The sequence below is a fragment of the Adiantum capillus-veneris genome, chromosome 8 (assembly GCF_014529385.1).
Source record: "Adiantum capillus-veneris isolate H3 chromosome 8, ASM1452938v2, whole genome shotgun sequence".
Classification (NCBI taxonomy): domain Eukaryota; kingdom Viridiplantae; phylum Streptophyta; class Polypodiopsida; order Polypodiales; family Pteridaceae; genus Adiantum; species Adiantum capillus-veneris.
Window position 1 is genome coordinate 7163373 of NC_140938.1, and position 72089 is coordinate 7235461.

General features: G+C 43.5%; 1 protein-coding gene across 4 annotated transcripts; it reads right to left on the reverse strand.

Annotated features, from left to right (window-relative positions):
- Window positions 1–16471: 16471 nt before the first annotated feature.
- LOC147451628 (uncharacterized) lies at window positions 16472–58740 on the reverse strand. 4 transcript variants are annotated; one of them, XM_086517528.1, is made up of 4 exons: window positions 57362–58738; window positions 17337–17645; window positions 17101–17134; window positions 16472–16797 (listed from the first exon to the last, which is right to left on the reverse strand). In XM_086517528.1, the coding sequence occupies exons 1-4, from the start codon at window positions 58574–58576 to the stop codon at window positions 16754–16756; spliced, it is 1602 nt and encodes a 533-aa protein (XP_086373654.1). In that variant the 5' UTR covers window positions 58577–58738; the 3' UTR covers window positions 16472–16753. The 4 variants fall into 4 exon arrangements, 3 of the variants coding, with proteins under 3 accessions (XP_086373654.1, XP_086373652.1, XP_086373653.1); XR_015188800.1 differs by having other exon boundaries at window positions 17101–17645; window positions 57362–58736; XM_086517526.1 differs by lacking the exon at window positions 16472–16797 and having other exon boundaries at window positions 17007–17645; window positions 57362–58736.
- Between the last annotated feature and the right edge of the window lie 13349 nt (window positions 58741–72089).

Below are 72089 nucleotides of genomic sequence, written 5' to 3' on the forward strand. Positions count from 1 at the left end.
AGGTTTCCCTCTACTCTAATGTGAGATCCTATAGGACACCCTATGGCCCTAAGATCATAGGGTTTCTATGGTACCCATGTAGGTTCCCTTGAATGGACTAAAATATCTTTGAGAGCTTTTCCATTAACACTTATGCCACCCTCCGGCCCTAGGTTCATAGGTGAGTGCCTATGGCCTTAGGGGCATAAATTGTCAATGTATAAGCTCAAGGGCCATAAGTTTCACTTTATTTGAATTAGAGATCTTATGACCTTAGGGCCATAGGGGTACCATGGTGCATATGTAGGTGCCCTTGCAACGCATAAATGCTCTTTGAGAGCTTCTACTTCGATACCTAGACCACCCTATGGTCCTAGGGCCATAGGTTGCCCTCTATTCCAATTAGAGATCCCATGTTCCTAGATACATAGGGTTTCCATGGTGCATATGCCCTTGAATGGCCTTTATTCTTATTGAGATATTTTGCATTGACACCTAGGCCACCCTTTAGCACTAGGGTCGTAGTATGACTTCTATTTTAATGTGAGATCCTATGGCCTTAGGGCCATAGGAGGGTGTCAATGTTTAAGCTCAAGGCCATAAGTTGCTGCCAATGTTTAATCTGAAGGCCTTAGGAGGGTGCCAATGTCTAAGCTTAAGGCCATAAGTTTTTTCCCTCCATTTTGATTAGAGATCATATGGACCTAGGGACATAGGGTTGCCATGGCACCCATGTAGGTGCCTTTGAATGGCTTAAAATCTCTTTGAGAGCTTTTACATTGACACATAGGACATCCTCTGGCCCTGAGCCATAGGTTGCCCTCCATCCCAATGAGAGATATCTTATGGACCTAGGGCCATAGGGTGCCAATGCATAAGCTCAAGGGCCATAGGTCTCTAGTCTATTGAGAGAAACTTATGATCATATGGCCATAGGTCTACCTGGTGCCATGGTGTCCTTGTAGAGTTTTTGCATTGACACCCTATGGCCATAGGGCCACAAGGTTCTCTCTAATGTTGGTGTCTATGTAGATCCCCTTGAGTGGCTTCAATGCCGCTCTCGAGCTTTTACATTGGCACCATACGTCCCTAAGTCCATAGTTCGACCAATGTGTCTCTTTTGGTCATGTAGGTGCCCTTGGGGGATTTTATTTAGGTGCCATGTTAGATCTTCAATGCCTCTCGAGCTTTTACATCAGCACCATATGGCCCTAAGGCCATAGTGCGACCAATGTGTCTCTTTTGATCATGTAGATGTCCTTGGGGGCTTTTATTTAGGTGCCCTGCTAGGGCTTCTTTCTCGGGACCCTATGGTGCCTTGCTAGAGCTTCTTTCTTGGCACCCTTTGGTGCCTTGCTAGAGCCTCTTGCTCAACACTTTATGTCCCTAAGGACAAAGTGCAGCCAATGTGTCTCTTTTGGTCATGTAGGTGTCCTTGGGGGCTTGTGTACCCCTGTTGAGCTTTTATTTAGGTGCCCTACTAGAGCTTCTTTCTTGGCACCCTATGGCCCTTAGGCCATAGAGTGTGCTCATGATTGCTATTATATTTCAATTATTTTTTTATTTTTAAATTCTAAAATTATTAATTTTTAAACTATACTCAATAAATTATCATTTCTTTCCCTTTCCCACTCTTTTATTCTATCTTTCTCACTCTATTATCTCACCGTGCACTTGTCCTCCTTCAATGTCACCCTCTATCTGTCCTCCTACAACATCACCCATTTTACTCATCCTCCTATAATGTCACCCTCTACTTGTTCTCCTATGAAGTTCTCGTCTACCCATTACAGATATGCCATAGCCAACCATGGATCTTGTTTTTCTTGTTTCTTTTGTTTTAAAGTTTTTGGTTTTTAATGTTTTGGTGTTTAGAGAGAGGTGAGTTTGATTTTGATTAGAACATATTTAGAAAGTAGTTAGAATGCAATTAGAATGTAATTTGAACGTAATTAGAAAAGAGAAAGTCTAACGATGTTACCTATGAGCATACTTCAATTGGATTTTGAACGAATGAGCGGGGGAGAGGAAGCTCAGTGACGCACGAGAGCGGGAGGCCAAGAGACTTGACTAGACATGGAAAATCAAAGGCAAATGTGCATGCAAATAAAGAGAGGGCTCTGTACACAATTGTGAACATAGATTTGTGCAAGGAAAAAAAGGAGAAGGGGTGTAGGGAAAGCACTTTTGGTGGTGATGGTGGCGGCAGGTTGTTGGAGGCCTTGGTGATGGTTACACATAGATCTATACGAAGAGCTTCCCAATTTCAATCAGTAAGTTTGAAAAGAGAGAATTGTGTCCATGACAACGACACTTGCAACAATGGCCATGATGACTTTGTGTGTGTAGAAGAGAGAGGGGGAGGTGGATCTCTAAGCAGACTCTATGTAAGGGAATGGGAGAGAGAAAGAGACTGAGAGAGAGGGAAACACAACCCAAAAAGTGCGACACAGAGAGAGAGAGAGAGAGAGAGAGATAATGTTAGATTAAGTTTCAAAAAAATCAAATTTTGAATATAGGGATTTTTCACACACCTCGGCCCATTGTAAGTGAAATTGTGTGATTTCTAGGCTCTTTTTCACAATGAGACCTAGATCGTCAACTATGAAACTTTGAGAGCTTTTCCAAGAGCGTTTTAGCTTGTAACCCACTTTGTGTCAATGGCCTTTCTTCTAGGAGTACTGAATTTTGTGTTTCACCAAAAGAAAGAGGTTCCTCCTCATCACATAAACTAGAAATACCCAAAGAATAACAATCTGGTGCATAAGATGTATGGCAAGAACCTAAACAAGTATGACTAGAGATAGATACATCCAATTTACTATCATGCAAAGTATGCACCAGCCATTTTGGCATACTTTTAGCATCCTCATTCTCAACCCTTTCCACATCAAGTACATTTTCATCAACCCTTTTCACATCAATTACATCATTACATCTGCATCAGTAAAAGGCTAGTCAGTAACATTTTCAAAAATAGCCATAGGTTGTACATGTGTCTCATTGGAATTTAAATTCAAGTTTGCATCATTAAAAGAGGCAACATAGTTTCATAAATGTCCTATGATCTTACATTACTATCTCTGATACATGATAACAAAGGCTAAACAAAATCTTCTCAAAAACGCAACATTTAGTAGCTTTACTTTGAGACATGGAGACATGTCAAGATCTGAATTTTTTTTCTTTATCTCCTTAATAATCCCATAGTCTTTGAAGGTCAATTTCTCGTTATATTGAAAGAACAAGTGGAGTCTCTCATCAATTCCACCATTTGGTAAGTAAAAATCTAGATGCCAAGAACTTGATGTTGAGCCTCTTGCATCAACTGACTTTGACATTCTCTTATGATCCATTTTCTATAAAAAGGAGCAACCAATATTTAGACAAGATGGATATTAATACATCCATATGGACCTGGGGCCATAGAGTCCCCTCTATGTCATAGAGGAATCACATGGTTCTAGGTCCAAAGGGTGCTAAAAAATGGATCTACAAGGGTATTTAAGCAACCCTATGGCTCTAGGATTATAGGATCTCTTATGAAATTAGAGGAACCTTGTGGCCCTAGGGCCTTAGGGTGACAAAGTATTATCCCTTGAATGGCCTAAATGCCCCTCTAGAGCCTCTACAATGGCACCCTATGGGCGCCCTCTAGTTAAATTAGAGTTAATATGTCCATGCACCCATTTAGGTGCCCTTGAGTGGCCTAAATTCCCTTTAGAGATTCTACATTGGCATGCTATGGCCCTAGGGCCACAGGGTTCACTCTAATCTAATGAAAGTTCCTATGTACATGGTTCCCATGTAGGTATCCTTGAGTGATATAAATGTCCCTTTAGAGCTTCTACATTGGCACAATGTAAACTAAGTCACATTCTCTAGCCATTCCCGATCTCTGCACACCTCGGTTTAGACGAGAAAGGAGATCAGGAAGAAATCTCCTCTTATTGTTCAATGCCTATATTCATGGGTGAATCATACGTGCACACCCATGTCTACATGACAATACATGTACTGGGCAAAACCCCTTTGTCTTCTAGTTTATTTCTAAATTATGATCTCTAGCATAAGCCTAAACTAACTAATCTATATCCTTTGGGCCCTAGGTCCATAGGGTGCCCTCTAATCGAATAAGAGTTCATATTTCCATGGTGCCAATTTAGGTGTCATTGAGTGGCCTAAATGCCCTTTAGAGCTTCTACATGGGCACCCTATGGCCCTAGGGCCATAGGGTGCACTCTAATCTAATGAGAGTTCCTATGGACATGGTTCCCGTGTAGGTGTCCTTGAGTGATATACATGTCACTTTAGAGATTATACATTGGCATAGTGTAAACTACTTCACATTGTGTAGCCATGTTCAATCCCCGCACACCTCAATCTAGAGGTGCATGGAGATCAAGACCACTAGGTTATAATCTCGTCTTGATTGTTCAATGCCTATACTTATGGTTGGTACATACATCGACACCCATGTCTACATGACAATGTATGTACTAGGAAAAACCCCTTTACCTTTTGGTTTATTTCTAAAATGTGACCTCTACTGTAAGTCTAGACTAACTAGAATGTCAAATATTGCATCTTAGCTTGGCTATTTAGTATTATGCAAACTAAAAATATGTCACAAATTTCCCACTATTCCAATTCGAGATCCTAAAGGTTGCCATGGTAAATATGTAAGTGTCCCAGAATGGCCTTAATTTTCTTTGAGAGCTTTTACATTGACACATAGGCCACCCTATGGTGATAGGCCATAGGTTACCCTCTATTTCAATGAGAGTGCATATGGCCTTGGGATATGAGATACTATGACCATAGGGTTCCAATGTATAAGATTCATTGACATAGGTTTCCCTCTATTCCAATAAGAGATCCTATGTACCTAGGGCCATAGGGTTGCCATGATGCATATGTAGCTACCCTTGAATGGCCTAAATGCACTTTTGGAGCTTTTACATTGATACCTAGGTGACCCTATGGTCCTAGGGCCATATTCTCTCTCTATTTTAATGAGAGATCATATGGCCCTAGGCTCATAGGGTGCCAATCTAGAAGCTCAAGGGCCATAGGTTGCCCTCTATTTCAATTAGAAATCATAGGGACCTATGGCCATAGGTCTGACATGGTGACCACCAGTTGTCCCTAAGGTCATAGGTTTCCCTCTATTTCAATTAGAAATCCTATGGCCCTAGGGCCATACAGATGCCATGGTGCATATGTAGGTGCCCTTGAATTTCCTAAATGCTCTTTGGGAGATTTTACATTGACACGTAGGTTACCCTATGGTCATATGGCCATAGGTTTTCCTCTACTCTTATGAGAGATCCTATGGCCCTAGGGCCAATTTAGAATCTCAAGGGCCATAGATTTCCCTCTATTTCAATTAGAGATCCTATGGCTCTAGGGACATAGGCCTGCCATGGTGCATATGTAGGTGCCCTTGAACGGCCTAAATGCTCTTTGGGAGCTTATAGATTGACACCTAGGTGACCCTCACATCCTAGGGCCAAAGGTTTTCCTCTATTCTAATGAGATATTCTATGGCCCTAGGGCCATAGGGTGCCCATGTAAAATCTCAAGGGACATAGGTTGCCCAATATTCCATTTAGAAATCGTATGCTCCTAGGGCCATAGGAATACCATGGTGCTCATGTACGGTCCCTTGAATGGATCAAATGTTCTTAGACACATAGGCCACACTATAGCCCTAAGGTCATAGAGATCATTGGCCCTAGGGCCATAGGGTGACCATGGTTCACATGTAGGTGCCCTTTAATGGCCTTAATTTTCTTTGAGAGCTTTTACGTTGACACCTTAGGCCACCCTTTGACCTTAGGGACCTAGGTTGCCCTCTATTTAATGAGAGTGTCTATGGACTTAGGGACATATGTTGCCAATGTATAAGCTCAATGTCCATAAGTTGTTGTTGGAATTAGGGTTGCAGAGAAACACACACAGCTTGGAGAAGACGAAGGAAGCTCAAGGCACACAATAGAGAGTGTGTTACTTAGTGTGCAATGGAAAGATAGATAGCCCTAGAGTGATAGGCGTATATACAATGCACGGGGGAAAAAACCTCCTAAAGAGGGAAAAAATGCCCCGGCAGTCCTAGTGTGTTCACACACATCACTACCACATGTATATGGTAACAAATCCCCCCTGGAGTGATGCGGTGAACGAGAGCTGGCACATGAGTAAAGGGAAGTGCCATGCCCTGAGGACAGGATCAGACCACAAAGGGGAGTAAGCCCAAAGCTTTGCGGAAATCTTCAAGCTTCTCACGAGACAATGCCTTTGTGAAAAGATTTGCAAGGTTGTCCTGTGTTGGCACATAAGACAAGCTGATCTCTCCTGCTGAGAGCCTCTCCCTGACATAGTGCTAATGCACCTCAGTGTGCTTTGTGCGAGCATGAAAAACTGGGTTCCTCGTAACTGCCAATGTGGTCTGACTCTCAGTGTATATAGTGTTGGCAGTGTCCTGTCCAACACCCAAATCATCCATAAGGCGTCTGAGCCATACACACTCAACCGTAGATGTGAAGACTGCCATGTACTCAACCTCACAACTTGAAGTGGCCACAGTAGGTTGCTTCTTGCTCAACCATGATATACATGAACTGCCAAGCATGAAACAAAAACCACTTGTGGACACTCGCGTGTCAAAACAACCAGCCCAATCTGAGTCCGAAAAAGCATGTAAGTCTGGTGGCAATGATCCCCCCTTGGGATAAAACAAGCCAACATGTAAAGTACCATTAAGGTAGCGGAAAATCCTCTTGACAGCCTGCCAATGCTTAGACCCTGGGCTATGCATAAATCTACTAACCTGTGAGACTGCAAACTGAATATCCGGCCTCGTGTTGCATACATAAATGAGGCAGCCAACAGCAGGATCACCAGCATCATGTAGACTCAACTTCAAACCTGTTTCCATGGGAGTGGCAATAGGTTTGCAATCCTCAAGTCCAAACTTACATAGCAATGTCTCTATGTAACTTTTCTGACACAAGGCAATACCACCATCACACTGCTTAAACTGTATACCCAAATAATGATGGAACAGCCCCAAATCTTTCATCTTGAAAGTAGCATTCAAATCAGCCTTAAATTCATCAATATGTCTCTGATTTGGTCCAGTGATCAGCAAATCATCAACATAAAGAACCACAATGAGAAGTACATCACCCTCACGCTTTACATACAATGTGCTTTCTGTTGGACTATTACGAAAGCCTTGTTTGACCAAATGAGTGTCAGCTTTCTCATACCAAGCACAAGGAGATTTCTTCAACCCATACAAAGCCTTGTTACATTTGCACACTTTGTCCTCTTGTCCTTTTATGACAAAACCGCGAGGCTACGTTACATAAACTTCCTCAAATCTGTCACCATTCAAGAAAGCAGTAACAATGTCTGATTGATGTACATCCCAACCAAAATGAGTTGCCAATGCACATAGAAAATGCACAGTATTCATACGACAAGTGGGAGCAAAAGTCTCTTCATAATCTATGCCTTTTTGCTGTGCATAACCCTTTGCAACAAGTCGAGCCTTATGGCGATCGATCTCACCATCTGGCTTGCGTTTCAACTTGTAAACCCATTTCGTACCAATGACCTTTTTGCCAGGAGGCAAATCACATAAAGTCCATGTGTCATTTTCTATAAGTGCATCATATTCTGATTGCATGGCAGCCATCCAATTTTTTGAATTTTATGCTTCATCAAAAGTCAGAGGCTCCTCAACATCATGTAAGCTAGACATAGCCAAAGCATAACAATCTGATGCATAAAATGCATGGCGAGAGCCTGAACGAGTACGACTAGACAAAGGTGCATCCAATTTACTGTCACGCAAGGTGTGCACCAACCATTTTGGCATACCTCTAACTTGCTCATTTTCAGCCCTTTCCTCATCAAGTACATCATGTACATCTACATCAGTAATAGGCTGATCTAGAACATTTTCAGAAACCCCCATAGGCTGTACATTTGCCTCATTGGAACTTGCATTTGTATTTTCACCACTGAAAAGAGGCAACAAAGTGTCATAAATGTCCTGTGAGCTTACATTACTATCTCTAGTACATGACAGCAAGGGCTGAACAGAATCTTCCACAAACACTACATCCCGAGAAACCAGAATACGTTTTGTTTGTGGATGATACAACCTGTAACCTTTGCTTTCAGCACTATAACCAACAAAAATACATTTGACAGCCTTATCATCCAATTTTTTGCGCTGCACTTGTGGCACCAAAGCATATGCCAAACAGCCAAAAACACGCATGTGCTCAATAGAAGGTTTTCTATCATGCCATGCTTCATATGGAGTAATAGAATGCAAAGCTTTCGTAGGACACCTGTTAAGTACATAAGTGGCACACATAATGGCCTCAAGCCAAAAAGAATGTGGCAAAGCTTGACTTTTGACCATACATCGGGCCATTTCCGTCAGTGACCTGTTTTTCCTCTCAGCAACACCATTTTGCTGAGGTGTATAAGGCACTGTACATTGGTGTTTTAGCCCACGACTAGCTAGAAATGCATTAAATTCATGAGACATATACTCCCCCCCTCGATCAGAACAGAGGGTGCCCATAGTACATTTCGAGACATTTTCAGCCATAGCTAGAAATTGTTTGAAGCACATAAAAACTTCGGACTTCGCTTTAAGCAGAAATACCCATGCATGCCTGGAGTAATCATCTATGAAAGTCACGAAGTACAGGTAATTGCCCAAGGTCGGAGTTTGCATGGGCCCACAAACATCACTATGCACAAGCTGCAACCTGCATGTGGCCCTAACTGAACCATCCTTTGGAAATTTAGAACGCTGCATCTTACCCAAAATAAAGCCTTCACAAACATGTTTGACAGGTGCTTCAAGAGGCGGCAAAGAAGCAACCATATCAGATTTTTGCAAACGCAGTAAACTGGCAAAATTCAGATGACCAAAACGTGCATGCCAAAGTTTTGCATCTGAAATAGCCCTTGAATCTACAACAGCATTTGCAAAATTTTGTCCACACTTGTCATACAAAGTGAGCTTATACAGCCCACGGCACAAAAGGCCAGATGCAACAATTTCATCACCAAAACTAAGATCATGAACTGTACATCTGTCATCCACAAATTTGACTACAAGTCCAAGTCTAGCAAGTGCGGATACAGACAAGAGATGCTTCTTGATCCCATGTACATAAAGTGCATCAACAAGTGTAAAAGAACTGCCATTAGCAGCAGTAAGCACAATCTTTCCAACTCCCTAAGCTGGATAAGAGGCATTGTTGGCACAAGTGACTGAATTCCTATGAGGGACAGACTCGAGAGAGGTAAACAATTCACGATGTGAGGTAATGTGCTTTGTAGCACCATTTTCGAAATACCACACATGTGAATCTACAGCAATTGACAAGCATGCATCATGGACAGCAGGATTGTAAGTGCACTCTACGCTAAACGCCCATTCTGCATCAACATCAGCAACACAGTCTCCTTTCACAGAAGACTCAACAATGGCTGCATTTGTAGTGGAACCAGCATTTGCAGTGGAACCACCCTCTTTCTTCTTATCCTCTTGGCCTTCAACTTAGGACATGACTTGATCAAGTGATCATGGGCTTTACAATAATGGCAACGCATCTTCTTTTTGCCCTTATCACCAGAATTGCCAGACGAAGTGCTGCCAGCAGAAGCATTAGGAACAAAATTTTTGCCACTCGCAGCAGAACCATAAAAAGTGGCTGCATTACTGTTACCACCCTTTCTTTGAGAAGCAATAAAAGCTTGTTCAACTGCACGCTGCCTAGTCCTGTTTTTTCTGGAAAGTGACTCTTGCAATAGCAATGTGCATAATGCTTTAAACTTGACAACTTCAGGATGGGTCAGAAGTCTCCAAGTACTAGCAAAAGTCTGGTAGGAATCTGGTAAGGCATTAAGAACAGTCTGCACAAGGGAACTATCTGAAATGACTTCACCTGCACAAATAAGCTGCTCATTGATATCCTTGACACTAGCAAGGAAAGTGTCCATATCATCTTCCTCATGCATAATCTTCGACTCCAGCTCTTTACGCAGCAAAGAAATTTTAGCCTCATTGCGGCTTGCATAAAGACCTGCTAAAATATCCCAAGCCTGTTTTGCAGATTTTGCTGAACAGATGTTAGGAACAATGATGTGCTTCACAGACAACGCAATCAATGCATGAGCCTGCGCATCCTTAACATCCCAACTAGCTTGTTCTGCCGTAGGCAAAACAACTCTAACAGCTGCAATCCTTGCAGCAAGACCTGCAACATCCTCAACATCGCCTACATCCTCAGAACCAGGACGTACATCAATGCCCTGCACAATGTTCCAGACACCCTTTGACACAAGAACATGTTGCATCATATAAGCCCACATAGGGTAGTTGTCCCCATCCAACCTGTCCTCAGCAGCAAACATCTTGAACACATCTGTGTTGTTGTTGTCAGCCATGGTAAATCCTGCACCTGATGTGAAAACTGCCCAAAAATAGGAGAAACGGAGCGGGAACAACCTGTGCTATATAGCACAAACCGTAGAAGACTATAAGGCACCTGTTATGCAGAAAACGGCACTGACAGAAACTCTGCACAAAATGATGAAATAGCTTGTGCAGTACTGCCTGTAGTGGAAACGGAGGCCGAAATGAGCCCAAATCGAAAATCTGAGCAGACCAAGCTCTTTGAGATTTCCTAAATTTTTTGTCGACCTACGAACGCTCGCCAAAGCTCACTGAAATCAGAGAAAGTGAGCAGGCGTGTGCTGGAGAAGCTGGCGACTAAGCTCGGGAGGACGTGACCTGCTCTGATACCAATTGTTGGAATTAGGGTTGCAGAGAAACACACATAGCTTGGAGAAGACGAAGGAAGCTCAAGGCACACAATAGAGAGTGTGTTACTTAGTGTGCAATGGAAAGATAGATAGCCCTAGAGTGATGGGCGTATATACAATGCACGGGGGAAAAAACCTCCTAAAGAGGGAAAAAATGCCCCAGCAGTCCTAGTGTGTTCACACACATCACTACCACATGTATATGGTAACAGTTGTCCATTATTTCAATTACAGATTCTATGGCGATAGGGCCATATATTTCCCTGTATTCTAATGTGATATCCTATGGACCTAGGGCCATAGGGCTCCAAATTACAAGAGTTTAAAAAAGTTGATTACAATGTGCTTTAGAGTATTCGCTCTTAGTCGTACGCTCAGAGCTCTTCAAAACTTTAGATAAGGTACAAAGGTTGTTTTCAAACTTGAAAATTTGAAATTTATACCCAGGGCTTATTTGGCAAGTGGTCGGCTTACAAGGCTAAAAGCTCAAGACAAAAAGACAACTCAGATTTTACAATGATGTGGCTCAGTAATCATCTGGCTCAATAATCATAGCTAATCTTTTTCACAAGGCTTTCTTGGAAAAATAATATGATTACAAAAAATAATGGCCTTGTGGTGATGTGACCAGCTAGGAGGGTGCCTGTTGGATACATTTGCTAACACATAGCAAACAGATGCATATGATACATGGAAAAAATTTAAACGAGTACAAAAAAACATAGATGCATCCAATTTACTGTCATGCAAAGTATGCACCAGCCATTTTGGCGTACCCCTAGCCTCTTCATTCTCAACCCTTTCCATATCAAGTAGATCATGTACATTTGTGTCAGTAATAGGCTAATCTATAACATCTTTCAAAACCCCATAGGCTATATGTTTACCTCATTGGAACTTACATTCAATTTTCCAACATTTAAAAGAGGAAGCAAAGTGTCACAAATGTCCTATGAGCTTACATTATTGTACATGATGACAAAGGCTGAACAAAATCTTTCACAAATATAACATCCATGAAACCAAAATACATTTTGTCTACACATGGTATAACCTATAACCTTTGCTTTTAGGATTGTAGCCAATAAGAATGCATTTGACAACCTTATCATCCAATTTTTTGTGTTGCTTTTGTGGCACCAAAGCATAAGCTAAGAAACCAAATACACACATTTGATCAATAAATGGCTTCTGATCATTCCATGTTTCATAAGGAGTCTTACATTACAATTATTTAGTGGGACAACTGCTAAGTATATAAGTAGAACACATGACAGCCTCAAGCTAAAACAAATGTGGTAATGACTCTTGACCATACATCATGCCATCTCCATAAGCGACCTGTTTTTTTTAGGAACACCATTTTCATGGGGTGTACACGACAATGTATATTGGTGTTTTATCCCATGACTAGTCAAAAATGCTTTAGGTTTATGAGGCATGTGTTGCCCCCCTTGATTTGAATCAAGGGTTCCCATTAGAGACATTTTTAGCCACCATAACCAAAAATTGCTTGAAACACATGAACAATTTGGACTTAGATTTAAGTGGATACACCCATGCATGCTTGGAATAATCATCAGTGAAAGTCACAAATTACAAGTAATTACCCAAGAATGGAGTTTTCATCGGCCTAAACATCGCTATGAACAAGTTGTAACGTACATGTAGCCCTTAAAATCCTTTGGAAACTTTGAACGCTCCATCTTACCCAAAAGACAGCCTTCACAAACATGCTTCAAAGGTGCTTCAAGAGACAACAAAGACGCAACCATATCAAATTTTGTAAACACTACAAAAATTGAGATCATAAACTGTATATCTATCATCCACAAATTTAACAACAAGACCAAGTCTTGCAAGTGAAGATACACACAAAAGGTTCTTTTTTAACCCAGGTGCATAAAGTGCATCAACAAGTGTGAAAGAACCACCATTTGTATGAGAGATTGGGAGCGGATCTGACCCATGCAACTCTCCACCCATCCATGCCATATATAGGCCCTTGGCTTACTAAATATAGTCCCCTAAACTTCATGAGCATCCCAGCCTCTAATCTACTCAGTCCTACCTTAGGCGTGGCATTACTCCCCCCTTGGAGAAGCATTTTCGTCCTCAAAAAACAAAAGTGGTGACATCTTTCTAAGAACATTAATGTTTTCTAGAGTGGCATCCCTCAAAGATGCAACTATCATTTGGCCAATACACAATTCAATAGAAGGTTCAATGCGACCAAGAAAAACATCTTGATTGTCCACATTGTTGTTCCTTTGCAACCGCTTGCGTAACCGTCCTATAACCAACATAGTGTGTAGACCCTATTTATAAGTCACTAGAGTACTTCAAATGAGTTCCCACAGCTAAGAGGTGTCTTAAAGAATACCTCTTAACTGTGAATTGGAAACTGATCCATGAAACTCTCCATCCATACATGCCATATATAGGCCCTTGGCCTACTAAATATAGCCCCCTGAACCACATGAGTGTCCTGGCCCCTCACGTACCCAGTCTTACCTTAGGCATGATAATTTGCGACAATTAGAACAATCTTTCCAACTCCCTTGATGAGCAGATACCTGAACCTGAAGATGAGCGATCAGATACTGAGATAGATGCAGAGATGGATGTAGCCATTGAGTTTGATGATGAAGATACATAAGTTCAGATAGAGATGGATGTCTTTGGTACATCAACTCTCATAGAACATGAGAGATTGACTGTTGATTTTTTTTAAAGAACTCTCTTGTAATGTCTACTTTTGATTAATGGATTTTAATTATTATCCAACAGTGAATAGAGAGTGATTTGTGTTGCTTAAGTTGGTTATTTATGATTAAGTGAACTAACGTATTGTATATATGTTTTCAAATTAGTTTTTTCAGCCATGGCAGATGATGAGAAGCCATACTCTTTGAGCTTTTCCTCACAGTTTTTTTCATAGAAGTCTGCATTCGCACAACAATTTTGGAGAGTTTGTCCTTTCAGACAAGATACAGCTGCTCTAGCCCCTCAAATTAGCATTCTAGTTACACTGACTGGTGGTGCCACACCTTCAATGAGCATCTCAGTTACACCGACGGGTCGAGCTACACCGGAGACTGCACTCTTTCATTCTTCTTCGAGACGATACATGTCTCGTCATTCAGATGGTGGCGGTGGTTGTTGTGGTAGTGGCGCTACCGATGCGTCCACACCACCAAGAGAGCGTCCACCTCTTTTTTCAGTCAAAAGTACACAGCTTAACACACCACGTACACCTTGGAAATCACATGAGTTTGATCCTAACAAGGTGTACAAAACCATGGACACAAGTTATGGATAGGGCCAGAAAGGTCATGGGATAGAGGGTTTGCCAGCTCTTTACGATGCAATTTGGGCACTATGTGTGATGAAGCATTGGGATGCTTAGGATAAAGAGAGAAAGAATTACCTAATTGATACCATTCACAAAGAGTGCAGGTCAGTAGATGGATACAATCCAGTCTGCTGGCCGTGGCTATTGCGACGATGTCACAACATCGATCAGAGATATGAGAAAAATTCAAGAATAACTAGCCAAAGACTGCATCGTTAGACGCAGGCGGGTGGACAGGGATTGCACGAGAGGCACAAGACCGTTTAGACAAGTTTTCGCAACAGCGAGATACAACCTGAGTACGCCTAGAGTCTGTAGGATCTTCTCATCTTGAGAATGAAGGCTTCGAGACTCTTCGACGTGACTTTGTAAGTGTCATAAACTATTTAAATAGTGTATGTACATATGTTTTCTTATGGTTAAGTGTTTATATTACAAGACTTGCCATGAAGCGTCCTTCGACACATAGAGAAGAAAAATACGGATTCAAGCATGGATTTTATCTCTTCTCTCCAGTTTCAAGATGAGAGAGAGGCCGTCGACTGTGAGACATTTCCTTGACGAGTATGGTGTATGTATATGTTTTCATTGAGTATAATTGATGTACAGCTAGTTATGTTTATAATTTTGATTCATGTATACTTAGATGTCGCCAATGATTCTGGTTATATCCATGTATGCTAAGTTTTGATTCTAGTTATGATTATAAACATTGTTATGGCTATAGAATTGTTGTTTCGTTATGGTTTTGAAAATTTATTATTTTGAGAATTTTGGTATGGTTATGGTATTGAAGTCTGCTTACGATTATTGTTATAATTTTGAAGTCATGTTATGATCATAGTTAATGAAATTTATCTTTGATTATGATTTTGGAATTGTGTTATGGTTATGGTTTTGCATTTATGTTATAATCATTGTTTTCAGATCCGTTTTAAGGTTATGGTTATGATTTTGGAGTCATGTTATGATCCGTGTTATGGAATTGCTCTTATGTTATGGTTTTGGAATCATGTTATGGTTATGGTTTTAGAATTATGTTACGGTCATAGATATGGAATTTTTCTTAGGTTATGGTTTTGGAATCATGCTATGGTTATGATTTCGAAAGCTTGTGACAGTTATGGTTTGGTTTTGGAATCATGTTATGATCATGGTTATGGCTAGAGAATTTGGTTATGATTTTAGAATCCTAATATGGTTATGGTTTGTATTTTTTGTGTGGTTATGGTTTGCGATTCTTGTTATGGTTATGCTTTGTAAATCTCGACATGGTTATAGTTCTAAAATCTTGTTATAATAATGGTTGCATTGTCAATATACTTGTTCAAATTTCAAGAAAAATGAAGGTGGACTACAATTGCTTTTGTACTCTTCCCAAAGGAAGAGAGGGATGGTTTTTGGTGCTGCAGTACATGTTGCCAGCTCTGTTCTCAAAAAAAATTTGCAAGTTTTTGCATCGATATCGACATCTGAATAGGTGTTTGTATACACGTTTGTATAAGCATTGATATACGTGTTGATATATTTCAACGCTATACTAACGCTTTATAAATCGACGTATATTTCAACAAAATGTTACTGACGCCTATACTGACGCTTTGAAATTTTATAAGCTGTTTATTCCCGTCGATATAGTCACAGGTATCCGTGCGACATGTTATTGTGTAATCTCATCTATTTTCAATATTGTATTACCTCAAAGTCAAAAACTATTGTATCTTATATTCATGCTACATGAAGTACCCAATTTAGGATTTCTTTTTTAGAAATCAATCTAATGATTTTCTAGTCTCTATACTTTTCACTACGTGGGCTTGATATGTTATTCTCAAAGCGTTGTACATGTGAATAATTGTCGTATAACACATTCAACAATATTATTCGAGCGTATCATACGGTGACAAGTCAATTCACTATTCTTAAAAATCTAGTAATGTTCTTACATATCAATCTACAACGTTATAGAGTGATACGTTATCAGTCGATATTTATATAAAACCTTTCTAGTCGGCTTAGTATCTCTCAACTTCTCTGAGTTGCAAGGTTTGCCTAAAAATAAGCTCCAAAATCTTATGCTTCAAAAGTTCCCAAAAATCTTTAATAACTAATCCCCAAATCATTCCAAAGACGACTGAAAAATAATCGGTGGCCCAAAACTATCCTTGTGTATGGGATTGCCACATCAACGATTCTAGACACTAACCACAATTTCCTTCATGATTTGCGACGGTACGCACACATCATTCGACACAAGCAAACTGATGCATGTTGTAAACCTGGAAAATTTGCTCCATGTTTGAAAGTTACAAAACGTTTTGTTACGAGAGAATACAGCCACTTAAGAGAGTATCAACATCAGGCTCCTACATTCTCAACATGTTGCTTTACATTGCCTTGGCCAAGGAGTATCAAAGCTAAGCTATTGTCACACCTTCATAAACAAAATTCTCTCCTCGATTTGAGCTCTGTGCAAATACGATTGCTTTACCCGAATGACAATCTTTCCACAAAGACATATTTCTCCTCCATTCAGGCTCTTCGCTCCCTTGCTCAACAGAAGGACCTATTTATCATGCAAAAAAACAATATACTTCCTGCACATTGAGAAATAAAAATATAAATATGTATGTAACTCTTCATGAAGTTTACTATAATCTCTAATTCTCTCTCTTATTTATGCCTACAACACTTCGATATTCATGCATCTTGCTCATTCTCAGCTTGCAAAAGGTAAGCATGACCAAACGACACTCCGGAATACACAACATACTGCATGCTTTACTGCACATAAAATCATTAAAGCACTCCAGCAAAAGATCAAACTTATAGGAATAGAAAGACACTTAGCACCATCATTGCCAAGAAACCCAAATTGGTATCACCACTCACAAACTCACCATTATCCCTGCCAAAAGCGGCCTCAGCACTTAGCTGTCAAATTTTGTCCTATGCAAATTTTGACTTAAGACTCTTCTCTTTTTCCAATGCCCTTGGAGAAAATGGAAAGCACCATCCCCAAGTCAGGTAAGAGAAATTGGGTACAAAGACCCAAAATTATGACCACCACCCCAATGAAAAGAGCCAAACCTAGCCACACCGATATCGTCCATCTCCAATTCCCTATAAGTCTTACCCACCATGGAAGATCAGATTCCAGCCTTACTCCTGCCTCGTACAATTCCGGTAATCCTGTGAGCAAAGGACGCCCTGCACGTGGCGCCAGCACAACACGCAATGCTGTCGAAGAAAAAGTGTTTTGTTCTTGCCACTTTAGAGATGAGACAGCCAACGTCTGCGTCTCCAAATAAGACCCTGCTAGTAATGGGATGGCCATAAAAACAGCCTTGACATGTTGCAGAGCAGTGCTCCTAAACTGCAGCATACAGGGTTGGGTTTTGCTCAGCAGAACCTGGCCTTTTCCCGATATAACCTCTGCTGTTACCTGAGAGCCAAATAAAAGAAAGAGTTAGTCTTGCGTGACCTTTTGAGGCTTTGATGCAATTGATTACACAGAGTACTTCCCTCCTAGCTGTGATTGTTGTGCAATGCAGTGGCACATGGGTCGTGCGTGACCTTTCGAGGCTTTGATGCAATCGATTACACAAAGTACTCCCCTCCCTAGCTGTGATCAGATGGTCATACAGTATCATACATTTGTTCAGTGTTGTGAAATACAGTGTCACATGGGTCATGTATATACACTTTCTCAAACGTTAAAGCTGGTTTTTCTGAAGGGAAACAAGACTTTTCAAAGCCCATATGGCAGTTTTTACGGTCATACAGGCCTATATGCTACAAGATGGGCTCTCATATGCACACAAAAACCTTTTGCCTTCATTCACCTGTCAAGAGAAAAGTTTAGACTGACTATCGATATGAACTGCACTTTTTCCACATGACAAACAGATGAAGCCCAAAATGAAGCTATTGGGTAAACACACAGACAACACTAAACGTGATTACAGCAATGGTCCTAGATAGCAATGCAGAATAAATGGCGAATGCTGTATGGATAAAGCATCATATCAAGCTAGCATTCTGAAAAGTTCACTAAGAGAATCCATTTAGGCATTCCCTTTCCCAAATAAGGTGATGGGTTCAATCACCTCAGGTAAAGATGCCCCCTCTAGTTGTAAACATTTTGCTCAAAATGGGGTGAACACCTAACAAGGACGTGAAAATTCATACAGAACTGGCGCACAAGAAGTCCCCAAAGTCCCCAACATTTTAAGAATAATTCCACTCTTGTCATGTTCGTACAAGCTCCAAGCCATGATCTACATGGCACAAGCTTTTAAAGGCAAGTTTTGGATCTTTACTTATGGCCGGATGATCAATTTAGAAGTTGGTCAAGCTGAACTTTGGCATATTGTCGTACTAGAGTTAATGCCAATCTTTAAAACCTTTTGAAAGACACTCAAATTTCCAAGCCTCCCTAATGTATTTGAAACCAATGCTTGGCAAATGTACTCCCTTTACTAAATAACAATACTCAGTTTTGCATTTATAACTTGTTTCAAAATTCCAGATGTAGCATTAGATAGATGAATAGAGCGTTGCAAACATAATATTTCTTTAGTCCATAATCAATACACGTATCCCTTGTGCATCATTCAAGTATTTTTTGTGTATCTTGGATGCGCGACCCCCCAAGGGTATAGTGCCTAGGATTTATGGTTTTGGATTTGAAGCTTAGGGCAGAGGGCCGAGGGCTGAGGGCTTAGGCTCATTGTCACAAACGGGAGTGCACACGAATAATCAACAAGATGAAAATAAATAATCTTTCAACTAAACAAAGTTGAGGGAGAAGTTCGACACAGTATTTGGGACCAGAAGATGGGCTGGTCTCCCCCTTAAAGAGAATCCTTTATTAGGGAGAATCTTTTTACAAGCACAAGAACCGGAGAAAACCCCTCTGTTCTAAATCTCTGACTCAATGGTCGTTCCTTCCCGTAAGGGAAATCCGAGAGACGAGCTCTCAATCCTTTTTCCGTGTGTACTCGGAGTTGAGACTCCGCAGACAATTTCCGAATTCCGTTCCCAGAATTCCCAAGCGTAGGCCGAAGCCTTCTCGCTTCTCCTTCGCGATGAAGTATCTGAAAACACACACACAAACACGCGACAACAATTCGTATGGCGAATCCACAATAGATACCTGTCGCTCTTTGCGCGGGAAAAGCGACTTCCGTGCTTCGTAGTCTCGCGATCTCTTGCGTTATCTGGCGGCAGAGTCTTCTCTTGCTGACGTTGGTACTCTTCCTTCAGTGAGGGCATGTAGTGCTTTTATAGCTCCTTGGCCACGGCACGAATAGCTGCTCGCGTAGGGATCGTGGCCTTTTTTTTTTTTTTTTTTTGGGGCACTGTTCTACCCGAAATAGGGAGAGAGAATTCGCTGGCTGGTTTTGTTGCTTTATTTTCTAAGTGGCTTGCCCACTTACTAAGTGGGCGGCCGGCATATTTTAAAATTGGTCTGAACCTGCCCAAAAACTCAATAAAACCTTATAAGTTAAAAGCAATGCCTTTCACAACACTTCCCAGGCGTCCCTGGATGCAACCACATGAACGAATGCAATGCAAACATAGATTCCTCGCGGGAAAGTGTCTGCTCTTCCCGGAAAACTCGTTAAAATATTCCACTTTTTAAGAAAAGCTTCTCAGAACCCATCTTTATTCTTGTGCTTGCGTCTTTACGCGTATTCCTCTTTCCAGTTCGGGTTTCCTGCCAGACCAACGAGATATTCCCTTTCCGATGCTTCCGTCACCCCATCATGTCACACATCAAGAATATTCGTTTCCCGGTCTCTTCCACCGAACTAACGGTAAAACCCTTTCGCGATGCTTAAGGTCACCCATCATATGACGCATCAAAGTTTTCCGTTCTTGATGGCTTTTAATAATTCGAGTAGATCTACAGCTCCTAACCTTACGGTTCAAGTGCACATCTTTAAATATCCTAATTTCAATAAAAAGAAATTACTCGAGAAAATAAGAAAATAGTCCATTTAGCAACATCCCTCTGGCTCCTAAACAGTTGTCCTTAACTGTAGTGCTTGTATATATCCTTCCAGAATCTCGGGATAGGGTGCTAATTCCTGCTCGGTCATCCACTTAGGATCTAGAGTAGAATAATTCTTAAACTTTACCAAATACTTCCGTGTAATCTTCCCGGACTTAAGTGGCCGCTCCTGATGATGAATGATCTGTTCCGGTTGGAGTATTTCTTCCGTTTCCTCAACCTCAGGAGGTTCCTCAGCAATAGGCTGATTTGGAGGCGGTCCCACATATGGCCGGAGTAAACTAACATGGAAAGCATTGTGGATCTTCCAATTAGATGGTAAGTCTAATCGGAATGTCACATCGTTCACTAGGTCAATTATCTTGAACGGCCCATAATAGCGATTGGAAAGTTTTACCACTTTCCCTTTATGAGTCGCTTGTTTCTTTAGTCTTGCCTTCTCAAACTTGAGTAAGACTAATTGACCGATTGTCAATTCCAGATTCCTTTTGTGCTTGTCCGCAGCTTTCTTATGTTTTTCTTAAGAGTGCAAAATTGCTCTCTTAACTTGCCCGTAGGCCGTGTCCAAATCCCGGACAAACTCATCTGCTGCGAAAATCTTATCCTTAGTGACAAGGATCGATGGAAGCAAAGGCTTACCATAGAGAATCTCAAAAGGTGCTTCCCCCGTAGACGAATGCACGGTATTGTTATACGCGTACTCAACAAGGGGCAAATACTTCTCCCAGTCAGACTGTCTTTCTGACACATAAGATTTCAGCATATCCAATACTGAGAAATTAGCGATCTCACTCTGCCCATCCGTTTGAGGATGATATGCAAAAGAAAAGTTCAACTTTGTGCCAAGGTTATCAAACAAGACACGCCAAAAGTTGCCTGTCATGCGAGGATCTTGATCACTCACAATAGACTTGGGCAGCCCATGATGCTTAAAGATCTGTGCTAGAAAAATCCTAGCCATATGGTCTGCTTTGATTGTTTTCTTAACTGGAATAAAGTGAGCTTGCTTGCTAAATCTGTCCACGATAGTCCAGATCGCATCATTTCCAGTTTGAGTCTGCATCATTTCCAGTTTGAGTCTTTGGGAGATCCATAATAAAATCCATGGAAATACTCTCCCAGGGTTGATCAGGCACAGGTAAAGGTTGGAGTAACCCAGGCGTCTTATGCAGATCATACTTTACTTTTTGGCAAACCAAGCATTCCCTGACATATTGATCAATGTCTGCTTTAAGGCTTGGCCAAAAGAAATATCTTTCCAATGCTAAGGTCGTAGGGAGAATTCCCCGATGACCTGCATATGGTGGAGCATGTGCTTCTTCCATGATTTTCTTTCTCAATGGTTCTGCCACGCAAATTGCTTGGTGGTGATAGAGGTAACCATCCCGAATAGAATAGGGATATTCATCCTCTCCGTTCTGTAATTTATTCCAAGTGGAGGAGAAGTCTGGGTCATTCGGATACAACTCTAGAAGTGATTCCAATTCTTGGTGATACACAGAAGTAACTGCGTTCACCCTAGGCCGTCTAGACAATGCGTCTGCAGCCACATTCTTACTCCCAGCCGTATGGAGGATCTGGAAGTGAAACATGGACAAAAAGTTGGCCCATCTCATTTGCTTCTCGGATAATTTCCGTTGCGTAAGTAAATACCGCAAATGTTACAGACTTGGACACTCCAAGTCAAGAATCAACCGCGACAGCACCAAAATAACCACTTCAAACAATTCACAGATCACAATAGATTTGCATTGGCCCGGCGGAGTTCCATGCCTAGAGATATTGGCCCCAAAGACTGGCGCCCCTTTCGGTATTTCTTTTTATATTAATCAGATCAAAGTACAAGAGAGTGGCTAGGGTTTCACTCTCAGACTCTGCGTCCAGATGCTCTGAGAAGTGAAGCCCTCACCACGTATTTAGAAGTACAAGGGATGCCCAAAAGTAGAGCCCCAAAAGCTTTCCAGTTAAAATCTTTAAATATAAAAAGCATCAGCTCTCTCTCTCTCTCCTAGAGAATCTTTTGTTAAAAAACAAAAGCAAGTTCTCTCTCTTTCTCATGGCGTAGAGTCCAAAAAGCAACAAAAAGCTGCCAACGCCAAATCCGCCGCAATTTACGGAAATCCGTAGTGCTGCTGCCACGTGGCACCCCCGGCAGATTTTAGGGTTTTCTGATTTAGGGTTTCAGCCTGAAATTAGGGTTTCTGGCAGATTTTAGGGTTTCAGCCAAAAATTAAGGTTTCTGTTGTCCGCCACGTCATCACTTTGTGACATACCCCCCTCTTGAAAGCATTGTAATCGACCGCGATTACGCCTGCAAAACCGACAAAAGCCATAAACCGTCTTAGCAGACACTGATTGTTAGTACCTACGTACTAGGAACACACATCTAGCACATGTACCAAATCGACAGTCACATCACACGACATCACCAGACATCACATGACATTCAACATTCATTCGGATCTTAGACCATGATTTATCGGCAATGTAGCTAGCAATCACATCTAGGTCCAGTCGGGACCTCATTGATGTCCGATTGACTAACCCCTATTGCAACCATGTCTATTCGAGATCAATTAGAGAAAAATGCTGCAATCATTTCGTGTATCAGTTCCTGCACTCACAAGAAGTCAAGAACAAATCAGTATCATTATCAAGAATTCCATTTCATAAAGTCATACAACAGAATACTGTCAGCTCTGTATCCCTGAAGCTCAAAGAGACATCAGTGACTCTAGTATCTAAATCAAGGCATCTGTTGACAAAGGAGTGGAGTGACTCCCCTCTTGTGCATCCCACTGCACCAGATCTCCGGCCAAGATGAATTCTGGGTTCCATTTGGAGTAGACTATGCTAAACCAAAAGCATCGAGGTAAAGTTTCACAATCTAAGGAGTATCTGCTAGGTCCTCCTCCTCCTCCATCCACTTCGCATCAAGTGCAGGATAATTCTTGAACTTGACTTTACCCTTATTCTTCGTATCCTTATGTGCCAAAATCTGTTCAAGAACAAGGATCTCCTCGTTTTCTTCCACTTCGGGTTGCTCATCAAGCTCCCCATCATCAAGCACATCACCTTTAAAAGGTTTCAAGAGACTCACATGAAATGCATTGTGAATCCTCCAAGTATCTGGCAGTTTCAATCGGAAGGAGACATCATTTATCTTTTCAGTAATCTGGAAAGGGCCGTAGTATCGCATACTCAGCTGTGGAAAAAGCCTCTCCTTTCCCTTTTTCTTTCGTAGGCGTGCCTTCTCAAAACGTAAGAGCACCCAATCATCCTCCTTCAATTTCATGTCGCGATGATGGCGATCCGCTGCCTTTTTCGGTCGTTCTTGAGACTTCTGCAAAGTCTCGCGAACCTTGGCAAAAGCCGTATCCAGATCTCGCGTATATTCAGATCTTATCTTTCGTGCTCAGGAAGGGTGGAACCTTCGCAGCACCTTCAACAATCTCAAATGGCGCCTTCCCCGTCGAAGAGTGTATCGTGTTATTGTAGGCAAATTCCACCAAAGGTAAATATCTTTCCCATTGAGTCTTCTGATCTGAGATATAAGCCTTCAATAAATCTATAACCACTAAATTGGCAATCTCGGATTGCCCGTCAGTCTGCGGGTGGAACGATGACGAGAACTGCAACCGCGTGCCAATGTTCTCCCAAATTGCCTTCCAAAACAAACTCGTAAATCTGGGATCTCTGTCGGAGACAATCGTCTCAGGCATGCCATGTAATTTGAAAATCTGGGCCACAAACAGTCTCGCTAAGTAATCCGGCTTGACTGTTTTCTTCACTGGAATGAAATGAGCCTGTTTGCTAAATCTGTCAATAACAGTCCAAATACCCATCGTGACCACTCCGTGTTCTCGGGAGATCAAAAATGAAATCCATCGCTATACTTTCCCAAGGGCGGGTGGGTATGGGTAAAGGCTGTAACAATCCCTGTGCCTTATGCCTGTCAAACTTGACCTTCTGGCATACCAAGAAATTGCGCACAAACTCTTCCACATCCTTCTTGAGTCTCGGCCAAAAGAAGTATCTCTCTACCCCTTTCATGGTGGTAACAATGCCGGGGTGACCCGTAAAAGGTGGACACTGGCATTCAGTCATAACCTTTTCCCTCAACGGTTGTGTAACGCACAATACTCTTTTTCATCAAGTAGCCTTCTCGAATGCAGTATCCAGCTATTGTCTCCCCATCCCGTATCCGTGTGAAAATATCTGCAAAATCTGTATCTGTGGCATATTGATCGACCATATCCTCGAAGCTCCTATGATGTATCGCAAAAATAGCCAGAACCAACAGTTTCCGAGACAAAGCATCTGCCACCACATTCTTTTGTCCCTGCACATGGATAATCTGGAAGTGGAACTGTGACAAGATGTTCGCCTACCGCATCCTCTTTTCTGAAAGCTGCTTCTGTGACAAGAAGTAGCGCAAACTCTGATGGTCTGTAAAGACAGTAAAATCCGCTCCGAGTGGGTAATGCCGCCACTGAGTAAGAGCATGGATAACCGCCAAAAGCTCTCTCTCATAAATCTGTGCTGTCATCTCTGGCCTAGAGAACAAACGGCTCTTGTAAGCTATGACATGGCCTTCTTGCATCAAGACCGCACCCAGACTACGACCACAAGCATCACAATATACTTCAAATGACTTCTGCAAGTCCAGCAAAGTCAAAATAGGTCCTGTAGTCAATTTCTCTTTCAATGTCTGAAAGGCAGTCACCTATGTGGGTCCACACGAGAAAGGTATTCCTTTCTGTGTCAAGATATGCAAAGGGGAAGCAACCTCTGCAAACTTTCGTATGAACCGTCTGTAGTACGAACACAGTCCCAAGAAGCTTCTAACTTCATGGACATTCCTCAAGTCGGGCCAATCACGGATAGTCTCTATCTTGGCCGGATCCATTTGCACTCCTGCTACTGACACAATGTGTCCCCAAAAGTGTATCTCTGGTAGAAAAAATTCACTTTTCTTTGCACTAATCACTAACTTGTGATCTCGTAATGCCTGAAAGACCTGAAGCAGATGATCTCTGTGTTCTGCCTCATTCTTGGAGAAAACAATGATGTCGTCAAAGAAAGTGCCAACAAATAGCCTGTACTCTCGAAAAATCCTATCCATCATTCGGTTAAATGTCGCAGGAGCATTGGTTAAGCCAAAAGGCATCACCAAAAACTCAAATAACCCAAAAGTCGTCCGAAAAGTTGTCTTGTAGACATCTCCCGGCGCTATCTTGATCTGATGATATCCACTCTTCAAGTCAATCTTGCTAAAGCACGAGGATCCATGTAACCTGTCGAGTATATCATCGATCCTAGGGATCGGAAATCTGTTCTTGATGGTGATTTTGTTGAGAGCTCTATAATCGATGCACATTCTCCAAGATCCGTCTTTCTTCAAAACCAACAACACTGGAGAGCAATACGGTGAAGTACTAGGCTGGACAAGACCCTTTTCCAAGAGGTCTTTCACTTGGTTCATAATCTCTTCATTCTGTGCTCGGCTCACACGATAGGGTGGCCGGTTCGGTGGTGTACTACCAGGTATCATATCAATAGTATGATCTTCAAGACGAGCACGTGGTAACTCTCCTGGCAAGCCTTCTCAGAAGCAATCGACGTGAGAGTGTAGAAAATCTTGGCGTTCTTTATCAAGTTTAGACATATTTGTCCTATCATCATCACTCAACTCTTTCATAAAGATCGAGTAAACAAACAGACTGGATTTCATTAATTTTGAAATGGCCGAAGCCGATACAATAGGGACAGACTCGCCCTTCAGTTTAATATCAAGTACAATTGTTCTGCCCTTTTCTGTAGTCAAAGTCGCTTTTCTCGCCCGATAATCGACCACGGCGTTGTTCTTGTGGTACCAGGGAATCCCTAAGAGAACATCACAAGCCTCCAAAGGCATTATGAAGAAGTCCTCAAGCCCCAAATACCCCTGACAATGTAACCGAAGTTTGCCAATGACAGGTGTAATGGCTACGTCCCTGGCGGGTGCCGCTAGAACTGCTTCTGCAAGTGGTCCCATCCGATCGAAAGTAATCTCGAGCCGCGCCGCCAATTCCGGTGAAATGAAGTTGGCCTTGGCTCCTCCATCAAAGAAAATCAGGGCCTCTTGATCTCTCACTTTGCCCCAAGCTCGGCAAAGTTCTGTACTCTCATCCATGGTGTCGGGATCAGTACCCACACATTCTGGAACCAATCCTGTTTTCATCTTGCCTTTTCGTACACGGTCCTCAGCTGCTCTCGAACTCTCAAGCCTTTCGTCGTCCCTGTCATTTGGTTCTTTCTGTGCCTTTTTAGGGCACTTCGTAGAGATATGTCCAAGTTCTCCGCATCCAAAGCACTTCCCCTCCCTGATGAAGCGAGCTCTCTCCTGAGGAGTAAGCTTGGGTCATGCATCCTTTCTCTCTGGGTTGCTCTTTCTTTTTCTACTTTCATTCCCAGAAGTCTGTCCGGTTCGTTGTGTCATGACCTCATCTGTAGGGTAGGTCAGACTGCCAGAGTGAATTGCAAAGCCCCGCTTCGCATGACTCATCAACTCCTGAATAGAAGCTAACTTCTGTTCCAAGCAGTGATCTCGGATCTCTGTAGGTAGACCCAAGGTAAACCGCTCAATCTGTTCTCTGAACGAGATCTTCTTGAATGAAGAGGCGGGTAGAAAAGAGCTCCAGAATCTTTCACAGTAAGAATTCACTGTATCGCTCTTGGTCATCCAGAGATGGTTCCAAGCAGCTCGTATATCTCGCTCAAACTCTTGAGTCAACCAAGAAAAAATAAAAAGCCTCTTGAATTTCACCCATGTAACTGGCACAGTCTTGCTTAATAGAAGCGTGGACCACCAAGTGCGAGCATTCCCCTTAAAATAAGAGGCAGCTCTCCGAATCTTGGAGTGCTCTGAATAGCGTCCTCCCGCGAAAGCGATGTCAAACTGTTGTATAAAAGACAGCCTTCAAAGCATCGGAGTATCCCGAAAAAGTATCAAGCTTAAGTGCTTGGCCACCTTCCTTAAACTCTCGCACTTTCTTGCTTTTATCTTCGAGAAAGTCATACTGGTTGGCTTTGTAAAAATTCTTCTTGTTCGCATAAAAGTTTCCGTTGTCAGAGTTTGAACTGTCCGTAGACGAGTCCTCTGTAGAAGTGTCACTCACTAGGCGAGACTTAGACTTCTTTGCCTTTTTCTTGCCCTTTCTGAAGCGTTGTTTCTTGCTTAGATTTTTGCTTTTTCTGTCTTCTTCGCTCGAGTCTGAAGAGCTAGAAGAACTGTCAGAAGAAGAATAACTGGGTAAGCCTTCAAACTTGACACGCTTCTTTAGTTTCTTTGCCTTGTCAAATGTCGACCAACGACCCAAATATCCCGGGAAGTCAGTGCCTTTCTTCTGCTTTTTGCCGTGCTTTATGTCTTTCTTTCGCACGTCGAAAAGCTGAGCAATCCGTGCATCAACCACGTTCTCCAGTTCCTTCTCCATATATTTCTTGGAGGCAGAAAGTTTCTTGAGAGCGGGTTTCGAGAGTGGTGTTGTGGTTCTTTGCCACTCCGTTTGTACCTCTACCAAAGAGGTCTGGTTCATATATTTTGCCATCTTCGGGTCCTTGGCAAAATTGAGCATTATCTTTGTTGCATCATCAATCAATTTTCGACGCTCCATCTCTCGCTGCTCCGCTCGAGTAGGCCTAGGCGGGCCATACTCCGTGCCTGAATCTTCGTTGTGATCCCTGCCTGCATCTCCAGATGCAGAGGGAGTCGACTGATCATTGGCTGAAGCCATAGGTGCCGCGAAAAAAAAATTCGGGGATCGGATTTCCCGTAGAAGAGAAATCAGCCGTGCTCTGATACCACTGTTACAGACTTGGACACTCCAAGTCAAGAATCAACCGCGACAGCACCAAAATAACCACTTCAAACAATTGACAGATCACAATAGATTTGCACTGGCCCGGTAGAGTTCCGTGCCTAGAGATATTGGCCCCAAAGACTGGCGCCCCTTTCGGTATTTCTTTTTATATTAATCAAATCAAAGTACAAGAGAGTGGCTAGGGTTTCACTCTCAGACTCTGCGTCCAGATGCTCTGAGAAGTGAAGCCCTCACCACGTATTTAGAAGTACAAGGGATGCCCAAAAGCAAAGCCCCAAAATCTTTCCAGTTAAAAGCTAGTAAAATAAAAAACATCAGCTCTCTCTCTCTCAAAAGCTTTCCAGTTAAAAGCTTTCAAAATAAAAAGCATCAGCTCTCTCTCTCTCTTAGAGAGTCTTTTTTTTAAAAACAAAAGCAAGTTCTCTCTCTTTCTCATGGCGTAGAGTCCAAAAAGCAACAAAAAGCTGCCAGCGCCAAATCCGCCGCAATTTACGAAAATCCGTACTGTTGCTGCCACGTGGCACCCCCGGCAGATTTTAGGGTTTGCAGGAATTTTAGGGTTTCAGCCAAAAATTAGGGTTTTTGCTGTCCGCCACGTCATCACTTTGTGACAACAAACTCTGGTGATCGGTTTTGATCACAAAATCCGCTCCTAGAAGATAATGCTTCCAGGTAGACAAGGCGTGGATCATAGCCATAAGTTCCTTCTCGTAGATCGAGGCATGCAATTCTGCATCCTTAAGTCGTCTACTTTCATAAGCCACTGCATGAGCTTCTTGGTTAAGCGCTGCACCGATGCAATCACCTGAAGCATCGCAGTGAACCTCGAATGGTTTCCTTAAGTCTGGCACTATCAAAATAGGTCCATGGCTTAATAGGTACTTTAGCCTACCAAAGGCACCTTGTTGTCTCGATCCCCACCTGAAAGGGATCTTTTTCTTTGTTAGGTCATGAAGTGGTCCTGCTACTTGAGCAAAGCCTCGGATAAACCTCCGATAGTAAGAACACAATCCCAGAAAACTGTGTACATCATGTACCGTAGTGGGAGTTGGCCAATCTTGCACAACTTGGATCTTTGCGGGATCCATTTTCACTTGGTTGTGTGAGACTATATGGCCGAGATAGTGTATCTCAGTGAGGAAGAACTCACTCTTCTTTGCATTCACATGCAACTCATGCTTTCGCAATTCCTGAAACACTATATCCAAGTGCTTCCGATGTTCCTCCTCGGTCTTTGAAAAGACGAGTATGTCATCAAAGAACACTCCTGTGAAAGCTCGGTGTGGGCTGTCATCAAAGAACACTCCTGTGAAAGCTCAGTGTGGGCTGAAAATTCAGTCCATCATTCGATTGAATGTGGCAGGAGCATTGGTCAAGCCAAACGGCATTACCAAAAAGTCATAAAGTCCAAAAGTTGTGCGAAAGGCAGTCTTATGGACATCTTCAGGGACTATGCGTATCTGATGATACCCGCTTTTTAAGTCAATGCGACTAAAGATGCTTGCTCCCTGCAGCTTATCAAGAATATCATCAATCCGGGGTATCGGAAAGCAATTCTTGATAGTGATCTTGTTTAGAGATCGATAATCTATGCACATTCGAAACGTGCCGTCTTTCTTCTGCACCAGTAGAACTGGAGAGCAGTAAGGCGAAGTACTTGGTCGTACTAGACCTTTTTCCAGAAGCTCGTTGACTTGCTTCAAAATTTCCTCTTGCTGAGCAAGACTAACCCGATAAGGGGGTAGGTTTGGGGGAGAGCTACCTGGTACGAGATCAATGCGATGATCTTCCGAACGTTCCGGAGGTAGCTTGTCTGGTAGAGTATCCGTGAAACAATCTTTGTACTTTTCAAGAAATTGAAAACGTTTAATTTCCAAACTAGAGAGAAAACCCTCATTAGTTTTACCTCTTTCACGTGCGAAAATCAAGTAAGCAGAAATGCACTTCTTTATTTCCATTTTAATGGAGATATGGCTTACAATAGGGAATAGCCAATCCCCTGCATCAGCAAAAATTTTAATGTTCTTTCCCTCATGCTCAAAAGCGAGGGTCTTTTCTACATAATCTGGGACCGGTTGCATATGGTAATGCCATGGTATACCCAAGATGATATCACCTCTCTCGATAGGTGCCATCAAAAAGCATTCGCGGTCCTTGTATTCACCAATCCGGAGATTTGAGTTGTCCTTGCAAGGGAGTTGCATTGGTGGTCAACCCCTCAAATGCCGATCCGGAAGTGACTGGAGTTCCAAGCTGAGCCGGTGTAAGGCCCAAACGTTCTGCAATTTCCAGTGAGATGAAGTTGTCCGTCGATCCAGGGTCGTAGAGGATCAACACCCGCTGGTTATTCACAGATCCCCAGCCTTTAAGGAGCTGGCGCTTCCCTTTCTCGGTTTCTGTATTACCTTGCACATCAGGAATGGAATTCAAGCTCGGTGGAGCGGGTTCCTTCTTCGAAGATACTTGTTCCTACCGTTGCTGCCGAACAGGGCAGTCTAGCTTCATATGTCCTTTTTCACCACGGTAGAAGCACCTTCCTTGCTCTTTGAAGGTTTGTACTTGGTTCGGCGTGAGATACTTAAGCCGTTTTCCGGTACCCTCTGGCTTCTTAGGCTCATCCGGATCCTCTCGGGAACGCTTTTTGCCTTGGTTGTCATGGTCATCATAGACCGCTCTTTGCCTTGCACGGTATGTGCTATGTTCCATCCGTCTGGGGGTACCAGTGGAATGTAAATCCTCGGCAATGATTGCCGACTCCATCATCCGCTGAAGGGTGTCATGTGGGTACACCTTCATGCTCTTCCGAAGCGGTGGTTGAAGACCTGCTTCAAACTTTCGTATCTTTTCTTCGTCGGAAATTTTCATAAAAGGCGTAACTTTTAGAAGAACCGACCAAAACTTGTCAACATAAGCCGTGACTTTCTCTTGTTCCTTCTGGGCGAGCCAATCCCATTCCTTCCGAATGTCCTTCTCGAAATCAGGTGGAAGAAATTGTTCATAGAATTCAGCTTTGAATTGAGTCCAGGTTCTGGCTTGAGTACCTTCCAGAATTTTGGCTAGCCACCAGTTGCTTGCAGTCTCCTTGAGATGCAACATGACGCAACTTGGATTTTTCAGTGAAGTTTCCGTTGGCAAAAGCAACTTCAAACTGCCTGATGAAAGACGGTGCCTTGGAGATATCTTTCCGTCCTGTGTAGTTATCAAACTTCACATCCTTGTCACCGGATTTGAAAATCCGCATCTTGCGGTGACGTTTGCGGTTATCCCTCTTGAACTGGGGCTTCTCTTTAGTAGCATGTAGGGAAGTAGTAGGAGTTTTCTTCTTAGGAGAAGATTTAGATACTATATGAGAAATAGATGTAGTAGTATAATCAGGAGAGTATGATGGAGAAGAGATAGAGACATCCTTGCTTTCATTAAGTAGAGAAAGTATATTTTCCTTTCCTGGCCCTTGCTCTTCGAAGGCCGTTTTTCCTAATCCAGAGATCCCTTTTGCGTTTCGGCACCTTTTTCCGCACCATCCACCTGCGGGTTGCTTCCATTAATAGGATTTTCCGGACGCCCATCGGCATCCGTTCCTTGCGGCTTCTCGATTCCGTCCAAAGCCTTTTGGACAGCCAACAACGAAATGAGTTGTTGCAATTCCACGAGTTCGGCTCGCACTTGCTGAAGTTCGTCTTCAGCGGTTCTTCCGTGGCTTGTCATGGTTCTTTCCGTTTCTTCCCAGAATCGTCCTTCTTTGCAAAGAGAGAGAGGAATCCGAGCTCTGATACCATTGTCACAAACGGGAGCGCACACAAATAATCAACAAGATGAAAATAAATAATCTTTCAACTAAACAAAGTTGAGAGAGAAGTTCGACACAGTATTTGGGACCAGAAGATGGACCGGTCCTCCCCCTTAAAGAGAACCCTTTATTAGGGAGAATCTTTTTACAAGCACAAGAACCGGAGAAAACCCCTCCGTTCTAAATCTGTGACTCAATGGTCGTTCCTTCCCGTAAGGAAAATCCCAGAGACGAGCTCTCAATCCTTTTTCCGTCTGTACTCGGAGTCGAGACTCCGCAGACAATTTCCGAATTCCGTTCCCAGAATTCCCAAGCCTAGGCCGAAGCCTTCTTGCTTCTCCTTCGTGATGAAGTACCTGAAAACACATACACAAACAAGCGACAACAATTCGTATGGTGACTCCACAATAGATACCTGTCGCTCTTTGCGCGGGAAAAGAGACTTCCGTGCTTTGTAGTCTCGCGATCTCTTGCGTTATCTGACGGCAGAGTCTTCTCTTGCTGACGTTGGTACTCTTCCTTCAGCGAGGGCATGTAGTGCTTTTATAGCTCCTTGGCCACGGCACGAATAGCTGCTCGCGTAGAGATCGCGGCCTTTGTTTTTTTTTTTTTACGTTGTTCTACCCGAAATAGGGAGAGAGAATTCGCTGGCTAGTTTTGTTGCTTTATTTTCTAAGTGGCTGCCCACTTATTAAGTGGGCGGCCGGCATATTTTAAAATTGGTCTGAACCTGCCCAAAAACTCAATAAAACCTTATAAGTTAAAAACAATGCCTTTCACAACACTTCCCAGGCGTCCCTGGATGCAACCACATGAACGAATGCAATGCAAACATAGATTCCTCGTGGGAAAGCGTCTGCTCTTCCCGGAAAACTCATTAAAAATATTCCGCTTTTTAAGAAAAGCTTCTCAGAACCCATCTTTATTCTTGTGCTTACGTCTTTACGCGTATTCCTCTTTCCAGTTTGGGTTTCCTGCCAGACCAACGAGATATTCCCTTTCCGATGCTCCCGTCACCCCATCACGTGACGCATCAGGAATATTCGTTTCCCGGTCTCTTCCACCGAACTAACGGTAAAACCCTTTCGTGATGCTTAATGTCACCCATCATATGACGCATGAGAGTTTTCCGTTCCTGATGGCTTTTAATAATTCCAATAGATCTACAGTTCCTAACCTTACGGTTCAAGTGCACATCTTTAAATATCCTAATTTCAATAAAAAGAAATTACTCGAGAAAATAAGAAAATAGTCCATTTAGCAACACTCATCAGCAACACATTTCTCAATAGTCTCAACAATGTAGGGAAACACAAATCAAAAGCGGCACAAAGCAGTGGTGATGTTAGAGAAGAAGAGAGCATTAAAGACGAAGAGATGGGCATCACAAGGGGAATCTTCTATGAGTCCGCTTTTTATCCAAGGTATAAAGTAAAGGCCTTGGTGCCACTTGTAACCCGAATCAGAGAGTGGTCACTCTCCAAGTAGTCATACATTGCAATGGTTTGATTTCATAAAATAAAGAACCGTTAGGGGTGCCTACCTTAGAGTCCAACAATCTTGTGGAGGAACTCCCACCTCACATGTCTCTTGCAGTTGTCATCTTGTACAGTGTTTTTCTCAGAACCCAATTCATTCATGTGCTTGGTCCTTTGTGTGCAACACTAGTCCAGTATTTACTTAGACCATGAGACATTCCCGACCAGTGCTCCATGCACCTACCTTTTGATGCACAAGGAAAGCTTATAATTTGGTCTCTTGCTTACCAAACTTATAGAACAAATCCTTGGTGGTGCCTTAGTCCACCCATCCAATGACGCATCAGAAATGCGTGTTCTAGATGGTTATATACTCCTTCTAGAGGCTCTAAACCATCCTTACCCATCTGATGTGACACATGAGCAGCTTTTGTTCTAGGTGGTCTAGCCAATATTCCCTTTCACAATGCTGTAGTCATTCCTCTCGCACGACACACTAGGAGTACCTATTCTAGGATGGCTTAAGGATATCCCATCTATGATTCTCTCTGTCAATTCCCCAATGATGATCTTCAGAAGAGGGGCAAGAAGACCAACGACATTAAAGAGGGTGGGCAAGCGCTTGAATTTGACACGTGCACATCTAACCCTATGTGCATGTGGACAAGCTACTTCATGACAAGGGTTCAGTTAGCTTAGAAAGTGTTCTAGCACCTTTGTGAATTTGTTCGCAGACCGTGCATGTCCAGGCACTTAGAGTAGATGCATATCCTCTGGTTGCACATAGCATGAACCATCAGATTCCATCAGGAGCATTTTACAATGCACAGAACCTATTTCTCTATTTTAGCCCATTTTTCACTTATTAAAAATAAAAGACTTTGTTGGGAAACTGGGTAGGGAAATTCTGGTGAGTCAATATATAAGAAAACCTAGCGCTAGCACTTTCTGGCAGAAGAGGCAACAAGAGTCTATCAACACACAGACACCTTCTCAGCAGGACCGGCAGGAGGCCTAGCGTTCTCCAACCAACAGATCAAGACAGCTAGCGTTTCATCAACAGATCAAGACAGCTAGCGTTTTGCCTGGAGTTTTGCAGTTGCAGATCAACCATGGCGTTAGCAGATCCCAGCATTCAGCCTAACGTTTTTGCAAGCACAAGTCCAGCCCAGCGTTTTCATCAAGTGCAAATCAGCACCATCGTTTTGCAGTGCAGATCAACCTGGCGATAGCAGTTACTCAACAGATCAACGTCGTCACCGACATAGAGTCAGAATTCAGCAAATACAAGATTTGTAGATTTCAGCCCTTAGCGTTTTTAGATTTCAGCCCGTCTCGTCGTCCTCCTCATCGTCGTCGACATCATCGGCAAGACCATTGCATTCAGACCATTGTAGAGATAAGTCCAATCAATAGTAGACCGCTCTCGCCATAGAGAATGGGGCCCTTGGAGGAGGGTTTGACAACATTCTGGTGTCGTATTCTTCTCTCTCTATCTCTCAGTCTCAGCACCTTCATTCACAATGTCTTCCACTTTGTTTGTGATCATTTGCACTCTCTCATTAAAGGAACGGAAGGCTCTCCCTTCTGCAAGTAAAAAGAACCCTTGAGCACAGTCCGGAGCACACATCTTGAGCAAAGTTCAACATTCACTTCCGCTGCACCTTACATTGGTATCAAAACTTAGGCAGTGTTCTGTATCACTCAAGGAAAGAACCACAAGAATTTTTTTTTTGCTTGTTGCGGTCGCACGTAACCCAAGTCCACTTGGGCGTGTCGATTCCTAATCGTGTTGAAGAGTAACAGGAAACCCAAGAAAGAAGGGTTTGTCCAGCCTCCCCTTGTTTCTCTTTTCACTCATTGAGAGCGGACCGTGCACTTAGCGGCCAGCCAATCGACGTGAAGTGAGAAAAAGAAACCTTAGTGTGAGCACAAGGCCGCCAAGGGGTGCGCCCGCAGGAAAGAGAGGAGCTTGGGTAAGAGAAGATCCTTCTCTAACACAGATTGCAAGCTAAAGAAGAACCTCAAGAACTCAAGAACTCAAGAACCACAAGAACCCAAGTTCCTCGTGAACTTAAGAACCCAAGACTTCAATGTATGGTCATCACCCGAAGCGGAATGGATACTTCGCATGCAGGTGGTGAAGAAGAATTTTCTCCACCGGGAGGTTTTTCCGACCCTCCCCCTTCCCCATCTACGCCAAGGATTGCACCAATTCCTATGGAGGCTTTGGTCAAGACGATAATGGACATGACAAAAAGAAGCGCAACGCACCACCTTGGAGCGCAAGCACGAAGAAAGAAAGGCAAAATGGGAACGCGAACGCGAAGAAAGACGGTTAGCCTTGGAGCGTGAGCGCGAGCAAGCGCGCTTGGCGGCCAAAGACAGAAGGGTAGCATTGGAGCGTGAGCGTGAGCAAGTGTGCATGGTGGCCGAAGATAGACGAGCGGCCTTGGAGTTAAGAGCGTGAGGCGCAGAGAGACCAACGCATGCAAGAGTTGGTCCTACAAGTACTTACCTCGAAACAACCGGTCAAAGATGTTGGTAGCTCATCAAGTAGCAAAGACTCGAACTCCAACAACCCCGTCACAGAGAAGATCACGTTCAGTAAGTATGACGGTAAGATGGACGCTAGTGTTATTCATTCTTGGTTTCATCAATTTAATGCTTATTTTGCGACAACTAAGAAGACACGAAATAGCAAGGTTTTGACAACGAATATGTATCTTGCCGGTGATGCCATTAATTGGTACCACGCATGGCAAAAGACACAGTTGGCCGCGCACCTAGAGACAACCTGTTGGGGTATAGGTGTCTGTGCCTTGCCCGGCCGCCCAGAGTCTGGGCACCCACTGACTTGTATACCTTATACATAGCATAAGTGTATAGGGGGCTGCTCACTCTTTGAGTCTCCCCACCCATATCTGTGTGTCGTGTGTCTCTTTCTCTCTCTCACTCTCTGTCTGTGGTGCTCTCCGATCCCCTTCAATTGGTATCAAAGCGACAGGTGTGAGAGCGTAGATGGACAGCTTCACAATGAACTCGTCGACTATGGCGGAGAGGTCACAGATCTGAGCAAAGAAATAGAGGAGGCTTGTGGGCAGCCATACAGAGGCTTGCAGGAGAGCTCTCAGGAGCTTCCTACTGCTCACAGATCAGAGTTCCTCTACAGATCAGCCCACAGTGTACATCATTTTCCCTCTTCTCGGCAAGCTTTGCAACGGCTACATCGGCGACACGTTGGAGGTTGGAGCTTCCATAGACATGGAAGCGTTGTGAGATTGATCCATTCAGCTCACGCATCGAGGTGGGAAGTGAGTTTGAGCCTTTCTATGAGCTCAAAGTGTCACCAGCGTGTGACTACTATCTATCCTTTTTGTTGATTTCTTTCTTATTATCTATTTACTTTCACTTTTTGGAAACACCCCTCGGGAAATCTAACTGCCCTGCATTGCATAGCTAGTGTGGAACTGTCCAGAGGGAGTCCAGGCCTGAGGGCAAGAGAGCACTAAGGTTGGACAAGGACTATGGTTAGCCAAGTGGGGTCATTGACTAGCCAAAGTGGAATCCTTTGCTACAGAGGCTACATTTCAGTTCTGGATGTGGCCGCAGTGTACAAAGAGGGTCGGATGACCTAGAAAGATACAATGGCAGCATCTCCTAAAATTTAGGGAACTGCTATTTTGGGACCTGAAAATGTCTTCGCGTCATTACGTGCAGTTTGACATGGGGATCATTTTGTTACTCTGTGGCCAAGTCAACAGAGGCTACAGGTGAGATATTTTTAGACCCGAGGATCTAAAGCGGGAAAGTGCACAAATGAGTGACACTTGGCACTCTGAGGCCAGTTTACTACTTATAGAGAAGGGAAAAACGTGATTTACAGCTGGGAGGCTCATTTTGCAAGTCTTTGTCACAGGTTAAGAGCTATGGAGTGCTTGCTTTCCCTCCTATGTACAGTGCGGTGCCAGGAGTGATGCCTTGCAAGCTACGCACTGCCCTCTCTCTCCCCTTTGGCAGTATGTTATGCCCCACTAGTGGGCTCTTCATTTGACCAATGTACAGTTGTGTGGGTTCATGCGCGATTGCCGAGGCAAGAGCCTCTTGCACAGGTACTGGATTAGCTAGCGGCTAATCCCCCCGCAGGTACAGGTGAATTCGGAGAGGTTTCACGCCAAAAATCTCGTCCGATTCAAAGGGCAAGTAGCCCTATAGGGGCGGGAGCTCGAGGACTTGCTACGGATGCGACCGGCACGCGAAACGGAGCCCGAAACAGTAAATTACAGCCTGCTGTGTATTTTTGCAGGTTTAGGGTTTTGGCCCTAAATGGACCCTAATACCCCCAGGAGGTTCGGGGACGCAAGGGGACCGCTGTACAGGTGATCTGGCGCATTTTCAGGGCTGAAAACAGAGAATTCAGCGTGCTGCAGATTCTCGCCAGGTTTTGCAAAGTGCCCGTATGCGTCAGGAAAGTCAGTCAATGCGTGGGAATACTGGCTGTGAAGGGTTCTAGTACAGTCATGCTGCCGAAATCGCGCTGGAACAGTGGAAATTCAGCCGAGTTTGTGCGGGGCAGCTTGTAGGAACCACAGCGTTTATTCCCTCTTTTGAACAATAAAGAAATACCGAAAGGGGCGCCTAAGTTAGGGGCCAATCTGGTGTCCGTCTACTCATACAGGTGCAATCTAGCAGCCTGTATCCCTCTCCCCTTTCTTGTGTCTTGAAAGTACAGGTATAATAGACGACTAATAATGGGTGAAAGCTAAATCAAGGTTTAAAGTAAAGTCTACCGCCCTTTTTGGATTGAACAGGCCGGTTTCATGGTTCCATCGACGAGATTAAATCACTTTTTCCCATAGAAGTGAGCCTTGATCAGATTGGGCTTGAAGACACAGGGGATCATAGACCAGACACAGGGAATTGCAATTATGGCTGACAGACCAGATGATGTGATAGACCAGACACAGGGAATTGCAATTATGGCTGACAGACCAGATGATGAGGTTTCCTCTTCACAGGGTCAACAGACATATGAAGTGGGTGAGTCCTCAAGACCACCACAGACAGATGACGATATATTCAGGACCCAGTTGGCTACTGTTGTGGCTATGTTCACACAAGTAATGCAGAATCCGAGGTTTTTAGTCTTTCTGCAACCTCCTGTTCCGTCTCAGCAAGTTGGGTCACTGGATCATATTCAAAAGCCTGTTAAGGCTCGAGCACAGGTGATTCATACCGCACAGTCAATGGAAACACCTGTACACTCGACGGAGAACATGCAGTCTCCACAACCTATGCCTAAGGTGCAAGAACAGGTGGCTGAGATGCCAGTCTTTCAGGCTGTACCAGTTCAGCCCGCCACCTTTCAGCAGCCTATAGCTGGTTCTAATGGGCAGGGAAGCAACTTACAGGCTATGCAACAGGTCTTCCCACCAACTTCAGTACACCCTGGCTATTTTGGAGGTGGATCGGTATTCCAGAGCATGGCTGGTCATGCACCTGAAAATCAGTTTTATACGCCAGGAACAGTGTTCGGGGGTGCTCAAATGATGATGCCTAACTCCATGTACAGTGTCATGGGTATGCAACCAGGGTTTCAAAGCACTCAGGGCCAATTTGGGATGCCACAAGCAAATTTTGGTATGGCTGGAATTACAAATCAGCAGCCAAATATGGCATTTTCAGGTCAAGTTAATAGCGGCCAAGGAACACAGATGAACCATAATAGTGTTCCCATGTTTCAGTCACTTCCATATGACAATTTAACGCCGCTGGAGAGGCCAACTCCGTACAAAGAAGGTGGCAAAGGTGTGTCATTCACGACCTTTACAGGGTTTGATGACAGGAAGAAGGCGCTCTCATTCCTCCAACAGTTTGACAAGGCCTATGCAGGGGGAAACTTTACAGAGGCTTCAAAGGTCCGCAAGGCAGCCACTTTCTTGACAAGGAATGCGGGACAATGGTGGACAACTTTATTGCTTCAAGGGCAAGCTCCGTCCACATGGATTTACTTCAAGCAGATTTTTGCAACAGCATGGTTATCTGATGACTTTGAAGCAGATGTCATGACAGAATGGCACCAGCTAAATGCTGCCACTTGCAGAAATCTGGATGATTACAATCGGAAGTTTTGGAAAGCTCTACTTCCAGTAACTTCCTATAGGTTTGTGCCATTGACAGAACAGATTGAAAAATATTGTTGTGGCCTACCCAAAGGATTGAGAAAGTACTGCACGAAGACAAAAGTCACTACTTTGACGCAGCTCATCGAGGTAGCAAACACTGGCAATGGTTTGCTCAAGGGAGAAGATTGTGAATTTAACACTGGCGTCAAGGCAGGATCAGGCAAGAAAAATTCAGCCAAGAAGCACCTTCCCAATGAGGCTCCTAAAGGGACTCAGGAGTCGGCCAACGCAGGGAAAGACAAAGCTACGGCTGAATCAGAAAAAGGACCAGCAAAGAAATGGAAAAGACGTTTTCCTCGCAAGTCAGAAGAGCAAAAGAAGGTCCTGAGGACAGAGAACAAATGCTTTATATGTGAGCAGCCTGGCCACATTGATTACAACTGTCCTACAAAGAAAAGGCCAGCTGATTCTGATGACAAGGAAGACAGGAAAGGAAAGAAGCCCATGGGTGGTCTAGTGCCAGATATGGTGGGCGACAAGCCAAATTCAGATGCAAGTGAGCTTTGCAAAGCATGGGGAAAGGTCAGGGATCAAACAGTGCTTATCTTCTTTGATCCATGTGCCAAAGCCAACTTCATTTCCCCAGAATTGGCTTCAAAGTTGGGAATCATACCTGAAGAGATGGGGTATACAGCAGAGGCAGGTTTGGCATGTCCTGGCCATACAGAGGCTGTGACACCCATCATTGGAAAGTTGCGTCTACATATCCAGTCCTATGTAGATGCTGAAGAATTTTACATCATGCCACTGGACGGATGTGATGTGTTGTTAGGTATTCCTTGGTTGTTTCGTGTACAGGGAATCCTGGATGCCTACAACAAAAAGATCACTGTACAGAGCAGGGGAAAGACTCACACTCTGGATGTAAAGCTTAAAGGGGAGTCTATTCCTACTGTATCAGCTTCTGCTATTACTTCTGTAATGAAAAAGCATCTTTCTGCGTACTTGGTTTTTGCACGTGAAGTGTCAGATTGTGATGAATCAAATTTATCTATGCTAGACAAAGAAAGGTCAATGTTTTTACAACAGTACAGTGACTGTTTTTCCGATTCATTACCTTCTCAATTACCGCCAGAGAGACCCGAGGACCATGCGATAGATTTGGTGCCAGGCAGTAGCCCACCAAATAAGCCTCCGTACAGGGTTAGTGCGGCTCAGCAAAAAGAGATAATGGGCCAAGTACAGGAGTTGTTAGAAAAGGGGCTGATTCAGCCCAGTTCATCTCCATTTTGTTCTCCAGTGTTGTTGGTGCAGAAAAAGGATGGCTCATGGCGTATGTGCATAGACTACCGTGCACTGAACAAGAATACCATCAAGAATAGGTTCCCTATACCTAGAATTGTTGATATTATGGACAAATTAGAAGGAGCAGCTATGTTTAGCAGGATAGATCTAAAGAGTGGGTACCATCAGATCCGCATTAGATCAAAGGATGTGCACAAGACTGCTTTTAGAACGACGTTTGGCCTTTACGAATTTTTAGTGATGCCCTTTGGTCTCACAAATGCTCCTGCTACGTTCAATAGGATGATGGACAGAATTTTCCGTCCACACCAGCAGTTTGTTGGTACATTCTTTGATGACATGATAGTCTACTCAAAGAATGAAAAGGAGCATAGGCATCACTTGGCCATTGTGTTCAAAGAGTTACGCAGTCATAGGTTGCTCATCAATGCAAAGAAAAGTGAATTTTTTTTGGAAGAGATTCATTTTCTCGGACACATTGTCTCAAAGGATGGTGTCAGAATGGATCCTGCTAAAGTTGAAGCGATCAAGTCATGGCCAAATTTGAAGACGGTGCACGATGTCCGAAGTTTCTTGGGATTATGCTCCTATTACAGAAGGTTTATCCGAAATTTCGCTGAGATTGCTTCACCTTTACATGCTCTTCAAAAGAAGGCTGTCACCTTTAGATGGACACAGAAAGAGATTTCAGCTTTTAATCTCTTAAAGGAAAAAATGACTTCAGATCCAGTCATTGTGTTGCCAGATCTTAGGAAGTCATTTGTGGTCCAGTGTGATGCCTGCGGTACTAGCATTGGTGCAGTGCTAATGCAAGATGGCAGGGTAGTAGCCTATGAGCGCAGAATTTTGCAAGGGCCAGAGATGACCATGCAGGTTTATGAGAAAGAGTTACTGGTTGTGATTCATGCGCTCTTAAGTTGGAAACACTACCTGCTAGGTGCAGACTTTGTTGTCAAAACGGGCCATCAGACCTTGCGATACTTCTTGACACAAACAAAGTTATCTGAGAAGCATATGCGATGGGCAAATATCTTGTCAATGTTCCATTTTCAGATTGTGCATGTGGAAGGCAAGAAGAACGTTGTGGCTGATGCCTTGTCAAGGAAGCCACAAATTTCAGCTGTGTCAATTCCTTATCATCATGAACTTGATGATATGAGAGAACAGTATGCAAATGATGAAGATTTTGCAAGGGTCTTCGAGCAGCTAATGGATGGACAACGTCATGAACACTATCTTCTCAAAGATGGGTTCATGATGATGCATGGAAGATTGTGTGTCACAAAGCCATTGCGACGCAAAGTTATGGAAGAGAGTCATGTCCCACCGTATGCAGGGCATCATGGTATTGATGCTACAGTTAAAGCGGTTGAGACATTCTTCTACTGGCCTACATTGAGAAAGGATGTGGATGCCTTTGTGCAAGAATGCCTAATTTGCCAGAAGGTCAAGTTTGACATGCAAAAGGCACCAGGGTTATTGCAACCACTACCTATTCCAGATAAACCATGGGAAAGTATTGCTATGGATTTTATCTTTGATCTTCCGAGAACGCAGACAGGAAACGATGGTATTTGGACCATTATTTGCAAATTCAGCAAACAGGCTCATTTATTCCTGTCAGGAAGAAGATAGAGCCAGACAGATGGCACGCTTGTTTATGAGCAATATTTTCAAGTATCATGGAATGCCACAGTCGATTTAGCGACCGTGATCCACGCATGACAAGTTTGTTCTGGAGAGGCTTGTTTGAGAATATGGGCACCACGCTCAAATTCTCTTCGTCATTTCATCCTCAAACAGATGGGCAGTCAAAAGAGGCAAATTCTACTGTCCTAGATCTGCTGAAGTGTTATGTGTCAGAGCATAAAGGAAAGTGGGAGCAGTATTTGCCATTGGTGGAGTATGCATACAATAATACAGTGCATTCATCAACTGGCAAGGCACCCTTTGAGATAGTTGAAGGTGGCAAGAAAGTTCCTCCCATACTGCATACAAAGGACAAGATATTTGAAGCAGATAAGTATGTTCAGGACATGGATGAAATGTACAAGAAGGTCAAAGTGGCCTTAGAAAAGACTCAGGCAAAGCAAAAGAAAGCAGCTGATCGTCACCGTCGTGAAGTGGTATATTCACTTGGTGATTGGGTGCTTTTACGCTTTGAAAAGGCAAGGTTAAAGAAGATGAAGGGCAAGGAAAGACTGTTTCCAAAGCTCAGCATGCGTTACTATGGGCCTTTTCAAGTATGCGACATAATCAGTGATGTTGCATATAGGCTGAAATTGCCTGACAGTTGGAAGATTCACAATGCATTTCATGTGAGTCTTCTCAGACCCTATGTGGGTGATGTGCCAAAAGATATGCCAGCTGAAGACCAGCCGGAAGTCAAGGAACTTGACGAGATCTTGGTCCCTGAACACTACTTATAGAGAAGGGAAAAACGTGATTTATAGCTGGGAGGCTCATTTTGCAAGTCTCTGTCACAGGTTAAGAGCTATGGAGTGCTTGCTTTCCCTCCTATGTACAGTGCGGTGCCAGGAGTGATGCCTTGCACGCTACGCACTGCCCTCTCTCTCCCCTTTGGCAGTATGTTATGCCCCACTGGTGGGCTCTTCATTTGACCAATGTACAGTTGTGTGGGTTCATGCGCGATTGCCGAGGCAAGAGCCTCTTGCACAGGTACTGGATTAGCTAGCGGCTAATCCCCCCGCAGGTACAGGTGAATTCGGAGAGGTTTCACGCCAAAAATCTCGTCCGATTCAAAGGGCAAGTAGCCCTATAGGGGCGGGAGCTCGAGGACTTGCTACGGATGCGACCGGCACGCGAAACGGAGCCCGAAACAGTAAATTACAGCCTGCTGTGTATTTTTGCAGGTTTAGGGTTTTGGCCCTAAATGGACCCTAATACCCCCAGGAGGTTCGGGGACGCAAGGGGACCGCTGTACAGGTGATCTGGCGCATTTTCAGGGCTGAAAACAGAGAATTCAGCGTGCTGCAGATTCTCGCCAGGTTTTGCAAAGTGCCCGTATGCGTCAGGAAAGTCAGTCAATGCGTGGGAATACTGACTGTGAAGGGTTCTAGTACAGTCATGCTGCCGAAATCGCGCTGGAACAGTGGAAATTCAGCCGAGTTTGTGCGGGGCAGCTTGTAGGAACCACAACGTTTATTCCCTCTTTTGAACAATAAAGAAATACCGAAAGGGGCGCCTAAGTTAGGGGCCAATCTGGTGTCCGTCTACTCATACAGGTGCAATCTAGCAGCCTGTATCCCTCTCCCCTTTGTTGTGTCTTGAAAGTACAGGTATAATAGACGACTAATAATGGGTGAAAGCTAAATCAAGGTTTAAAGTAAAGTCTACCGCCCTTTTTGGATTGAACAGGCCGGTTTCACAAAGAAGCACAGAAGAAAGTCGTTCAGTTTTTGGCAGTTTGACAGCAGTCTATTGTTTTGCTCATAACTTGAGCTACAAAGCTCCGATTCCACAACTTTTTGGTTCAAAACGGAGCTGGCTTCAAGCTCTACGACTTTGTAGAAGGAATTGTTTTCGGATTCGGAGTGCAGGTGGGTCTCAAATTTAAAAACACAGAGACTGTTTTTCAGGACAGTTTTGGGCTCTATTGTTTTCTTTGCTACAGACAGCTTACCCGTGCACACTGCAAGTAGCAGCATATGAGGTGTTACAAGATCGGGTTTGACTCCCAGGTACAGGTTGAGTCTAGTACTCCCACAGGTGTTGCCAGTTGCAGTTGAGTGGTTCTTCTGCAGTGTTGTGGCTTGCATACATGGTCTTTGAGCGGGTAATGCTCTATATATGCTTATGTGGTGAGCAGTAGATCTTGTGAGCAAGTGCAAAGGTTGGTTGTGGATGATATGTATGGTCATCTGTGGTACGCTTTCTGAGCATTTGTTGGACACAGGTTTGCAGAACTTATGTATGTATGTTGAGTGTAGTTTGATGCGCATTGATTGCTCATTGTATTGAGCTTGCAAGACAATGGTTATTTTGTGTTGATAGCCATTGTGCGTCGAAACTCTGGCGAAATTTTCCCATGAGTTTTATGCGCATCATTTATGCGATCTAGGTAGAGATTGCGGGTTGCACTCAACATTTGCGTGCGGTGTTCTCTGCAGGTGGAAGATTTGTGCGTGTGTATGCATCGATACCGCACAGTGTGGGCTTGGTGATTAGCTCACAGATTTCAGTGTGATACTAGAGCAGGCGAGGCTTGTATTGACATTGCGGGAGCTCTATTTTGGAGTGTGTCTCACAGGTTTTACATTGTGTTTCTGGCCATATTTGTAGACAGTTTCCAGGTGTTGTTGGTGAGGTGGTTTTGCTTTCTAGTTTTCTACATTGTGCTCATGGCAGAGACAGGTGATCGCTCAGATTATGATCTCTCCGAAATGTGCATGTTTGATGGGTCAAACTTTGCAACATGGAGAGAGTGTATGCTTGATGCATTGACACAGCGAGAGTTGCATCGACCATTGAGTGGTGATGCAGTTAGACCTTCAAACATGTCTGACGATCAATGGTAGGAGCTAGAGGAGATGGCACTATCTACACTCTCTTTGCACCTTGCGGAATCTATATATGCTCTTGTTATGTATGAGACTACTTCGAGAGCACTTTGGCGCAGATTACATGATATGTATGATAGATCTGAGTCATCACGGACTCGTCTGAGACATGTACATTCACGAGCACGCCGACAGGTGACATGTTGGTATTGTGGTCATTCTGGACACGTTAGACGGCGTTGTTTTCGTCGTATGCGACATCGTAGGAGACATGGCAGTCTCAGAGATGTATGTAGTGATGCCATGGACTCAGTTGCTTTGACAGTTGAGGCAGATGTAGTGTCGGAGTATACTAGTGACGGGGATGTCACTTTTACCTCGAGCTATGCACGAGATACTATACTCGTGGATAGTGCACTCCCTTCGCAGTGGTTGCTAGACGCAGATGCTATATTTCATGTCACGCCGCACCGTGAATGGTTTTGTAGCTATTCTAGCGGGATTCTTGGCAATGTACGTTTGACCGATGGATCGGTGCATGTGATAGCAGGTGCAGGAGATATGAGACTATCATTACCGAGAGGTGCATCTTACTTGTTACAACATGTGCGCTATGTACCAAATTTGACAGTGAGTTTGATCTCGATTGGTCAGCTTAGAGATTGTGGATGTCAGATTTCACTTCGAGAGCGAGATTTTGTGATGCATTTGGGTTCGCTAGTGATTGCGAGAGGTGCCAGGAGTGGTACAGGTTACCCATTGCATGTGGATCATGGGAGAGACGGTGTTGTCTCTGTGATCATGCAGCCAGGTACAGAGCGAGAGAGCAGGCGAGTCTCTTTTGCTTGTGGGTTGCAGGATGCTTTGCATGGAGTGCAGAGCAGTGACCTTGTTGTGCAGGTTGCATCTACGGATGCACAGGTAGAGCGGGACAGCTCTAGTGAGTCACAGCAGGATGAGTCACAGCAGGATGAGTCATCAGAGGTGATGACAAAGATGACTCACATGGATGCTGAGATGTCGGCTATTGTGGAGTCATTTCTTGATATGCTTATGCCAGAGCTTGATGCAGATTCAGGACAGATGGATACTCTTGGTACACATGTGATATGTGGTGGGCACGAGGAGTCACTCCAGATCTCGGAGTCAGAGTGCCATGGTCTCTATGATAGGGGACAGGATTGCCATGAGTTGAGTTCTGAGTTGGAGGTGGCAGAGGTTGCCAGGGTTGCATCGGCATTCGGTGGTCTCATGTATGAGATGCTGATCTTGAGACCGGATATCGCAGCTGCAGTGGGAGCGGGAGCATTTGCAGTTGGGGTTGTCAGTGGTTTGTTGACTGATGATGGCATAGTGCACGAGGGAGATATGCAGGTATTGCGTACATACTTGCAGTACGTGTGCGGTACGTCTAGTGGTGTATGGACTTACACGGGAGCAGGACAGCCGGATGCACACGATCACAGCCAGCCAGTGGGCATCGGTTGAGAGCGGTTTTCTCTCACCTTTTGTAGTCTTTAGACTAGGTTCCCTTGCTTAAAGGCACAATCGCCTTTAAGTGGGAGGTTGTTGGGGTATAGGCGTCTGTGCCTTGCCCGGCTGCCCAGAGTCTGGGCGCCCACTGACTTGTATACCTTATACATAGCATAAGTGTATAGGGGGCTGCTCACTCTTTGAGTCTCCCCACCCATATCTGTGTGTCGTGTGTCTCCTTTTGTCGCTCGCTCTCTGTCTGAGGTGCTCTCCGATCCCCTTCACAACCGACGAAGATGCGCCCCTTTCCTTCAATTGGGCCGACTTCCAAGACAAGCTCAAGGCGCCGTTTATGCCACCTCACTACCTAGCACGGTTGAAAGACTATTGGCGCAGTCTCAAGCAAAATGGTATGCCAGTTATGTTTTTCTCTAATCGTGTTTTGCAGCTCGGCACCCAATTACGCAAATCGGATGAGGAGCGCAAGGAGGCTTTCATTTTCGGGTTGGACGACTATATCAGGTTTGATGTCGAAGTCCTTGACCCCGTAGATCTCAACAAGGCAGTAGCAATTGCTCTCGCACAGGAGATGAAGCACAATAAGGGAAAGCCTAAGGAGAACAAGACTTCGCAAAGTACCTCTCAGACTTCGCAGAACAGGAAGAATGGTAGGAATGGTAACTCTTGTCACGTGACACATCCCAACCCTATGTGTTCGTGGACAAGCTACACCATAACAGGGTTTCCGTCAAGTCCAGTCAAGTTAGATTAGAAGTGATCTGGCACTTTTGTGAGTCTATTCGTAGACCGTGCATGCCCAGTCACTTAGAGTAGATGCATATCCTCTGGTTGCATAAGCATAAGCATAAGCATTTCCATCAGAGTCAGTTTGGGGATTTTTTAGATGACTTTATCCCATTTTTCCCTATTTTTGACATTTTTCACTTATTTATTAAGTGACTTTTGTTGGGTACTCAGTAGGCAAATTGGGTAAGTTAATATATAAGCAAACCCAAGTTAGCACAAATTGGCAAATGAGCAAAGGCACAGCAGGCTTCCCCAAGCAACAAGTGCCCCACCCTCTCTCAGCAAGACTCTCCTTCCCTCAGCCATCAGCGTTTTTAGCCATCGCCAGAAGGACCTTCCTCTTGGCGTTTCCAGAACCTGCTATCGCCATCCCTAGCCCACCTTGCCCTGGCGTTTTTACCCATTGGCAGCAGTACCATCAAAGATCACTAACGCTAGGATTTGCTGTGAGATCTGCAGCGATTTCAGCATGCACTAACGCCAGAACCACCTCATTGGATCAGCGTTTTTTATCATCAGTTGCAGCAGAACCACCGTAGCCGGTAAGGGTTATTTAGCACTTGAAAACCTGCAATTTTCGGCAAGAAAACCTCTACTGTCCCAGCGTTTTTCAGCAAGGAACTTCCATCCAAAAACGCAGCCAAAGAGCAGTTTTCAGCAACGTTTTTCATCATCCTCTCGACCCGACAAAAACAGTCATTTTTCAGCCATGAACCCTTTTCAGCCACCAAGAAGTTCACAGATTTCAGCCTAAGTCGCCGTCGTCATCATCGGCACAGTCTCATTGCATAAGTCCATTGGATACGCATTGTTCACCTTGTGCAATCAAAGTAGACCACTCTCGCCGACGAGAGTGGGGCCTTCGGAGGAGGGTTTTACAACCTCTCGGTGTCGTATCTCTTCTTTCTCCTTCTCTCAGTCTCATTCACTTGCACGCACAATATCCACTCACTTTGTTCGTGATCATAGCACTCTCCATAAGGCAGAAAGCTCTCTCTTTCCCTAAGAACTAAAAAGAACCTTGAGCAGTAAAGATCACTAATCTTGAGAAAATACAACATTCATTCCGCTACACCTTACATTGGTATCAAAGCTTTGGAAGTGTTCTGCATTACTCAAGGAAAGAACCACAAGAATTTTTTTTGCTTGTTGCGATCGCACGAACCCAAGTTTACTTGGGCGTGGCGATTCCTAATCGTGTTTTGTTGAAGAATGACAGGAATCCCAAGAAAGAAGGGCTTGTCCAACCTTCCCTTGTGTCTCTTTTCACTCATTGAGAGCGGACCGTGCACTTAGCGGCCGGCCAATCGACGTGGTGGGAAAAAGCAACCTTGGTGTGAGCGCAAGGCCGCAAGGGGTGCGCCCGCAGAAAAGGGTAGAACTCGGGTGAAGAGAAGATCCTTCTCCAACACGATTTGCAAGCGAAAGAAAACCTCAAGAACCTCAAGAACCAAGTTCCTCGTGAACTTAAGAACCAAAGATCCTAGTGCATGGTCGTCACCCGAAGCGGCATGGATACTTCGCATTCAGGTGATGAGCATGAGAGAGGCGACGAAGGATTCTCCCCACCAGGAGATTTTTCCAACCCTCCCCCTTTGCCATCTACGCCACAAGTTGTCCTCACTCCTATGGAGATGAAAGTCAAGTCAATGTAGGACTTGATGGCACAACAACAAGAAACGAATCGAGTTGCCTTGGCACAACTCGCAAGCAAAGCAGAAGAACAAGCAACTAAGGACCGTGCACAAGAAGCCAAGGACCGCGAGCGCGATGAAAGAAACGACAAACTTGCTGCAAAACAAGAAGAAAATCGACTTTCTCAGGAACGTGAGCGCCTTGCTCAGGAACGTGAGCGCATTGCTCTTGCCGCAAAACAAGAAGAACAGCGACTTGCTCTCGAACGCGAGCGCGCTGAACAAAAAGAACGCAAAGCAGAAAGGGACGCCGAGCGAGAAGCTCAAAGGGAGATTCGTCATCAAGAATTTATTTCCCAAGTCCTAGCCTCGAAGACCAAATCACCCAAAGATCGTGGGAGTTCGTCAAGTGGCGCAAGCCACGATGCGGATTCACACAATCCAGTCACAGAGAAGTTGACTTTCAGTAAGTATGACGGTAAGATGGATGCTACTGTTATTCGTTCTTGGTTGCATCAATTTAATGCTTATTTTGCGACAACTAAGAAAACAGGCAATAGCAAAGTTTTGACGGCAGCTATGTACCTTGCCGGTGATGCCATAAATTGGTATTAGGCTTGGCAAGAGGCACACCTAGAGGCAACCGACGATCTCACGCCCCTCTCTTTTAGTTGAGCTAATTTCCAAGACAAGCTCAAGGCGCGGTTTATGCCACCTCAGTACCTTGCACGACTGAAGGACGATTGGCGAGCTCTCAAGCAAAACGGTATGCCGGTTATGTCTTTCTCTAATCAGGTTTTGCAACTCGGCACTCAATTACGCAAATCGGATAAGAAGCGCAAGGAGGCATTTCTTTACGGATTGGACGAGTATATCAAGTATGATGTCGAAGTACTCGATCCACCCGATCTCAACAAAGCGGTAGCAATTGCTCTCGCCCACGAGATGAAGCACAACAAAGGAAAGCCTAAGGAAAACAAGACTTCTCAAGAAACCCCGCAGAATTCTCAGAACACACAGAATGGTAAGAACGGTAAGAATGGTAAGAATGGTAATTCTACTAGCCCTCCTTTCTCTAATTCCTCGGAAAAGAACTCTAACAATGAATCTAAGGGTAAAGCTAAAGCACCTGCAAAACCTAAGCTAACCCCTGATGAAAAAGCTTCTCAAGGAATTATAGGAGGATACATCACGGCTGAAGAACAAGTGATTTATGCTAAAGAAGGTAGATGTTTTCAATGTCATGTCAAGGGTCACATTAAGAAGGCCTGTCCTAAGACAGTCCCACCTAAAGAACCAAAGGCACCCACAACTACCACAAACTCTGTCACAACACAACCTGCATCTTCTCATGACTCTGACACACACATTGATGAATCTCTCATGAAGTGTTATGGAGGATAGCGTTTTATCATATTGTTTGATCCAAGCAGTATGCATGATGTGATTACCCCCCTCTTGTTGAGAGAGCCCGCCTAGAGGTTAGTCAAAAATCTCCTATCGAGGTTTCTGGCTTCGCTCCTGGTATGGACTCTCTCATCACGAAGGAGTGCCTTGATATGATGTTTACCGTTCAACAATCTTCTTTTCGTAGGAAATTTCTTGTGTCTCCTCTCTCAGGATGTGATATGATTTTAGGCATGAAGTGGTTTCGTGAACTGAACCCTCTCGTTGATTAGGAGACTCTCACTCTCACTTTGCATGCCAAAACAGATTCCCCCCTCATCATTCGTGCCGAGGAGGGCTTGCATTCTTTGCCTCTCATCTCACATGTGCAGGTAAAGCATGAATTACGACGAGGAGCACAAGCGGCATTCATCTATGCTGCCCCAGTTTCCCAGAGCATTCAGGCTCTGGTAAGTATTCGGAGTTGTTTACGAAATTTAAACATCTCTTTTTGCAGGATGATCTTCCACCTCGTCTTCCACCGGAGCGGCCGGAGAACCATCGCATCGAGCTTATGAAGGGAGCGCAACCTGTCAGTAAGGCTCCCTACCGTTTGAACAAGTCACAGGAGGAAGAGTTAAGAGCGACAACTCACGGAGTTGGTGGCTAGAGGATTCATACGTCCTAGTGTAAGTCCTTTTGCTGCCCCTATTTTGTTCGTTCGCAAGAAGGATGGTTCGTCTTGCTGCCCCTATTTTGTTCGTTCGCAAGAAGGATGGTTCGTCTCTTTTGTGTGTTGATTACAGGGCATTAACCAAGATGACCGTCAAGAACAAGTTTCCGATGCCTCGTATTGAGTATATCCTCGATAGACTCAATGAGGCAAAGGTTTTCAGCAAGGTCAATCTCAAAAGTGGATACCATCAAGTATGGGTATTCAAAGGCGACATTTTCAAGACCCCCTTTCGCACCGAGCGAGGGCAATGGGAGTATATTGTTATGCCTTTTGGATTGACAGGAGCCGTGGGTACGTTCGATCGTCTCATGGTAGGTCGTTTCGGCGACATGGTAGGTGTATGTGTGTTCATCTTTTTAGATGATATCCTCATTTTTTCTACATCGTGAGAAAAACATGAAAGAGATGTTGAAAGGGTACTAACTCGTTTGGATGAGTGTCAGTTGTACATTGCAGCTAAGAAGTCTGAATTTTTTCTTACTGAAGTCACTTATTTGGGTTATATCATTTCTGTAGAAGGCATCAAGCTAGACCCCACGAAGGTGGAACAGGTTCGTAATTGGGATTTGCCCAAAACTGCATATGACGTGCGTTCTTTTCTTGGTTTATGTCAAGCATATAATTCGCACATAGAGAACTTTGCACGCATTGCTGCACCTATGACTGATGTTTTGAAAGGGGTAAAGACTCGCCGTCAACGCGTAGACTTGCCCGAGGCAGCCATTGAGGCTTTCGTAGCTCTCAAGGTTACGGTGACAAAAGCACCGTGTCTTATCCTTGCCTCTTGGGATGACCCCTTTGAGGTATGGACGGATGCGAGCAATGTCGCCATAGGCGTTGTGCTCCAGCAGCATGGTCGCCCAGTAGCTTTCCTTAGCCGAAAGCTCAATAGTGCGGAAAAGAATTCTTCAGTTTATGATAAAGAACTTTCACTCTCTTAAGCATTGGAAGCATTTTTTGTATGGTAGAGAGTTTACAGTGCGCACAGATCATCAAGCCCTCAAGTGGCTACAGTCTACGCCTAGTGCACATTGGAGTGATCGCCAAGCGCGGTGGTCACAATTTTTTGAGCAATTTGGCGGTTTGATTGAATATGTGCCTGGAAAAGCTAACCCTGTTGCAGATCGTTGAGTCGCAAAGGACAAATATTGGCTCTTGAGTCAAGAACCACATTTTCTATACAGGGTGAGTCTTTTGACAGCATGAAGAACCAGTATGCAGATTCGGAGTTTGGTAAGTATTGGTTGCAGGCTCTTGCTTCCCAAGGGCCCAGCAACTATCTCATTCGTGATGGATTGTTATTTTTTCGTCAGCGTCTATGTGTGTTGCCTTCTCTCATGCCAGCCATATTGCATGATGCACATGACTCTCTCACGGGTGGGCACAGGGGTATGAACACCACATTGGAAAAGATTGAACGATTTTTCTATTGGCCTAAAATGCGAAAAGATGTGTTTAGTTATGTCACACATTGCACTATATGTCAAAAAGTAAAAGCTCCTCGCGCTAAGCAGCAAGGCCTCTTGCTTCCGCTGCCTATTCCCGAGGGATCTTTTCAGGATATCTCTATGGATTTTGTGACTAACTTACCACCAAGTCAGCATTCAAGGAACACTCAATGTTTAACTATTATTGAATGTTTCAGCAAATTCTGCATGTTGATTCCTTGTAAGGCCACAGTTACTGCACAAGATGTTGCATGATTATTCATAAAGCATTGGTACCCCCTTTGTGGTTTGCCAAAGTCCATTGTTTCAGATAGGGATGTTAAGTTTACGTCCAACTTTTGGCGTGCACTTTTTGAAAATTTTGGCACAAAGTTTAATTTTTCATCCACTTTTCATCCACAGTCATATGGTCAAACGGAAATTTATAATCAGTTGGCTTTTGATGTGTTTAAGTCTTATGTTCATGATCAGCAGTCTCAATGAGAGCTCTATCTCCATTGGTTCAGGCTATTCTCAATGATTCCTTCTCTTCTGCTATTGGTCGAACTCCGTATGAAGCAGCTTTTGGCCGCCGATTCCAGTCATTGTGCATGGTCAATGCACAACGTTTTCCATGTTTCTTGGTTGAAAGTGTTTCAGGGAACACCTCCAAAGGAAGTTTCGGAAGAAGAAGAACCGGAGATCATCGATGAAGCAGAAGTCATGGAGCCAGAGCAAGTCTTGTTGCATCGGTTTCGCCATGGTTCGAAGAAACAAGTACGACAGTATTTTTTGAAGTTCAAAGATCGAGGAACCCATGAAGCGGTGTGGATAGATGAAGAGTTCATCAAGGATTATCCAAAGTTGTTGGCAGACTACAAGGAAGCCATGCAGCTCGGTACCAGTACCTCACTTTAAAAAGGAGGAGATGTCACGTGACACATCCCAACCCTATGTGTCCGTAAACAAGCAACACCATAACAGGGTTTCCGTCAAGTCCAGTCAAGTTAGATTAGAAGTGATCTGGCACTTTTGTGAGTCTATTCGTAGACCGTGCATGCCCAGTCACTTAGAGTAGATGCATATCCTCTGGTTGCATAAGCATAAGCATAAGCATTTCCATCAGAGTCAGTTTGGGGATTTTTTAGACGACTTTATCCCATTTTTCCCTATTTTTGACATTTTTCACTTATTTATTGAGTGACTTTTGTTGGGTACTCAGTAGAGCAAATTGGGTAAGTTAATATATAAGCAAACCCAAGTTAGCACAAATTGGCAAATGAGCAAAGGCACAGCAGGCTTCCCCAAGCAAAAGGTGCCCCACCCTCTCTTAGCAAGACTCCCCTTCCCTCAGCCATCAGCGTTTTCAGCCATCGCCAGAAGGACCTTCCTCTTGGTATCGCCATCCCTAGCCCACCTTGCCCTGGCGTTTTTACCCATTGGCAGCAGTACCATCACAGATCACTAACACGAGGATTTGTTGTGAGATCTGCAGCGATTTCAGCAGCACTAACGCCAGAACCACCTCATTGGATCAGCGTTTTTTATCATCAGTTGCAGCAGAACCACCGTAGCTGGTAAGGGTTATTTAGCACTTGAAAACCTGCAATTTTCAGCAAGAAAACCTCTGCTGTCCCAGCGTTTTTCAGCAAGGAACTTCCATCCAAAAACGCAGCCAAAGAGCAGTTTTCAGCAACGTTTTTCATCATCCTCTCGACCCGACAAAAACAGTCATTTTTCAGCCATGAACCCATCAAGAAACAATCATTTTCAGCCACCAAGAAGTTCACAGATTTCAGCCTAAGTCGCCGTCGTCATCATCGTCGTCGTCATCGGCACAGTTTCATTGCATTAGTCCATTGCATACGCATTGTACACCTTGTGCAATCAAAGTAGACCACTCTCGCCGACGAGAGTGGGACCTTCGGAGGAGGGTTTTACAACCTCTCGGTGTCGTATCTCTTCTCTCTCCTTCTCTCAGTCTCATTCACTTGCACGCACAATATCCACTCACTTTGTTCATGATCATAGCACTCTCCATAAGACGGAAAGCTCTCTTTGCCTAAGAACTAAAAGGAACCTTGAGCAGTAAGATCACTAATCTTGAGAAAATACAACATTCATTCCACTGCACCTTACAACTCTTCTAACCAATCTTCCTCTAGTCTCTCAGAAAATTACTCTCCAAATGAACCTAAGGGTAAAGCAAACACAATTGCTAAACCTAAGCTCATTCCAAATGAAAAGACAGAACAAGGAATTTTAGGAGGATACATCACGTTGGAAGAACAAAGCATTTATTCTAAGGAAGGTCGATGTTATCATTGTCACACATCAAGAGTCACATAAAAAGAACGTGTCCTAAGCTTGACTCTAATGAATCTAACAATCCACAGAAGCCACATCTTCTGTCAATGCAATAAATGAGAACATGAGTGTTACCCAAGTTTCTTATGATCCTCCCATTGATGAGTCTCTCATTAAGTGTTATGGTCATGTGAAGGGTCAGCATTTTGTCATATTGTTTGATCCAAGCAGTATGCATGATGTGATTAGTAACTCTCTTGTCGAAAGAGCCCACTTGGGGGTTAGCAAGACATCTCCTTTCGAGGTGTCGGGCTTCGCTCCCGGTATGGACTCTCTCATCACACAAGTGCCTTAATGTTTTGTTTACTATTCAACAAGCGTTCTTCTGCAGAAAATGTATAGTCTCTCCTCTCTCAGGATGTGAAATCCTTTGTCATTCGATAGTTTCGTGAGTATAACCCTCTCATTGATTGGGCGGAAAATACTCACTTTCAATGCCAAAAGTGACTCTCCCATTGTCATTCGTGGAGAGAAAGTTGTTCATTCTTCATCTCTCATTTTTAATGTGTAGACAAAGATTGAAAAGAATCAAGAGAAGGAGACTCTCTCACTCTTGTCTTCTCCAAAGAACCACACACATGACTTGCATGATAAAGATGTGATTATTCACAAACATGATGATTTGCATGATAAAGATATGATTGTTCACAAGGATGATGGTTTAGTTGATACTTTATCTAGTGAAGCTAACCTCATTGCAGATTCAATCAATCACGAAGAACCGATCTTGACTCTCGAGTCGAGGTCCCAAGAACCCCCACAGGAAGTATTATGTGTGCGCATGATTAGTCAGCACGCATTGTTCGAGTGTTTCATTCGTGATGGTTTCGTGTATTTTAATCACCATCCTTATGTGATCCCTTTTCGTAGGCATGCCATATGGTATGATAAACATGATTCACTTATGAATGAGCACGGATGTATGCGGGATGAATCTGCAGCAGCTAACATACATGCATCATGAACAGAAGGATCGTAAGTACACTCTGCACTAAATGCCCACTCTGCATCTACATCAACATCACAATCTCCTTTCACAGAAGATTCTACAATAGCTAGACTTGTAGTGAACCAACCTCTTTCTTCTTGACCTCTTTTGCCTTCAATTTACGACACTACTTTATCAAGTGATCATTAGCTTTGCAATAATGGCTACGCATCTTCTTTTTTGCCCTTTTCGCCAAAATTCCCAGACGAGATGCTGCCAACAGAAGCATTAGGAACAGGTGATTTACCACTCGCTGAAGAACCATGAGAAGTGGTTACATTGTTGTTACCACCTTTTCTTTGAGACAGCAATAATATAAGTCTGTTCAACTGCACGTTGTCTAGCCCTATTTTTTGTGGAAAGTGTCTTGCAACAGCAATGTACATAATGCATCAAACTTGACAACGGCAGGATTTCCTTGGATCATAAGTCTCTAAGTACTAGAGAAAGTCTGATAAGAATCTCACAATGCATCAAGAACAATCTGCACAAGGGAACTATCATAAATGACTTCGCCTGCAGAAATGAGTTGCTCATTTATATCCTTGACACTAGCAAGGAAAGTGTCCATGTCATCTTCCTCATGCATAATCTTCGCCTCCAGAATTAGCTCCTCATCATTCTTCATCACAATGAAAGACCCATTAGCATTCAAGCTGAATCCCACCAACCAAAGACCTACACCAATGGCATGTACACATATGGGGACCTTAAAAGTCTGTTCAATCTGTTCTTTTCTATTGGCATGTGGTGCCCGTCTTGTGACAGTGGTATCAGAGCTTCAGGCATGTAACAAAGGCAAAACCGAGAGGTGGACATTGAGTGTATACAAAAAACGATCCATATATATGAAGAATATTTATGAGAGCGATACTGAATAACATGGAAATCCCTTTTATCCAGTCTACTTCATTGAACTTGCTAAAAACCTATGTAGCATATCAAACCATGCTTGACTTTGACAACAACAACAGTATACATTTTCCCACGGGCAAAGCTCCTTATAAATTTATTGAAGGCCCTAATCAACCACATAGACGAAATAAGCAAAAGGCTTATATGCCTTTCCGACATGCAGAATCAAAATATATAAAGAAAAAATCAAAGGCTATGCTCGACAGTGATAGGTTTTAATCTCTTTAAAGGTGGAAAATTTTAAAAACCCTTGATAATCTTAAAATGAAGCATTTTGAACATCAAGAGACAGTTGACCAAAGCGAGAGAGAGAGAGAGAGAGAGAGAACCTGAAATATTCCAAGATTTTTGTTGAAGTCCGACTCCGGTACTGTAAGATACACAGTGGCCCGCAAATTCCTGGTACAGCATGAAAGCCTTCTAATCATGCTACCCTTATGCGGAGTCATCACGGACTCTGTTAAATCAAGTGATGCTACAGGAAGCTGCTGTGTATAGTCAAAGAACAAATACTCATATAGATGTACAGGCTCATAAACAAAGCCCTTTACAACAGAAAAGCTAAGCGTAAGCGATGCCACAAAGAGGCATGTCAGCATACTTAATGTATACAATGCTGATAAAGATCCAAACGCGAGCTTCCTTGCTCCTACAGCCACTGTTGGTTGCATGACCACTGAGGCCTTTTTCTGCAAGTTATGTCTCAGCTTTTCACTGTCGACTTCCTTCTTTCTATATGCTTCAGTAGCCTTGGCTCTCGCACGCAGCATATGGCTGAGTGGATGCAGAGCGAAGAAAAATGAATGGTACCATGCTAACATCAAGCTGAAGAGTATGTGAAACAAGAAATTCCATTGAGAGCGCAATGTGCGGATTATTAGCTCTATAAAACAAGCCAGAAGATGGGTATGAAGATAACTGGACAGAACACCTCCTCGTTGGACTGCAATAGCATCATAGGCTGATCCACTACCTGATACATTGGTGCCTTTAAGTGGTCTTGGCACATTGGCGGGATTGTCAATTTCAAGATCACCATTAATGGGACATGGCATTTGCTCACTTGAAATGTCTGAATCATAAACTAGCTCTTTTTCCCTGTGAGAAGAGTTTCTCACTGCATGCTGTTGCTTGGAAACATCGGATGAGGCGTCCGACGGGACACTCGATCTTGTTGAAGAAACCCAATTCCTGCTATAACCGTTCTGCATGATCCCCAAAGCAGATGATTTCCCGAAAGCATCCATGTGAAGTTTTCTCCTGACCTTTCTCACACTCATGGGTGACAATTTACTCGACCTAAAACCTGAGGCTGGAAGCACCCTGTGGCTAGTCATATTCCCGTCGTTGATAGCACAAGATTCAGTTCTCTGTGTAGATTTTTGTTCGCCGTGCTTCTCCTCAGATAGATAGTGCTCATGAGGGGCGGAGACTGATGCAGTTTCTGATGTGAAGCTTGAATATGAGCTGTTGCAGGAACAAGCTGAGGCGTCATATTCGTCAGTTTGGGAATCATATAAGCGCTCTGCATAGCTCTGTGGCATGGCAAGCTTTGCAGACGGAGGCTCACATGAGTAGTGGCCTCAAGTTTGCATGAATATTTAGCAAGTCGCATCAGAAGATACTGCATGCCGTATCATCCACTGCGTACTCCAAAAAAAGACAAGTGGCAATCCGTATTTGAATTGCCTCACCACGCTGCCATAAGCCGGTGCCCAAAACATTGCATTTCCTTTTCTTTTAATCGGTGTTTTTCTTTGCTTTAAAACTGCTGACAACATGTAGTGCGGGGGCAGGATTCGAACCTGCAGTCTTCAGGTCACCAACTTACAAAGCTACAACTAGAGTGCTTCGTTAGCCTCTACAACTAGAATGCTTCATTAGCCTGTATAACCAGAAGTGGATAACAAATTGGTATAAAGGTACAAGCCTTCAAGGCGATTGCAATTAGAGAGAGCAAGCACTTGCAATTAGAGAGAGCAAGCACTGAACAAAAGTATAGATCCGTAAAGAAGATTGTAGAAATGAAAGGTGTGTGTGTGTGTGTGTGTGTGTGTGAGAGAGAGAGAAAGAGAGCTTATTATTTGTTTTGCACAAATCTTGTTACTCCAAGTGAGTGTAAGTGACTGAAACGATTTGATGAAAATAGTATGCCAAAAAGTTGATGAATTAAGAACGTAACTTTGAATGTAGCATGCAATGACTTCTTTACAATGAAATGGACAAAACTTCTGGGAGAGGAGGAGGAGGACTATATCGGTAAGATGCTCTTCAAAGTTGCGCGTGTGGGTAACTGGTTGACAGAGAAATAGCGCGAAACGAATTGTTTAGCTGACTGAAAGTGGTTGGGGACCACATTAGAGTAATTTAACTCTATAGTCTCGAGTAGGCCGAGCACGTCCACAATCTACACAAACAACATACAGTGGTGTTTTGTGGAGCAACTAGCCAGCACGGCGATGTCAATGGTGATTTGTCAACTGAGTGTATTCCAAGTGATGTAATGAGGATGCCATGGGGTAGGTGGTTGAACTAGCCATGGAATGAACTCACTCCATTTATGCATGTAGTGTTTGAGCACCCGCTCTTGCAAATTTGGGTAAAGACAGTATTGCAACTTGTACATTGCAGTCTCAAATTCTAGCTGCTGCTCAATCAAATCAGCTGGAATTGGCCTACCCATTCTAAACTGAAAAGAAAAAGCATTTATATCAAAGCAGTTGATAAGTTGTCATGTCTGTCATAGTTTAAATGGAAACAAAAAGACATTGTTGTAGGCAATGATCAAAGTTATGTGACAAAAACAGTGAGCAAAACAATGAAATAAAGACGGCAATAGTTCACAGCTATATTTTCTTGTGATTTTTCAAAAAATAATATATTCTCAACCTTGGTGGATGTTCGGAACAAACGTTATAACCTAATGCAGTTGTTGTTTTGTGTTGTTTAATATAGAAATGTTCTAAGTTTCTAGCTTAATGGATATTGGTACTAGTTGCTAAAGTGGTAATGTCAAAATTGTCCACAAAAAGACATTGTTGTAGGCAATGATCAAAGTTATGTGACAAAGACACTGAGCAAAACAATGAAATAAAGACGGCAGTAGTTCGCAGCTATATTTTCTTGTGATTTTTAAAAAAATAATATATTCTCAACCTTGGTGGATGTCCGAAACAAACGTTATAACCTAATGCAGTTGTTGTTTTGTGTTGTTTAATATAAAAATGTTCTAAGTTTTTAGCTTTATGTATATTGGTACTAGTTGCTAAAGTGGTAATTTCAAAATTGTCCTCGAAAGAAATATGTGTCTGCATGTCCGCTCGCATTCTCTTCAAAGGATTGCGCTTGTGCTGGCCAATGCATTTATGGATGTTATTCGTAACTCCGATATATCTCCTATCGTTTTTCGTACATCGTATACTGTAGACTATATTGTATTCTTCCCGCGACGTTGCTTTTTCTGGGGTGGAAGGACGATGCTTGTCTCTGGTTGTTGATGAGTGTCTAAATCTGCAGTCCATGCAGATTGGTTAGGTAAATAAAAAAATAACGGTGCTACGGAGAAATGAATGGAAGCTAGTGATACTTGTTATCCATACTTGCCTTGGTCTGTTGCAACTAACTCGTATGGGAGGCTGGTTGGCCGTAATTTACTGCCTTGTGTTCGCTGTAGTGCCATGCTACCTTCTGGATTGTGATAGGTGGATTAGTTGCATCGTACGTGTGGTTTGCCGAAGTCATGAAATTTGTCAATATGGCGGCACATTTTTCTTGAGTAGCTTTTGAAAGTTCAGCCAAATCAATGTTGTAACCAAACCGCAGCTGCTCCATCGCATACAATGTAATTCCTTCAGTTTTTGTGTCGAGGAGTTGTTGTGCTTCAACATTACGCAACATACTCTCATCATCCTCGTACTGGATATCAAGCTCTTCAAGTATTTGCTTCATGAGACCTGCAGGATGTAAGAGCAGGCTGGTTAGCACAGCAGACAGAAGGCATTATATTTTCCTTTTCTAATAGTACTTGTCGTCATCCTGTCTGTGTTTGGTGTGGTCATCGTTTGGTCTAGAGCTTTATATCCTGCGTCGCACTTATTCATGAAGTTGCGACGCTCTTGAAAAGTATAAAACCCCTCAATATACGCATGGGGTTTCTCGCCTGCTGAGTTTGCCAATCTCATCTGCTTAGTCGTGAGGTAAAATATCTTAGGTTGTATCATTGGTTGCGTTGTTCATGTATTGCTTAAAGAGATGGACAATAAGATGAGTGATTGATTCGCATGTGTATACACAGGCAGATGCAAGATCAGACAAGCGTGCAAAATGTACCGTGTTGTCATCCATTGTTTGATTTAGTTTCCTGCATGTAAAAAAATTTATTTTGATGACCTCTTATAGTATTTTTGAAGCATAAGATCCGACAAACGTGTAAACACAAATGAATGAAGTGAGGAAAGAAAGAGTAGTAAATTTACAAAAGGTGGATCAGAGTGAGCAGGGGTGATAGAAAAATGTCTCAGCAGTGCAACATATTGAACATTACAAGTCGACAGAAGAGAAGATGAGCAGTTGAACAAAAATTTCTGCTTTGTATAGAAGGCAGTTACAAGGCGATTCAATCTGTTTAATAGAAAGAGGAATTGATACTGAAGAGGGGGAAGGAAACTTTCACGTTTAGATGGTCAAAAATCTAGATGGTGTGAACATCTCTGGCGTAGGGAGCTCTAGTAAATGTAGCCAGGTTCGCTCAGTGACGCGTGATAGCATCACGTATAGAAGGCCAGGGGCGAAAACTTCTTTTACAATGAGCAAAACGTTGGTGTTGATTGTTGCGCATTGGGACTTGTGTCCAGTCATAGCATAGGTGAGAGCTACTGGGAATGTGGATTTATGGTACTAGTGCCAATTGAATGTCCGCCTGCTATGCTTAGACTGTCAAAGTGTAAGTTCCTGTTTGGATGCTTCCGGTGTGACTTTGATTGCTTTGACGCCTCCTTCTTCATCTTGGAGGATTTCGTCTACGCGACATATTGATCCATTGGCTGCTCCAATTGTTAAGTCTATGTTCTCTATTATCAGCGCCTTTGCTCCTTCTGCTATTCTGTCAATTGTGTGGAAGTCGGGATCTTCAAGCCATTCTTGGAGCTCAGGGACGTTGTGTGCATTCGTTTTGAGGCCGATTTGGATGATGTGACTATGCCGATGGAAGTGTTCCAAGAGAAGGTTATTATAATATCGAACGGCACTCTTGTGTGTGCAAATGATTGTCATATTCCTATCCATGTGTTGCTCTATTTGATCTTGCTTTATGATGCGATCACCAAGTGCATCGTGGATCTCTTTCTTTGTGGGGAGCCTGACTCTTATTGTATTGAGGAACTCTATGAAAGAGATATCTTTTGGATGGCGCACTGAGCAAGACATAATGTACGTAGTAGCAGTGGACCAATAAGTGGAGCTTGTGATGTGGCATGATTAGCACTGATCACTTTTATGCCTGCATACCGGTGGCAATTGTGCCAGATCACCGAACAAGAAGACCTTTTTATCTTTGAATGGGTCTAGCAGTGTGCCGTTGGTGACATTCACGATTTGTCGTACTATGAGATCAAAAGTTTTCTTTGTCAACATAGAAATCTCATCTATGATAATCGTGTCTGCCTCTTTAATACTGACGTATCTGTCATCAGTTTCGGAGATTGATAGGGGATATTGTTGTGTGCGCACTGGTATCTTGAATTGGTAATGGACAGTTGCTGCGATGCTGCTTAACCTCGTGGCTACTGCACCAGTCGAAGCAGCGATTGTGACAGTTTTCCCTTGCATTATGAGTTGGCTTGTGATATATCTTATGAGGAAGCTTTTGCCACTCCCAGGAGTGCCTGTGATCACATGCAATCCACCCTTTGCCGCTGTGAGCTTCTTATAGATCTCTGCTTGTTCAGATGTCAGTGACGCGTTTTGGACGTTTTGAAGCTCTTTTAGAAGGGCAGAAATACGAGATGATGTGTCCTGTTGCTCGTAGTCTGTTTGCACATCTGGAGATTGAAATGAGGCAGCCTTTGTTGAGGATGTCTTCTATTGTATCATGTTGTGAAATTGGTGTGTTTGGTCTATCGAGAGCATATTTCGTTGTGTGTGATGTACATCTCAAGATCCTCATCTGTCAGTATCAAATTTCTAAGTTTGCACTCAAGATAGTATGACCTGGACGTGTTCTCTGGTGTACATCGTTGTGTGTGATGTACATCTCAAGATCCTCATCTGTCAGTATCAAATTTCTAAGTTTGCACTCAAGATAGTATGACCTGGACGTGTTCTCTGGTGAGAGCAGCTGGGATTCATTTCTGAAGGTGATGCTCTTTAGTAGCACGTTGTAAAAGAATGCCTCCGGATGATGCCCTGAGTGAAAGTCTGTGAAACGGACAAGTCGGTGTTGCTGCTGCAGCGATTGGCCGTAGGTATTCTCCTCTGAAATACTTTTCTTCCTTTCTTTTCCCTTTGTTACTATGTAATTCTTGTGGAAGTCGTAGAATGTAAGCTTCTCCAGAGTTTGTGGTCGTGCGCAATACAGATCAACAGGGTGCAGGACGACATCATTGTTGTGAGAAATGATTCGTTGTCGTAGTGCCGGGGGTGATGAGTCGACGTATTGGACCCTATCGCTCTTTGAAATGATTGGGATTTGCAAACAATTTAATGCCACTTCTGTTTGTTGAGATAGGTTTCGACAGTAAAGAGGCTGAGATCAGCTTCAATTTTACAGTGTCAAGGCCACCTAGGCCTAAGCGCTCTGCATCTTCTGAGCGGATGTTGAGATGGCCCTTTGGTTCAGTTTTGAGTGCATACTTCAAGAGGTAGTAGGACAGCGATGAATTGGTGACCCGCTGTATATTCATATGTGCACCCCATAGCAAGAGTAGTGTAGGGTGGTACGGTACGACATTTCTGTCTTCATGCTGAGGCCTAAAGTATTTCCATCTGTGATTTTGTTCGTTGAAGACTGGGTTTGGATTTGGCTGCACATGAAATGGAAACCCGTGTTTACATACTCCATCTCTTTGACCGTGGTAACAACTTGTATGGCACTTGTGAAGTTGTTTCCTAAGTACGAGTTCTCGGAGCCTGCTTACTTCTGGCAAAACCACAGAGCTAGTTTCTATCGGGATATATGCAGCTATTTCAGCAGATAGTTGCTCTTTGTCTTCTTCATGGATCCACAGTATGACATGAGCATGCAATGATCCTCTATTTTGGACCTCATATCTAACCAAGTGGTGTTGCACACGGCCCAACACACCTTTCGCATGTATATATTTGGACTTAAGCATTTGGAACTTAAAGTGGAAGGTGACGGCACATTCGACTGGGCAGATTGTCCAAGTGAAGGAGGCATTCAACTGACATGCAATTAGCTCGATTGTGTCAATCTCAGGACATCTTATGTCTGTGACCTCATCGGCAGTGAAAGTCAAGAAGAAATCAGGCATTCCCCATTCGTCCACCATTGCTATCAAGTCCTTTAGGTTCTTGCGGTGCCACGAGCAGGAACCTGGCATGCTGGAAGGGGTGTTGTACCGAAGCACATGTCTCACAGTATCTTCGTCAGTTTTTGTACGATTGGCCCTCTTGTAGTTGTCAGTGTCCTTTTGCAACAAGCTCGTGTAAGTATTGTTAGCCAACATAAGTGCCTGCTTTAGTTGGTACATTATGAGCAAGTATGGCTTGTACAGGGTGTAAACGGAGAACAGAGTCAATGCACGAATCTTTACATATATATGAAGTTGATTTTACCATCATACTGGCCTTTCCCAAAAGCGAACAGGAATGGAAACGCTGCCGTCTCTATTGTGATGTCGTTCACAGAGCTTGATGCGGCAGGCATGCCGTTTGGCTTGAAAGTATCTGTTCTCTCAAGCAATTGTTGACGGCCATGGAGTTGCAAAGAAGCAAATTCGTAAGTATCGCTAGCGGTGAATGCTCTTCTCCTGGCTGGTTCAACGATGTTTTCGATGATACCAAACATCAAACTTGTGTCAAGCTGTGCCATCAGTGCAAACGGTGCGTTGTCTTAATGTTGCTGAATGATCTTGCTCACAATATCTTGACTTAGTATGTAGAGGCCAAGATTCTTATTCGGTCGTTCAGCCATCGACATGTACTTCTGTAGTACGAAGTTGTTCTCAAGATTGAATGCAAGTATGTCTACCACTTGTGATGTAGCTAGGTCTTGCTCTATGAAGGTTGTTCTATGCTCTTTACTCCATGATAGCAGAGGGTTATCTAATATTGAACGTCTGTCTAGTGTACCTCGTGCAATTATTGTCACTATTGAGATGGCATTGACAGATATTTCAATGACGCTTAGTAGCTGTATGTGAAGCGGATTTCCGTTCAGTATTCTTCTTGTGTAGTCTGGAAGTAACGGCACACAATATCTGCGACGTGCACTTGAGTTCTCACAAGTGGAGCACTGCACCCATTGCGTTTCTATGTGTGTAGCCTCTAAGCTGGATACCAATAGACTGCTAGCAAACATTGCAATCGATGTCTCGTCTGGAGCTCGAGTACAATCAAAAGAGGCACTTCTTTGGATGAAAACTACACCACAAACAAAGCATATGCTTAAAGGTCTGAATACCGCTGCAACGTCTGAACTCCATCGGTATACTAAATTGACGATATCAATCCATGATTGTGAGCATGGTAGAAATCTAGCCTTCTTCTTGATTGAAGTGCGATGTCTCGCTTTCGATCTGCTGAGGTGTATCCTACGCTTTTGGTGATGGTCCATTGAAGGCTTAAGTCGGACTCAATCTTAATGATTCAATGTGATGAGAACCTTGTGATATTTACTTACTAGTCATGTCTAAGCAACGGAAAGTTCAAGCGTTTGAAACAACCATGTATCTGGTGCTGGATTGCGCTTTTGCGGGGTTTCGACCTGGGAAGAGGCAAGCGGTAGCTGATTTCTTGAATGTCCCTTGCACAGAATAAGTACGAAGCGTTAGAAAAGTAATAGCACAATGTTTAAGGTTCTGAGAGTAATTTAATTATTTGCATGTGTTCTTTACTTCTTATGTTATAGAAAAAAAAAACGTGCCGGTGTCCCTGCACGAGGGAGTTTGCATAGTCCTCCCCAATTTTTATAATACGAGGGAATGTGCCATTCCCATGGCAGCATGCAATTTTCAGTGTGTTCCTTTTTACTGTGCCCTCAGCGTTCAAGATTAAAATGTGGCACTTTTTACTCATCGCACGTTGGAATATATCGCCGTTGCAAATGAAGAGGAGATTTGTCCAAGTTTCTCTTGATCTGTTTGCAGTGAAACACGGTAGAGTTAGGCCATAAATAGTTGCGCCTGCAGAAACGAGCTGAGTAAGGTAGTTGAAAGTGGACATGATACACACGAAGCTCCTATAATTGCTAGTGAGACCCCTTTATCCTCATCATGGACACCCCCTACCCGTGCATAATAACTCTCCCCTCCTAGACGTTGCACAAGGTGGACATGGTCTCAAAACATCAAATTAGTTATCCATGCAAGATGCACTAGCAAGTAATGAAGGTCTACAGGACAATTGGCAACATTGTGAAATGAGGAATCACCAAGCAAACAATTAGAGCTGATAAGAGGGATTTTCTAGTAGTGTTGTGCGTTGTGACTAGCCCTGGTCTGCTAACTCCATCTGTGTTCTCCATGGCCCTCGAGGTGCTCCAACTACTCCTATCGATAACATGCAGTAGATCGTATTGCATCAACGCTTCTACCACACCCTGCATCATCGCCACAAACCCTGGAGCATTGAATTTTCGAGAGATGAATAGTGCAAAGTGGGAAAACAAATTGCGCAAGATCTGATTGGAAAAGCCAGCAATGCATTGTCACCCAGTTGAGACCCTTAGAGCTCCTATGTATCCACAACAATAATCACTTACACTTGCATGTTCACGGCTACTCTAGAACAAGAACGGAAGAAGTAAATTTTGAGAGTATTGCTCTTTGTGGAGTTGCAGGCCCGAACTCAAGAACGCAAGAAGTAGATTTCGAGAGTATTGCTCTTTGTCGAGTTGCACGCCCGGGCTAGCTCTGTGACACCTTGATTTATAGAGCCTCTTTGTCATCCCAATCCCCTTACCGGCTTTTGAGCATCTTGAGATTGTTTATTTAATCTTAAATTCACTATTCGGTGGCATTCTTGAAGGCCTCCCATGGTTCCTCTAAGGGTGCCAAGCTCTTTTTCCTTTACGGTGCTACCTATGCTGCTACGGAAGGCTGGATTGGAGTGAATGTGGAGCCCAGGTCAAGCCCGCCAAGCTCTGTTTCCTTTACGGTGTTGCCCACCCTGGCCCGGACTGTGGAGCAATTGTGGATAAGGGAGAGGAAGGAGAGAGAGAGAGAGAGAGAGAGAGAGAGAGAGAACCTGAGTCTGCGAACTGTGAAGCTGCTGTCAACCTGCGACAATGAGCCTGCTGTCAATCATGCGAACTGTCAACCTGCCCTTGGAGAAGATCGACGGAACTACGAACTGCTCTTAATGTCAACCTCCAAACTACTCTGCTGTTTTTATTAATTTGATAGCGGCGTAGCTTTTGACGGCGCAGCTTTTGGCAGGAGCTCGTTTTTTTTAGCACTGTAAAGCGCTGCCACGTGGGTGAATGAGAGGGGAGGGACTGAGAAAACGATACTACGCTAAAGAAGTAACTACCATTTTGAATTTTTGAAGGGCAAGTAATTTGATTGGTTGGAAGCTTCAGACCCAATGCATCACCAAATATGTGCAGCCAAGATGTGCCATACCCAAGCGGTGGAATCAACGTCACTGAACTAAGGCACAATAATTATTTGAAACGTATTAGAGGGTCTTGGCAAAGATAGATTACGCAAAAATTCCTTTAAAATTGGTGTGTTTTAAAGTGAAAACGAGACATGGGTTTCTAAAAGGGTATTTCAATTTTAAATAATTTTTCAAAAAAAACGTGGGAAGTAAAAGTATTGAAACTTTTGGGGCGGGGCGGGGGGGGGGGGGGGGGGGGGGGGGGGGGGGGGGGGGGGGGGGGGGATTCAAACGTGCATCGTCGTCATATAGAGTAGTGATGATGGTGCGTAATGGGCAACAAGGGGCTAGTTTGATTGAAACCGTTCCTTCAACTTCCCATAGTCTTAGCAACAACCCACCATTTTTTATCAAGAATAGTTGTGAAGCTCTGCTCTGTAATTGGACTTCACTATGCCAGTAAGACACACATGTCTCCATCACCAACAAGATACATAGTAAACTACCAAAACCATGGTAAGTTGCAACCTAGCTCACTCCTGAATGAGTGGCTCTATGGACGATTGAACTTGTCAATCTATAGCTCACTTTGTATCTGCATATGCATACATAGCATAAAACTGCACAATACCATGCTAAAAACTCTCCCCAGTGGCCCACACAGTCATACATGAGCACTATTTGTGCCGCATAGTCTGCACTAGAAAGAACACACAACCTGTGTGCAGGACGCCTAGAATCTGGCACACTATCATTTCTCGTCGACCAAAAACCAGACACATAGAATAACCAACCATCTGTGGTCGTAAACACCGTCCACCAAGAGCCAAGCTCGCTCATGGGAAATCCACTCCAGAATGGTCCATCAGAGTTGCCAATGTGTGTCGTCGAAGCAGGAAAATGGAGAATTGCCGAAGCCGAATCATCGAGTAGACACTCCGGAGCTGAGCCGCTTCGGATGCAAGCTAGAGGAGGGTCGATGTCACTCTCTTGTTTTTGTCTCCTGATGTGTCACAATTGTGATGCCAAGCAGCCCTCTCAAGAAGAAGAGGAGCCCCTTGTTCTTTTTGGTATATGAAGAATAATGTAGAGTATATACACACAATGGGAAAACAGTTGACTGCCCGGCCGCAAACAGACGTGTAACGCCTTTACCCCAACATAAATGAGAGAGAGAGAGAGAGAGAGAGAGAGAGAGAGAGAGAGAGAGAGAGAGAGAGAGAGAGAGATTTATCATCCATAGAGGCACCCATGGGACCATCACAAAAGCATTACATCATCTCGTTGCTTATTATTGAAGCCATAGGATACACATCAGTTAAAGACTGAGGGTCCAATCGTCAGGGTAAAAAAGAAAAGGAAAAAGGAAAAAGGAAACAAGACCGGTAGAGCCTTTTTAGGGAATCGAAACTTTGGATGATGGCTTTACCACCTTGATATACTGCCCATTTACCTTGGGGAGGTCACCTAATAATTATGTGACTATCACGTGAGTGCAGTAGAAAGGGTTATTAAATTTCATTTTTTCTCTTATTTTCACATACAGAAGGGTACATTATATAGAATTTGGAAAAAAATTCACAAATTGAAAAGAAAAAGGGTATATTCTATTTGTTTAAAATTCACAGATAAGGAGTTTTAGAAATAGTCCTTGCACGCACACGATATAAACAATTTATACATAGTGACCACCCCCCCCCCCCCCCCGAGCCATTTATCTTGCTTGCGGGCTTCATGCATCTTCTTGAGCTCACTCTTTTTTATCTTCAATTGATTTGTCATCAGCGTTTATCCTTGAAAGTGAGAAGACAATGCTCGGGGGGCACTTGCCTATATGTGTCGTTGATACAAGAAACTGTTTTAGGTTTGATGTTAATTGGTTGAAGGATTGTCATTGAGCTTAGTGATTGTTTCTTCAAGAGTGTCCTTGGTGGCGCATCATGGAGAGGGGAGCCCACCAATGTGAACCTTGAGGGCGTTTTCTTCTTGGATTCTTTGTTCACGGAACTCCATGTCGTGCAAATTTGTACATTATGCTCAGTTGAGCTATTTCTCCCAAATTGTCTCACTTGGTATAGTGACATTGTTTATGCTTGCAGATTGTGGATCCATTTTATGCATATATGAGGATCAATTTTTATGCGAATGATCATGGTTTTCATGATTGTGTAGTGGTCGAGTGATCTCCCACTTTGTTGCCAATTTGTCATGGTTTGTGGTTGAGATTTTCTTGAGATTTTGCTTCGATTTACAGGGGAGACTTTCTCAGATTTCTCCTAGGATTTCTCACCATAGTTTGGTTTCTTGGCATCCATATAACAAGCATGTGTGACAGTTTAGAGTTGACAATGATGACTTGTGAGACATGGCAGTCTCATAGTTGCCGATATATGCAATGTTGGCATTGTGGTCACACATGGCACATTAGGTGCCATTGTTTTAGATGTATAAGGTAGTTAACAGAGATGTGTGCGTGATGCAAATGAGATTTTGACACATGCTAGAGTGGTGGCTTCATATGCTAGTGATGTCATGTTTACCTTTAGCGTTCCTCCTTCTTACATGTCTTTGAGAGGTGACACTTCTCCCCATTGATTGCTAGATGAGGATGTAGTTTTGCATGCCAGACCACATTGTTGGAATTAGGGTTGCAAGAAAACACACACAACTTGGAGAAGATGAAGGAAGCTCAAGGCACACAACCAAGAGTGTTTTACTTAGTGTGCAATGGAAACATAGATAGCCCTAGAGTGATGGGTGTATATACAATGCATGAGGGAAAAAACCTCCTAGTGAGGAAAAAAATGCCCCAGCAGTCGAGGCACACAATAGAGAGTGTTTTACTTAGTGTGCAATGGAAAGATAGACGGTCCTATAGTGATGGGCATATATACAATACATGGGGGGGAAAACCTCCTAGTGAGGGAGAAAATGCCATGGCGGTCCTAAGTGTGTTCACACACATCACTACCACATGTATATGGTAACAAATCCCCCTTGGGAGTGATGCGGTGCGAGAGCCGGCACATAGAGTATAGGGAAGTGCCATGCCCTGTGAGGACATGATCAATCCACAAAGGAGAGTAATCCCAAAGATTTGTGAAAAGTTTCAAACTTCTTGCGAGACAATGCCTTTGTGAAAAGATCTGCAAGGTTGTCCTGTGTTGGGACATAAGCCAAGCTAATCTCTCCTACTCAGAGCCTCTCCCTGACATAGTGTTGAAGATAGTGTTGGCAGTGTCCTTTCCAACACCCAAATCAGCCATAAGGTGTCTGAGCCATACACACTCAACCGTAGATGTGAAGATTGCCCTATACTTAGCCTCACAACTAGAAGTGGCCATAGTAGGTTGCTTCTTGCTCAACCATGATATGCAGCTGCCGAAAACAAAAACTACTCGTGATCACTCATGTGTAAAAACAACCAGCCCAATCTGAGTCCAAAAAAGCATGTAAATCTGGCAGCAATGATCCCCCCTTGGAATAAAACAACCCAAGGTGTAAAGTGCCACTCAAGTAGAAAAAGATCCTTTTGACAGCTTGCCAATTCTTAAACCCTGGGCTATGTATAAATCTCTTGACATGTGAGACTACAAACTAAATATCCGGCCTCGTGTTGCATACATAAATAAGGCATCCAACATTAGCTTGATAAAGTGTGACATCTGCAAGATCACCATCATCATGAAGAATCAATTTCAAACTTGCTTCCATGGGAGTGCAATAGGTTTGCAATCCTCAATTCCAAACTTACATAGGCAATACCACCATCACACTTCTTAAACCATTTACTTAAGTAATCATGCAACAGCCCCAGATCTTTCATCTCAAAAGTAGCATTCAAATCAGCCTTAAATTCATCAATATGTCTCTCATTTGGTCAAGTGGTCAGCAAATCATCCGCATAGAGAATGACAATGAGAAGTACATCACCCTTGCGCCTTACATACAATGTGATTTCTGTTGAAATGTTACTAAAACCTCATTTGACCAAATGAGTGTCAGCCTTCTCATACCAAGCATGAGGAGATTGTTTCAACCCATACAAATATATTTTACATTTGCACACTTTATCTTCCTGCCTTTAATGACACATCCCAACCAAAATGAGCTGCCAATGCACATAGAAAACACACAGTAGTCATACGACAAGTGGGAGAAAAAGTATCTTCATAATCTAAGCCTTATATCGATCAATGTCACCATTCGGCTTGCGTTTCAACTTGTAAACCCACTTTGTACCAATGGCATTTTTGCAAAGGAGGAAACTCACATAAA

Coding starts and splice junctions, on each gene's coding strand:
- LOC147451628 (XM_086517526.1), bottom strand. CDS start 58,576: ATGCCACAGAGCTATGCAGAGCGCTTATATGATTCCCAAACTGACGAA. Junction 17,646..57,361: donor AAAATCTTGGAATATTTCAG/GTTCTCTCTCTC, acceptor TTTGGCTCTCAG/GTAACAGCAGAGGTTATATC.